Source organism: Episyrphus balteatus, chromosome 1 (genome assembly GCF_945859705.1).
Source record: "Episyrphus balteatus chromosome 1, idEpiBalt1.1, whole genome shotgun sequence".
NCBI lineage: Eukaryota > Metazoa > Arthropoda > Insecta > Diptera > Syrphidae > Episyrphus > Episyrphus balteatus.
In genome coordinates this window covers 176098236-176163460 of record NC_079134.1, presented here as the reverse complement: position 1 = coordinate 176163460, position 65225 = coordinate 176098236, and the positions used below count along the sequence as shown (strand labels likewise).

The window sequence follows — 65225 nt, the reverse complement described above, 5'->3', positions numbered from 1 at the left end:
TGGTAAAATTTGTCTTAAAAATAAATTCGAAAGTTATTTTTTTTTAGTTTGGTTACTGTGAATAGGTTTGTTATATTTTTTTTTTTGGTTTTTTTACAAGTATTTGACGTATTTTGTTTTTTTTTGCGCTACTAGTATTTTACCATAAATTTTACTTTTTGAAGTTTTTTTTAAATTTTGATAGAGTGGTCTAAATATAATGATATATTTTGTTTTGTTTTGCAAATTTATGTTACATGCATGCTTTTAAACTTAAGAAAGTGGAATGTTCATTTTTTGTTTATTAATTATAAAAATGTAATATTTTTTTTTTTTATGATATAAATACATAATAATTATAATACTCTATATTGTTTTTTTCTTTTTTTTCTTTTAAATATAAAATATACATTTGTAAAAAATAATTTCGTTGTTTATTTCTGGTTTACTAACTGCTTAAGTTGATTTAGTGTTTTTTGTTGATATGTATGTTTTTTTTTTTTTTAATTTAATGTATATATTTTAGAAATTTCTTTTTTTGTGTGGTGTTTTGGTATGAAAAATATGTTGGAATATATTTTTGGTATTGCTATAATTTATTTATTGGAACTACACATTTTTAGCTGTGGCAGAATTAAAAAAAAATGCTAATGGTGTTTTCATATTTTCCTTAAATTTATTTATTTATGAAATGTTGTAATGAATGAATTTGGAAAGGATATCGTTCAAATAAATTTGATTGTAGAAGGATTCAAAATATTAAAATAATACAACATTAAAATATTTGTTATTATTATTTTTTAATTTGATAAAAATATTTTGAAAATCATGTTTTTTTTTGTTATAAAATTAAAAATTTAAATATGATTTTTGAGATTAAATGCGTAGTTCAGCAATATTAAATAAAAGTACTTTCTATGATTTGAAATGTTTAATTTTATGTTCATACTTTTTTTTCTAACTAAAATTTGATTTAAGGTTTTACAACATTTAGCTATGATAATAAATAAAAAGGAATAAAATTGATTATAGTAACATTTGTTCTTTTTGTATAAGATTATTAAAGCGTTTAAGAAAAGTGAAGTATTTTTTAGGAAATAAAAACAATGTTTATTAAAAAAAAAAAAACAACAAATACGAATCAATTTTCTCATAGTTATTTTGGATTTAGATTGAATTTAATAAATTGTTTTCATTTAAACAAAAAAATGTTGTTTTTTTTAAACTGAAAAATTGTATAAGATAAATATTCAAATTATATTGTAATATTTTTGGATTGAAGAACCTGTCCAGTCCAGCTCCACATCTGAAGAGCAAGAACGTGAAGTTGGAAACGAAGATAAGAAGTTAAGGGTTGAGTGATCGGCAAAACAATGGGCACGTTCAAACACCTATCGGATAGGCTATCTGGGATACCCGTATCTGGAATATCTTTTTGAACGAAGAGCTATCCAGATAGCTTGCCCAAGCAGCTACCAAAAAATACTGAGAAGAGGAAACTGTTTATTTTGAGCAAATTACATTTTTTTTATTGTTGAATAGTACTTGCACAATCGATTTGACTTTATTTCTTGCAAATTTGTATTTATTTTTAAGCCCGAAAAGTAATCAAAATAAAAAAAAACTAAATGTTTATCAGCTGATCACTCGAATCCCTGAGGTATACCAGAAATTCTCGGATACCTTCAGATTATTTTTTGACAGAAAATGGTTCGTTTCCTTGCTAATTTTTAACATTGTTTACAACAACAAAAAGCTATCCGATAGCTTTATGTTAGCTCTTTGAACGTGCCCAATTTAGTGGATTAGTAGTCTTGAATAAGAGGTCATTTAGTAGTATAAGAAGTAGTGTAGGAGACAGAACGGAACCCTGAGGCACACCAGCATTTATGTAGTGAATTTCAGATTTAAAACCATCCAACATAACTTGAATTGAAAGATGGCAGAAATGTAATAAAATACTAATCCAATTAAAAAGGCCTTCACCGATACCGAAAGCATTCATTTAAAAAAAAAGAGCATGATGCGAAACTATATCAAATGCTTGAGAAAAAACAGCCGCAATAGTTTCACTTTTCCAAAGCAGTGTAAAAATTGGTTCCACTTTTTGGAGAGATACGGCCAAATCGGATCAATTCGCATGTGGGGGGAACTAAAAATTGGAATATCTTGGAAGACGATATTTTGCCAGTGTCAATTCAAAGCACAACAGTTTTGTAAAAGAAGTGAAATACTTCTTGATTGGCTGACCATAAAACCCGGCTCATACATACTACTCTCCGATTCACCCGTTTAAGCTCATTTTTGAAAAATAACATTTCGTTATTTGTTGTTTTAAAGGTAAAAAACGTTCATTTCCAGACTAAGGGCTTTGCAAGCTTATTAGCCCACCAAAAGAGTCATGTTTTGGAATGGTTTTGTCTAGAACTTTTTTAATATCAGGAGGTATTTTTCAAAATTTATGGTAGAAAAATTCTATTTATAAATAATAAATAATACATCTTCTAACAACCCAATAAATTAATTTGTGAATTTAGGATTATGATTTCATTTTCTTTTGTTTTAAATGACGATTGATATTTTTGTAAAGTTCAACAAAATAATAAATGTAATAAAATTTCGAAAATGTTATAAATGTTGTCAAAAATTATTACTTTGAAGATACATATATAATTTAAGAAAAAATTTTGATTTTCTTAAGTATAATAATATTTAAAAAAATACATTTATTATTTTTTTATTTACCAAAACAAAACAGAATAGTTCTTTTAAAAAAAGTACAAGTAATTTACAATTATTATTAAAAAAAAAATCCTCACATATATAAAGGGAAATATTCATTTAAAAGCTATATAACAATTGTTAAAAATATTTAATCTTGAATGAACTATAACAGAACATGAAATATTTTAAATAGTTAAACATTTTAATCACAAAAACAATTAAATATTTTAATAATAAATTCTCTTAATATCTTTTTAGTTTGGAGGTTTAAAAATTAAAAATTATGCAAAACATAAGCTTGTGCAATATGTAAAAGTTTTTTTTTTTTGTGCAACAACGATGAATTAATAAATATATATTATTAGAATTTTTAACTAAGATTTCACATTTTGTTGTTTTGTAAATATTAAAATTAGAACGTGAAATCAATTATTTTTTTAAAACATGTCTTTTTTTATTAACATCTAGTTACTAGATTTGTAAATAGTATGTTTTATTTTTTTTTTTAATTTTTTTTTTAATATTTTCTTCTTATTTAAATGTATATAATATTAGTCTAAAGTTTGATATGTTTTTGTTTACTCATGATATGTATCAATTACTTTTTTTTTTAATATTAAATTTTAAATGTATCGACAAAATGACTTGATATGTCACTGATTTTTTTGTTTTTGTGTACATTGATATGTAACGATATTTTTTTTTTGTTCATTATTCTAAGTCTTAGTTTATCAGCTGATATTTAATATTTATGTTTTGTTTCCTAAAATACTAAAAAAATCACATTTAGTTTTCTTACATACTTAATTAATTTATAATTTTGCTAATAACTAATAAAATGTTCATTCATTCTTTGCAAACAGTTCCAATTAATTTATGATTTTTTTTTTTGTATTTTTAAATTCTATGCGTAAACGTATTAAATTTATAAAATGGATAATAATTTTTTGTTGTTGTAAATATTGTATTGCTTTTCTTAAGGATTCGTTTTTGATTTTTTTAAATTTATCAAATTGGGGTTAAATGAAGACCATATCTTATCAGTGATTGTAAATTGTTTAGTTTTTAATTAAATTAGATAAAGCAATTGCAAATGCAGTGAATATAACTTAAAGTTTAGTTAAATACTTTAAAAAAAACTAAGAAGTATGGGAGAATAAGTGTGTTTTTTATTATAAATACATTAAATTAGAAACTAACTTTTCTTTCTCAATAGATTTCAAACTTAAATATAAAGAAATCTATCACATGAGAACTAAAGATATTCATGAAAAGAGACAGATTTGCTCCGATTCTTTTTTATATAAAAAAAACTCATATTAAATTCCTACTAATAATTGAAAATTAATTTTAATTCTTTGGTGTTTACCGACCTATAAAAACCTTATTTTTTTTTAAATATACAGAGCTTTATATCTTGAAGAATTTAAATAATGTTTGCAATATACGTACACAGTAATTTTATTATACTTTACCCATTTATTTGAATGCGCATTAATGTCATTTTTGTAAAGCTGTTAAAATACAGTCTTTTTTTATTGTGTTTAATAGGGCTACAAAAATGAATTAAACACTTCAAACTTATTGTCCGTATATATTTAATGATCGTTTGAACTCATTTTTTTCTTTTTGCAAAAAAAAAAAAATAAAAATAAAATATTTTAATGTTCTATGTAAATAATTTGAAATGCGGTTTTATTACACAATACACTTTACCGTGTTCATAAATATTTCTGATTCGTTTCCTTTGCCTAACCACACCACACCTGAGACTCGAGTATATAATAAACTTAATCATTGAGACGGAAGGTCTAATGGAAATAAGAAGTTAAGTTTGAGGTATTACTATATTTTGGTAAAAGGGTTTTATGTACTTTTACATTTAGGAAATTTGGTTTACCTCCTTTTTAAAGGGTTGTTTATGGTTTCTTTTGTGTGTTTTTTTTTTTCATTTAAGGCGAGAACTATTGAAAAATTATTTAAATGTAACTTTTGAAGGGCTTATAGCAGAGAAAATGCAAAAACAAAGAACACAAAAAACTTAAAATATTAGTTTTAAAAGAGAGCGTATGGTAAACATGCCACAAGGAATTTTACATATGAAAAAAAAAACAAAAGGGGCATCTGTTAAAAGCTAAAAAATGCTTAAAGTGATGAGGCTTCGGTAAATTTTTGTTCCCAAGAGACAAATTTTGTAGTTTTTTTTTTTTGTAAACGCAGTTTTGAAGCTTTGACAAGTCAGATTTAAAGAGCACAAGGAAGTTTAAATTCCATGTTTATGAATTTTAAAATTATGTAGGTACTAATTAGCTTACTCTTAAGGCGGGTGAATGTTTTCAAAGGTGTTACTATCACATATTTTTCATATGAGATGAGCAATTACGTGATTATAGAAGTAATTGAATCGCCCAAATGGTCAATTGGCCAACAAAATAACTATCGAAGTTTATTACTTTGTATAGCAAAAAAATGTTACGCATACGCCATAGTGACCCAATACGAAAATTTTTAGTTTGTATATTTGAATTACATATTTTTTTTTTTAATTTTTCATTTGAGCCTTTATATTTGAAAGTCAATTTCTTTTTTTTTTAACTAGGTAATCGACAAGTCACTTCGGGTTGTACCTACTTAAATAAATTTGAAGGCTAGTCAAAACTTTTCTATGTTGAATTATTTTAATGATTTTAGCTATAATATAATTTTCTATGTAATATTTTTCATTTTTCATATGTTCTTAAATGTGGTCAGTAAAATCGGTCGAATAAGAAGTATGAAGTCAGCAGATTATTTTATTCATACGGTTTTAAATTAAACAAAATTCTTGAGCTCGACACACTTTTTTGAAATTGTGTAAAAGACTAGGATAAACCAATTCTGGATCGAGAATCAAAGTGGTACCCCCTTTTTGAAAATTAAATCATAAAATTAAAGAACGAAACAGTTATGATCCACAAAACCAATGCATGGAATCAGGTAAAAAAAAACTATATTGATTTAAGGATCTTATAACAATTAAGTCGTGTCCATATTTATAGCGGGAATCATACATACTAAAACAAAAATTATAATTTTGTCAAATCCCGGAAATAAAATCTAAAATATTTTTTTTAATTCAACTTTTATCACTGCATTTGCATGGACGGATATCTACTGTAAAAATATCTTTAATAATTAAAATGTGTTTTAATATTTTTTTAACTTAAAACTTGTTTAAATGGATTCACAACTAAATTTTTTTTTGTATATAATTTGTTGAAAAAAAAATGCTCCTTACATAAATATTTTACCCTTTTAATGTACATTTACATGAAAGAATGATATTTTTATATACAAATGATAAAAATAACCACTGATAAGAATTATGTCTTTTCTTTCAAAAATGTATATAATATTCAATACAAAAATTGTTGGTACGAAATTTTATTAACCACAGTTCATCCAATTTTTTTTTTTACGTTGAGGAAACTTACTGTGTTTTCAACTTTGGAATTCGTGTTGGCCAAAAAAAAATGTTTGAAAGGATATTTTCGCGCATGTTGAATGATTTGATCATTCACTTTTAATTACCAAATTTAAAAAGTAAAATTTTACATACAATTTACTCATTCACCTTCAATCATACGCAACCCAATTGTCATTCACTTGTTTTTTTTTTATGTAACAAATTTCACTAATATTGTACATGTGTATATCCAATATACTATATACGAATATAAAAAAATATATTATGTAATTAATTATCATTTACGACCCACAAAGACGTTCATAAAAAAGTAACTGCGTTAAAAGTAAGAAATAATATACATACATATTCTTTTTTTTTAAGAAACAAAAATCAACATCCCCAGTTTACCATCAGTTCTTTTGTTCTATTTTTGTTTTTTTTTTGGTTTTTTGTAACGCTGTAATATTGTGCAACTTTTGTATGGTTTTTGTTGTTGTTTTACTCCTCTGGCCAACCCAAGTCCTCACCAACCAGTTCGTAAAATCTCTGATTGTGTTCAGCAAAAAATTTGCGCAATTTTGACACAACCAACGGGTCGACGTGTGGATGCTTTCGTCCTTTTGTCTCTCGTAAACATCGATCTCCGCTGTCATATCGCAGGCAGTAAAATCCTTTGGTTTCATTGAAATAAAAATGATTGCTCGTGACACGATGTTCGACACCTTTAAAATAGAGCACACATGGGAATGAAAATCGATTTTCTATATGCTTTTTATATGTTTTTAAGCAAAGACAAAGTTTTTGTAAAAATTCCTGGACATGACATATAGAGTGAATATATCTATTTAAGTTACCTATGTAAACATACTATATACCTAAAACTGTTTGCCTTTTATATACACTTTAAACTATTTTTAAAATCAGAGGTATTTCGTGATGGAAAAAGTTTCAATTTGACCAATATTAAAAAGCTATGTCAGTTAATTTGAAAGGTATTTTGAAAATAAGTTTGCCAGTTTTGTTTGAGTTCGAGTTGAGGAGAGAAGGTGCAATTTAATTTCCTATAAATTCTTCAAATGTCTCGATTGTACTTTTTAAACATTTTTATGTTTTTTTTTAAGGGACAAGGCAAAGTGAGTTGAGTTATTGAATTGGATATTTTTGATGAAAATGATATTACAACAAATTAAAAAAAAAAAAACTGAAGATGAAGAAATGAGACTCAAAAAATCAAGACCAAAAGTGAAATTTGGTCTCATATTGCTTTGGGAACTGAATTGTTACAATTAAATTTTATTTATTTCCATTTCCAAAGCGAAATAAGGCTAAATTTGTGTTAAAGTCAAGGTAAAACGTTTTTTCATTTAAAAAATTCAGATGTTTTCAATTCTTGTAAGTGCATATTTCAAGTTCAAAATTTAGGTTAAGGATTTCTAAAAACTTAAGTTTTTGTTAGATTTTGATTAAAAATACTTCAAATGCAAAAATTTTAAATGTCTCTCTAAGGTTCTTTAGTTTTATTTTGTTTTTGAAAATATTTGAGTCCAAAATCTTGATTTTGACCTGAGTTTCAAAATGACTTTGACTGTTGTTCCTCTTTTTAAACAAATCATATACTCAAACATTAGGTGCTAAAGTATATGCAGTACAAGTTTGGGGTGTTTTCGAAAAACTATACTAAGATATTTCAAAAGTTCTCACAAAATTCGTGTGAATGTTTGAAACATTTTTCAAAAAAATTAATACACGTCAATTTTCGAAGGTTTTGAAGAGTAATTTTCTTAAATTCGCAAAAAATAAAATAATTTTCAAAATTTGGCTCTAGGTTTCCGAAAATTTTTTTACAAAATTTTCAAAAAAATTAAATTATTAAATAATTCCAATATTGATAATATTTTTAAAAAAATTGCGCTTTTTCTCTTGAATATTACAAATGAATATTTTTTAAGAACGTTTAACTCACATCCTTTTTGAAATTAGGGATTTTTGGCTCACTTTTTTGTGGTGTTTTGACATAATTGATTTGTGGACTTATAACCCACCCAAGTGACTAAAAGTTTTTGTTTTAGCCTGTTTTCTGTTTAGAGCCCAAATGAGATAATTTCGCAAATTAGCCAGTTCAAATTGTGAAATTATCTCATTTGTGATCTAGTGAAAACAGACTAAAACTTGGTACAAAGCATTAAAAAAAAATATTTTGTTACTTTTTATGCTTACCTAGAAACGACTCAATTCGTTTGAGTTGTGAAACGGGATCTTCGATCAATTGATCACCATTAACAACAAGCAATTGTTCACGGGGGAAGACTTCAAGCCATCGATGCAAATGAAGATGATACATTGAAATGGTAAGTGGACGATAGGATTCGTTAACCGTGCCATTTGGAAATATAGCCAATTCTTCAAATGATCTGAGAGAAAAAGAAACAAAAAATATATTTAAATACAATCATCATATTTTATCATAAATTCCAATTAGTTTCAACGATGATCCAACTTAAATATTCAAATTTTAAAAAATGCATTATTTCGGTGAGAAAACAAAAGTTTACTTAATAAATTCCATTAAGTGAAATGTCCCAGAGTCGTAAAATATATGAATTTTATTTTTATTTTACATAAAGGTCGTGTGTCGTTTAAATTGCTACCAAGTAACAATAACCATTTATAAATATGCATTCTACACTCTCTACACAAAGACTAGAGTTGGATGATTAATATGAACATATGAATAATTGTTCACTTACTTTGGTATAAAGGAGGCTCCATTTCCTGTTGACGATGGCGTCGTCGTAGTTGTATCACTTCCTATAGCATTCGGTCGATTTGCAGTATAACTGTCATATAATTGCGATGAGGACGATGGTAATCTATTATTGTGCATCGAGGACGAATAGGAGGATGAAGAGGAAAAGTAGGATGACGAATGGAGCTTATCTGTTTGTGGTGGTGGCGGTGGTGGTTGTGGGGGGCCATCGGCCGCAAGTGGCAATGTAGCTGTTGCAGCATGACTTCGTAATTGTGTATAATCAGATATGGCCCGCGTTACCGGCTCACGAACGATCAGAAGAAGTTTTATGCTGGCGTTCATTGCTCTAACACGTTCTGGAACCTACAAAAAAGAAAAGAAATTTAAAAATTAAAATAAACATTAATAACAAAAGAGTTTTATTTTTGTTTTGATTAACCTACATATTTCAACTGATGTAGATAACACAAAAAGCTATGGTAATTTGTTTTAAAACAATGAATTTATATCAAGCATTTATAGTTCTTAATATTGCTGCTTCCAAATTGTATCTGGACAGAGAGGTCCTCATTAAAAATTCTATATACCTTCCAGTTTTCTAAAATAAAATTTTAAAAAATGTTGCAAATATACCAATTATTTAAAAATAAATTGGAAAAAAATTATAAGTTAACGAAATTAATTTCGGGTTAACCTTATTTTTCAAACCTGTATGAAAAACTATTTATTTGAGCTAACCTACATAGAACTTCTAAAAGGTGAACCATATGGGAAAAGTCACTGGGCACCCGATAAAAAAGACCAACTTTTTGCATATATGTATGTATAAATATGTATTAGTTATGAAATATATAACTCAAGAAAACTGGACTGATTTTGATGATCTTTATATTTGTTGGAAAAGTAAAGTTAAAACCCATTTACAACATCATTTTTTTAATATCACGAAATCAGAACAAGGAAGTATATGATGATTGATATGCATGTTGGTTAAGGTAATGCCAGTAGATGGCGTTTTAAATATAATCAATTTTTCGATAGAGATCACGTTGCCTTAAAAATATTAAGCATTCATAAAGCAAAAGGTTAGAATTCATTATCATTTGACCATCTACCGGAGGCAGGACAACCTCTTCTGGTCCACCTAGTTATCTATACCTAATTTAAGATTGATAAGAAAAAGTTTGGAACTTTGGTTTTAATTTTGTAATTTTGCTCCTTTTTGTAAAAAGAATGCTTATCTAGATTTTTTTTTCTAAAATTAGGTTAGTCAAAATAAAAAAAACAAAATTTTTAAGCTGCAACTTTGTGAAGTTTTACTTAAATTAAAAATAACTTAATTCTTAAGAGATGGCAACCCTGACTCATGCTGGGATATGAAGCGGCAAATTTAGAATGTTTTTATTAATTTCGAAACATTTTACAGTGGAATTCGATAAGGAAATGTGGACGTATAGGGTAATGATAATTACATGTTGCTATTCTTATTAAAATCAAGGAACATAAGTTTTCGAGATACATATAATTGAAATATTTTGAAATCCATAGCCAAGTTCATGTCTTTTGTACATATATAAATGTATTCACACTCAATTTCGAATTAACACTGTAAAAGCTTGTAAAAACTGAAAATTTTTACCCGCAAAAAGGACTTATTTGTTTGCTTATGAGTTGAATCTAATACTTATTGAAATCTTAATTCCGTACCGCAGGTACAATCCAAAATAAAAGTATCTTTATTTTAAAGAATAAATATTTAACAAGCTTTATTTAGAGAAAAATAATTTTAGAATGAAAATGATAACTAAACAAACTTGATTTATAAATCAATAAGTAAATTAATCTAAAGTATAATAACAAGTAAATAAGTGTAAAGTAGGGCTGTAAAAGTAACGACAAAATGAGTACCCGCATGTATACGTTACTTTTGGTTCTAGTACCCGCATCAACGATATCGTTACTCGTTACTTTCGTTACTTTAGGTATATTTCGTATGTTTCGCATGTTTCGCATGTTTCGTATGTTTCGTATGCTTCGTATGCTTCGTATATTTCGTATATTTCGTATGTTTCGTATATTTCGTATATTTCCTACATTTGGTATTTTTGTTATGTCTCACGATTTACGTTAAGAACTTATTATTTTGGTTTTTTTTTTTTTTAAATATATATTAAAAGTAAAAACGACATTAAAAATTTAATAATGCAAGATTTTGAATGACAAGAAATCTTTTTTAAAATGGTATACAAATATTCTCTAGCTCAACTAGCTTAGCAAAGAGTAAAGTTTTCAAGAATCTGCTTTCAATATCAGATTTTCGATGTACCTAAAAGTAATTTTTTTTTTTTAAGATATGAATGTGCCGGTGCTGAATAAAGTTTTTACCAGATATAGTTAAATAGAATCATAACTAACATAATTAAGAAACCAAACAATTCAAGATTCAAATAAGAATATACGAACACGCCCATGTTTCGTTTCCTCCCGGTCCAAACTTAAAAATTGTATTTGCAGCCAACCTAAAATAAAAAACCATTCAATCATTTCACTCAATCACATTCATTCCATATTCTCATTCAAAGTTGTCGTCACTCATGTCAGACACCACCTCACCACACACAAGCACGAAAGTAGTACCTTCTTGAAATCAAAAGAAAAAAAAAAAAACAAAAACTTTAAACCACGAATAAAACCAAAATTGTAATTATTTGTTTGAATCAAACTAAAGAATAAAATAAATTAAACAAATCAAACAAAGGAAAAGAAAAATTCTTTTTATTAATTACAAAAGGAAAAAAGGAGAAAACAGAATACAAGTACGGCTACGCCCCAACAGATGCAGTGTACCATTTTGTTTTTGTTTCACATTTCGTATACCTATTCAAATTGGTATTCTAATTGAAATGTATCTACACTACACTCAAACACACTTTCACATAATTCACTCCACACGCACATGTCCATAAAAAACAGGGACGAAAGAGAAAGAAACAGAATTCTTATTTACCCCTTTTGATAAACATACACAAAAACAGAACAACAAAATCATAAAATACATAAATGATGATACCGAACCGACACGAGATGCGAAATAATGCGCACACGACAAATGCAGTGTACCATTTTGTTTTCGTTTCGCATTTCCAAATTGGTATTGGAATTGGAGTATCGTCGTTACTCGTATGTTCCGTATTTTTCGTATGTTTCGCACGTTTCGCACGTTTCGTATGTTTCGCATGTTTCGTTACTTGTTCAGTACTAGTAACGAAACATACGAGTAACGAAATTATTTGGGCAGTAACGTTTCGTTACTCGTTACTGAAGTGAATACCCGCATTTAAGTAACGAATACATACGGTTTGCTACAGCTCTAGTGTAAAGTAATATGTATTGAACGTAACTATTAGTTTCCAACACTCCTCCTCGTTCAATTAATATTACATTTGTTTCTTAAATAATTGTGTTTAGTTACTGGCAACGGTTTTGTTAAAAGATCTGCTACCATGTCTTCTGTTGAACAATATTCACAAATAATAATTTTATTTCTAACTAAATCTCGAACTGTTTTGTATTTTGTGTCTATGTGTTTAGTTCTGTATGAAAATTTATGGTCTCGAACTAATTCTATACAACTTTGATTATCTTCGTAAATCAGTGTAGGTTCTTGAATTGGTTCATGCATTTCTTCTAATAGTTGTCTAATCCATTTCGCTTCTTTTGCAGCTTCTTTCAGTTTTGTCATCTGCCCAAGTCGCATCAGCATAACCATAAAACGATTGATTTTCTGCATCAAGTTTACTCACAAGTAATTTCATGTCACTTGTCGCTTTCAAGTATTTTACTACACGCTTGAGTTGATTCCAATCTTGAGTGGTTGGACTTGAAACTTTCTGTGCCAAAATACAAATACTTGCTGATATGTCCGGTCTGGTATTTATTGATAAGTATAGTAATCTTCCAATTAAACGTCTATATTGAGTATTATCTTCAAATGTATCATTAAATTCTGTTTTGAAATAGTTTGTATCCATTGGTGTTCTGGCCGGTTTTGCATCTTTCATTCCAAAGTCTGTAGCTATCTTCTTTATGTAATTAGACTGACATAATGAAAAATTTCCACTTGAGTGTTTTGAAATTTCGATTCCTAGGTAATGTTTAATAGGCCCCAAATTTTGAATTTTGAAATGTTTTTGCAAATTTTCTTCGATTTGTTTCATTTGTTCTATAGATTCACATGCTACAATTAGATCGTCAACATATACAATTAGATAACAAAATTGACCATCAATTTTCTTCATATATAAGCATGGATCATTATAGCTTTGTTGAAATTTGTCATATTCTAGTACTTTATGTAAGGTATGATTCCAAGATCTAGCTGCTTGTTTTAATCCATATATACTTCTTCTTAATAAACAAACCTTAGAACCGTCTTCAAATCCAGGAGGTGGTCTCATGTAGATTATTTCTTCTAACCTTCCATTGAGAAAGGCAGTTTTGGCATCTAGATGGTGAACAATCAATTTTCGTTTGGCTGCGACCGATAGTAAAATTCTAAATGTTGTATGCATTACGACAGGTGCAAAAACTTCATCGTAGTCTTCGCCATACTTTTGTGAAAACCCTTGTGCAACATACCTGGCTTTATATCTTTGAATTTTACCATCAAGTCCTGTCTTGAGCTTGAAAACCCATTTTCCATCAATTGCCTTTTTACCAGTTGGCAAATCAACTAAGTCCCAAGTGCCATTTTCTTCATGAGATTCTAATTCTTCTTGCATTGCAGCAAGCCATTGTTCTTTTTCTTCGGATTCTATTGCTTCTGTGTAAGTACTTGGTTCAATAATTTCTTTGGTTGTGTTGATTTCTTCGATTAAACGTTTTGGTTTCACCCCTTTGTTTGATCGACTTGAAATACGTCTTTGAATCTGATTGTCTTCTTCAGTGTTAGTTGTTGTTTCAATATTTTCATCTGGTTCGTCTTGTTCGATAGGATCTAACTCCTCCTGAATTGTAACTTCTTCTTGATTGATGGACTTGTCTGGATTTAATCTTGCAAGATCGATTAAAACTTCGTTGTTGTTAGGTTTAAATTTGGGTGAGCAGAATCTAAAATCTCGACTTATAACAACTTTTTGTGTTTCCTTATCATAACATCTATAAGCTTTCGTTCTATCATCATAGCCTAAAAATATCGCTTCGGTACTTTTACTGTCTAATTTTCGTCTTTTGACATCTGGTACATGAACATAGCATTTAGAACCAAAAATTTGAAAAGTATCAATACCTGGTTTAATTCCATTCCATATTTCAAACGGTGTCTTATCAGATGTTTTTGTTATGACTCTGTTTTGAATAAAATTTGCAGTTGATATCGCTTCTCCCCAAAAAATATTCGGTAAATCAGCATCAATCAACATACAACGTGCCATTTCCACCAGTGTCCTGTTCTTTCTCTCGGCTTTACCATTTTGTTCAGGACTGTAAGCTGCAGTGAACTGTTGTTGAATACCTTCTGACTTCAAATACTTGGATAGATTTGTTCCAGTGTATTCACCACCTCGATCAGATCTTATTACCTTTGGTTTCTGGGAAAACTTCGTTTTGCAAAATTCGATAAAATGTTTGATGGTTTCTTCAACCTCATCTTTATATTTAATCAAACAAACAATGGTGAAAGCTGAATAATCATCAATGAATGTGACCATGTATCGCTTTCCACCTTGAGTGGCCGTTTGCATTGGACCACAAACGTCTGTGTGAATTAAATCTAAACATCTTACCGACTTGGATTTAGATTCTTTCGGAAATGGAAGACGAGTCATTTTTCCCTTCAAACAAACTTCACATACTTCTTTTATATTGCAATCAACAATACTAAGTCCATTAATAGACCCATTATTAAACATTTTACGAATGGCGTCATGATTTCTGTGACCCATTCTTCTGTGCAACTGATGAATACAATTTTCATTGTGTTCAAGCACAGCACAAATTTTATTATGTTGTCTTAAAACATACAAAGAACCAGTTGCATCTGCAACCCCAATTAGTTTACCTGAATGCTTGATTTCACATATCTTGTCGTCAAATTCAACACGTAAGCCTTCTTTTGTCAACTGCTTAACAGACAACATGTTTCCGGTCAGAGTAGGTGCATATAAAACTTCTTTCGCTCTTACTTGACAAACTTTACCATCTTTGTTCAAAAATGTAAAGTATCCTGACCCAATGCCTTGAACTTCTGTAGAATCACCATTCGCAAGTTCCACTGAACTCTTGTAAGTCTTGTCTATTTCAGTGAAAAAAGTTTCGTGATTTGCAACATGTCGAGTTGCTCCTGAATCTATGACCCATCCAGATTTTTGACTTTGACCCAAACTGAATAAATAATCTTGACTTTTATCATCTTTATTGGTTTTTGTTTCGGTGAATTCTTCAACAGTGTTAACTTTATGTACAGTTCTTGAATTTTGCTTAGAAAGCCATTCCTTGTATTTAAGACAGGATTTCTTCAAATGGCCTTTCTTCCCACAGAAATAACATACGACGACATTAGATACAATTTTTAAAACTGCATCAGCTGAATTGTCATTTTTAGAAAAACGTCGTTCGTATTCAGCAATAACTCTTTGTTGTACTAAGGCAAAAGTTATATCTTCCTCTTTTCTTGATTCGAGTGATGTAATTAAAGTATCGTAACTTAAAGGTAAGCTACTTAGTAACATTGCAGCACTCCATTTGTCGGAAAGCCTTTCTTCCCCAATATCACTTAACTTTGTAAAATAGTCTTGCATTTTATTAATGTGAGCTCTAGCATCAGCACCTTCTTCTAGTTTGAGAGAGCAAATTGACCTCATTAGAAATACCTGATTTGTTAGAGTATTTCTTTCATGGTATGTTCTCAAAGCATTCCATGTTGATTTTGCAGTCGTCTCTGTTCTGATAAGAGCAAGTTGATCATCTTCAATGCTTAAACCAATAGTCCCTCTAGCTTCGTCATCAAGAGCTTCCCAAACAACAATTTGTTCTTGGTTGGTAACTACTTCATTTGCAACAATTGGACTTGGCTTCGATTCCAAAATTACTCTTTTCCATAAATTTTGTTTTCGTAAGAGTAATTCCATTTTAAACTTCCAGTTAGCATAGTTGGTATTATTTAGCTTCATAATGTTGCTTTTCATGACATCAGACATTTTAGGACTGGTAAAAATATTTTCTCAGTTTCAAAATTAAATATTATATTCTTTAAATTATTCCGGTTGCACAATTAAGTCTCATAATCTATTTAAATCTTAATTCCGTACCGCAGGTACAATCCAAAATAAAAGTATCTTTATTTTAAAGAATAAATATTTAACAAGCTTTATTTAGAGAAAAATAATTTTAGAATGAAAATGATAACTAAACAAACTTGATTTATAAATCAATAAGTAAATTAATCTAAAGTATAATAACAAGTAAATAAGTGTAAAGTAATATGTATTGAACGTAACTATTAGTTTCCAACAATACTATAGTTTTAACCCTCTTCAGGCACACCTCTTTTTTGCGAATTGGGTTTATACTTTTTCATGGCGCTAGAACTTTTTTCTGGAGAATCATGTATGAAATTGATGTAGAATTTTCCGAGGAATTCGAATACTGTATTCACAAATGTAATTTCACCCTTATAAAGACACTTTTCTGTGACCACTTTTCATTTTTGTCCTGCCAAATTCGCACCCGTGTGCCGACAGAGGGTTAATCATCATTTAAAGTTTTTACTTTAACCAATACTTAAGTAACTACTATAGTTTAATGCATTCCATCCGATATCTTGAACTTTTGTAGGACAAAGCCTTCAAATAGTATGAATTTATTGCATAGACCTATAACAGCTTGCACTTGAATTTGAAACGAAGAAGTATTACATTAACAGCAAATTAATCAAAATCCTTTCCTTGATTGACTTTAGTTGTTTTTGTTTCGGTCATTTGTGTTGCCGGGCAGACAAATAATCTTGTCTAAAAATAAAAACAAAAAAAAGGGTAGTTGTTATTAACAGCAAAACAAAAGAAAAACCTTTTCTTCCAACATAAAAATATTACTCATAGAGTATGTACGCGAATAACAGATTATGTATGTCAACTCATGTTAAAGCACTTGACTCTATATTGTACATACATGTGTGTACGTAACGTATGAAGCGCAATACAAAGTTTTCTGAACTCACTCGCATGCATTGTTAAAATGTCCCATATGCACAATATGACAAAGAATATCATTCATATGTGTTTTCTGAGCTCTGCGATGCGGTTTAATGTCTTGTATAAGATGAAATAATAAGGACGAATAAACCTGAATGCAATGAGAATAAGGACTTTTCTTTCTCATTATTTTTTCTTAATAAGAAAATAAAAAAAAAAAAAAAACAGAAATGAGGAAGAAGAAGAAAAGTGATGTGGAATATGCGATGTCGTAGAAACAAGAAATGAGGCGAAAATAAAAAGCTGGAACATGGGAGTAATAAAAGCAGACAGATTTACTCAACAGAGTGCAATGAATTTCCTTATAGCATTTCCTTGAACTTTTTTTTGTTTGCTACAAACATTTTTTATAGAATACGATTAAACGATAAAAAGACTCGTCTCCATGACAACGCTTTCAATATTTTCATTTTAAAGAAAATTAGAAAATTTTTCCAGAGAATTGGTGAGAATATGAAATTTTGTGTGTGTATTCAACATTTCGTCGGCGTAAAGCAAAATTGTTCTAAATCCACTTTTTACCGAAAATGAGTTAATGATGCAGTTTTACTAATTTGAGGGTGCTCTTTCTGAATTTGAAAACCGTTTTTGTAAAAAAAAACATTCATTCCGCAGATAATATAATTTAATGGGACATAGAACAATAAAAACAGGGAAGTAGCTTTTGAAAATGAGCCGGAGTATTCATGATTGTTCCAAGTCCCATCATATTTTGTTCTAAGTCCACTTTTTATTTAAGGAAAAAACGTACTTGTATAGGAATTGTTCTTTGTCCAATTTTGGGTTTTTAGTTTTGAAAAATATTTAAAAATAGTATGCACCTAGTAATGAGGTAAACTTGTATGGTTTTTTCAAGAGAAAAGAACAAACTTTATAAAAAACATAACTTGAATGGCAAACGAGCAGAAAATTGCCGCTTTAAACCAATTTGAAACTTAAAAATCGTGCCTTGTAAAATTTGCTAGTAGATTCTATCTACTTTTTTTTTCTTGAGCAGTTGTTTAAACACAGTTTTATAAACATTTAAAATAATAAGCTGAAGTGTTAATTTATTAATGTATGGCCATTAAAACTTTATAATACAAAAATTATGTTTTTGAAATTAAACAAAAAACTCAATCGACATAATTGCTTGGTGGATTTTGTTTATTATATCTGCCCCAATACACTTTAATTGAACCATTCATATGATTTTATAAAAAAAAAATCTTTGCCTGCTAACTCATCCGTGCAGATGATTGCATTCATATTTGCAGTGTTCCTGTATTTGAAGCTTCGTTGAGTTTATGTTTTAAGTAGTTAGAAATATTATGATTAGGTATATGCCTGTTATGATAAAGGGAAAGGGAACAAGTTGATTCGTTGAAGCTTTTAATGAAATAGAAACAACTTCAATATGCTTTCATCTAGTTTATAGACTCTGGAATTTTCGCTATAATATGGTTTATTAATAATAAATAATGATTTACGCAAATGCATTAACCTCACATATTTTAGTTTTAAATGTACTTATATCAAAGGGTGAGTTTAGCAAAAGGGTATATAATTAGGCATACACATATTCAACTCCACGACTATGCGTTTGTTTTAAAATTTTAAAACATTACCATTTTCTATATTCTATTCAGAGTTTGTATATTGATACAAGTATGTATTCAATAGAATACACCTATCATAAATTATGTCAACAGTAGTGCAAATATATTATCGAGGTAGAGTTGGTATACTGATTTTATAATAGAGACAAAGTTCCGGGTTCTGCACTCAACGATGAATTCTTTTTATAATTTAAGTTTTTAGAAACCACAAATTTCTGTTAGTTTAGTGCCATACAAAATCAAAGCCTTAAATAAAAGGATTGCAAACATAATCGCAAAACAATATGGAATTGTATACATTCTTAAATCTTTTTACGTAAATATGTATGTATATGGATTCCATTTTTCATTCAGGGGCGTAAATACAATTGGGGGGCACCCGAGGCAGTGGCCGGGGGCCTCTTACGGATGTCAGGTTCGCAGTCCCCACGAGAAATTTTGTAGTGCAGAAACCAATTTATATAAGCCCAGGAAAAATAGATTTTTTTCAAGGAAAATATTTGTAACAGGCTTATTTTTGGTATACAACTTGGTTTTAGGGTGGTTTTGTAAAATAGCCTCAGCTACAATTTTGTAGAACATATTTTTTGTCTAAAACCTACCGTTTTTAAAATAAAAAATGTTGCGATTTTTGACCCCTTACAATGAAACTAGCGGACAAAAGAAACTTCAGGACTTTTCACAGATTGTAAACTACCCCAGCCTGTTATAAATTTTTTTCTTTTCTTTGACACTTTTTCGTCTATTCTTACTGGGCCTTATAGATAAAATATAACAAACAAAAAACCTTTGGTTTTCAGTTGTTAAAAGAGCTTAAAGAGACTTTTCTTTTGGTGTATTTCTTTCTTTTAGTGTGCATTTTTTTCGGCAAGGGGTTAACCCTAATTTTTTCTCGAAAATCAAAAAGGAAAAAATATCTAAATTTCTTTGTTTATCTCGTAGTTAAATGTATGTAGTTTCCATAAGGCTCCAAACAATATAAACCCACCTCCCGAAATCAAGAGCCTTGTGCTTAGGCAAAGCTTCATCTTTTTGGTATTTTGATAAAATAGATAAGTGAATTAGGGGCAAGTAACCCTTGACGCAATGGTTTGTGTGTGTCACAGGTCTGATTTCGAATTCTAACAAAATCCAAAATTAAAAAAAAAAAAAAACATTCTTTTCAGTGGTACTGTTTTTTTGAGGAATTGATAAACCTCCAAAACTAACTTGTTTTTAACTTGTTTTTCTATGTAGGCTATAGGTCGTTTTTGATTATTAACTATTTTAATAATAATTTAAACCTACAAGACTATCATTACTATGCGTGGTGGTTTGGACCCGTAAATTAAAGGTCACACAAAAATGGTTGACAACTGTTGGTCGCTAGACCTTGGTTTTTCATGGGCTATCTTGCCACAACTTTATTTTTTAAGCAAATTACAGAAAAATCAAATTCCAAATAATTAAATCTCATTAAAATTTACCACAACAAATAATTTTTGTGTACCTAGGTATACAACATATTTTGTTCCTATAATGTGTAATGTTAATGTAGTTTCACTATAAAATATTTAAAAACTTCTTACCTCTGGTGAAACAAAATAACTCGGACTCTTCTCTATTGTGATTTGTCCACGAAACGAATGTGGCATCTTTTTTCGGTACCATTCCAATCCTCTCATATAGTTTTCGTCACGATCGAAAAAATGAACCTCTCCACCTGCTTTTTGTATCCTTGGATGTAAATACAACATTTCCAAAAGAGCACGTGTCCCACATTTTCGAATCCCAATAATAAGTGCCTGTTATATGGAAAGAAGAAGAAGTAGAAGTAATAGCTTAGCAACTCAATTTAATCGGATTACAAAAGGATATGTTAAGAGATTAGAAAAAAGGATTATTTAGAAGCAATAAATGAGGGACAATGTGTAGTATGTGCATGGAATGAAAAATCTCATCAAAATTTATAAATTATCAAAATTAAAATGTGTCTTTAAAAAAAATATATACCTGTGGTAACCGTCTGCTTGTTTTTGGAAAATGTACACGATTTGGAAAAACCATTGGATGATTAATTGGGCTCATTTCGCCAGGCTTAATAAATTCTGGCATTCTGTGTGCTAGTATCGTAAATCTGCGACGTTCGGAGACTGCTTGCGCTGCTTGAATGTTATAAACCGCACTGTCATAAAGAACATGAAATGTCAAAAATAAAGAAAGAAGCATGACTGTAAGAAAAACAGCAGCTAATTTAGGACGGGATACGCCAACCACGAGAATGCAGTCGGTGTGTGATGTTTCTGGCCCTACCGGCCTCATCGCCGATTTGGGTAACCATCTGAAATAAAAAAAAAAAAAAAAAACATTATCATAATTTATTTTAATTGCCACACAAATATTCTCAACTTGAGAATACGAAAAATTCTACACTTTATTTTTTTTTTTTTATTTTAAGTTGTTTTAAGAAATTTTCAGAATATTTCTCTATTTAAAATGAAAAACAAAAAAAAAATCAATAAAAAATACATTTTTGAAGTGCTCTGGCTGCACACCTTTAATGCTAGATAGAAGTTTAAGGTCAAGGATATTCTCAGTGCGCCCACTGCCGTTAAAGGGGAAAATATAAAGTGAAAAACACAGCTCACGGGAAAATCAACTTAATATTAAAAGCTAAACAGAAGATAAAATACACAAGAAAAGGGCACCTTTAAAATTTTTCCTATACAAACAATTTATGTCCTCAGGCTATGATGGTGTTGTGTAGTCAGGTGTTTAGTTTAATTATAAGGCAATGAGTTTTAATGAGCGTTTTGTCTTTAATTTGAAATTTAAAAGATAAAGCCGAGGAGCATTTAATGCGTTAAAAAAAAAAAAACAGGAGTGTGTGCATTTTCATACATGATGGTGGTGGATGAAAAACAATAATTAAAGTACCTACACACTGTACAGAGTTTAATGCAAACGTTATTACTTCGAGTTTAATATCCAAATTTTGAATGAAACATTAATTTTAAATTTTTTGCGTTCTTAAGAGTTTGCAATTACATAATTGTGCCCATGATTATGAAAGTGGACTAAGTCACTTTTTGCATTGTTTGAAGAAAAACTTACATAATAATTTTGTTATAACGATTTAATTGTATTTCTTTTATAAAATCACTAGAGGAGCAATAAAGAAGTTTATTTACTGCAATTTCGCTTTCAAATAAACTTTACCTTTTAAATAAAAATTATTTTTAGGCTAGATTTGATGCCTTTTTTAGGAGTGACTTAGTCCACTTTCATAATTAAGGGCACAATTATGTTGACATTAATGCAACAATAATTGCTATATAATAGTAGTGGATTATTTTTTATATTTACTTTGCTCAAAGGGCAAGTATGGTTTCGTGTCGAAAAAAAAATTTGAGGTTTTAATCAAATCCAACAGTACGATGATGGAGAACTCCGAAAAAGTTGGTCTCGCAATTCCTTCCGTGCGTCCATCTGTACACATTTCTACAGCCTAAACGGGTGGACGGATTTTCTACAAATTTGGTAAAGATGATTTTTATGGATTTCTGAAAGTTGTTTTTTTTTTTTTGTTTTTTTAAAGTGTACCTCCCATACAAACTTTTCAAGTTTTAACAAATATCTCGAAAACGGCTCTAACGATTTTGATTAAACAGACGTAATACTCAAAGCGATTGCAATAAAACTGCAGTTTTATTTTTTCCAAACAAATCAAATAAAATGTTTTTTTTTTCATTTAACAAAATTTTGCCCTAAATGTCGGCTTTTCCCCAATACCAAATTTTTTCAAAAATGTATATAGAGTCAGCTCTTAAAATCTACAAGTAAGCTAACATAAAAGTTTTTTGAACTGCAAGAGAAAGTACGTGTGACCCAGTAGTGCATTTTATTTTTTTTTTTATAGTACGAGAAAAAATTTTGTTTTCTTTTTGTTATAATATTTCATCAAAAAGTTGAAGTACAGACAAAAAATTTATTGAAATTTTAATCAGACTGTCCAGTAGTTTTTTTCTTCATAGAATTGTAGAGGGGATCACTGGGAGATTAAAATGAGTTTTTTGAGAAAATCGAGCTTAAGACATAAGCGCTATCGTGAATTTAACGAAAAACAAGTTTTAAGGAATAATTTGGGCATTTTTGATTTACTCCCATTTCAAAATTTGGTTGGAAATGCCCAAAAAAAAATTCCCTAAGCCCTTAAAATTACCCATTTCTGAAATAAGACCGACAAAAAGAAAATCATGAAAAATTGGCTTTGATGGCCTGTCGTGTCTCACTGGTGGAAGTTACAGTAAAGTCACCTATGACACTTTTGTAGAACGTTCAATTTTGAGTAAAAATGCTTTTTGATTCATTGAGATAAAATTCAGCTGAGCTGTATAAATTTAAAAAAAAAAATCACTAAAACTTACGTGTATTTTGTATGGGAAATTTTCAAACTCAAATGGCGAGTGCTAAATCTTAATTATAAGGGCTCAAATTTTTAGGGAATTGGTTTTTGGACATTTCTAACCGAATTTTGAAATGGGAGTGACAAAAATCGATGTTCGCTTGAAAATAAAAGCATCCTAATGGGGTTTTTGGGGGTTGAAAAATGTATAGTTAAAAAATTAGTTGTTGGAAACTGTTGACATTTTATAAAGAAAAGTACCTTTAATTAGGTTTCTGTAAAAAAACACCTTGTTGACCAGTGTTACCAGAATTATTGTGATATGAGTTTTTTGTCCATTGAACACCATAATAGTCTGAAAAGTTATTATCTGCGAATTACCTTTGAAACAAAAAAACTTCCTGTAAATCCTCTTCATCATTTTAAGCTATTATTTTGGAATTAAAAATGTTTTTCCAGTTCATCTACTACTTTTTTAATTTTTGTTATTAAAATAAACTTTAATTCAATTTAGATATCTTATTTTATAAAAATAAGAGACATAAGAACATTAAAACTTTTTGGTTTTAACAAAGGTATTCAAAAAAGACTATAAAAACATCGATACGATTAAAACGGAACAAAAGGAAATACCCATTTTAGCATTTAAATACATATAAATTTAACCCAAAATTGTGTGTCAAGATTCTAATTCTCTAAAGTATACCCTGCTGCGTATAAAATCTCTATAAATATTAGCTATTTTTTTTTGTTTTGTTCTTTGTTCTTGTTTAGTTTTGCTATTGTTTTGAAACCAAAACCATAAAGTATTGTTACCAACCTATGCTATATTGCTATAAAGCTTTGCAAACTATGTGCAAAAACAAAAAAAAAGGAAGAAAAACTGGGTGAAAAATATAATGACACCCATTAAGCTTAGAAAGGAACACACTTTTATGCCTTAACTTAATTGCTTTGGGGAGAGTAACCATAAAAACGATGTCAGTTTGGTGAGGAGTTTTTAGGGCATTTATGCATGAACAACATTTATATGTTATATACGAAAATAAAACTAATTCACTGCCAGAACAAGAGTTCTAAGTTTATTATATACTTAAACTAAAATTTTCTGGGGATAAAGCGATATTTATGTCTTAACATGCTAAAATAAACAAATAAACTACTAAAGTGTACATGTATGTTCTGGAATATTATAAAAAAGTTTTGTTATATTTCCGCTTGGAGAGAACATTTTATGAGATATTTAATTTTTGTTTGAATTCGAAAGGAAAGTAGAGATAAAGATGAAAATCATCCTCAAAAAAAAGTATTTGCTTTATTCAACTTAAATAAATTACGCTAAGTAAAACTCTTTCAAAGGTTTTTGTTACTTTATCATAAAATTAAATTAAAAAAATGAGCACAGAGATGGGTCAAAGTGATAACAAAAAAAGATATCAATTCTAATGTCAAAGTCTTCTTAAATGCAAAAGAGTTTCAAATATACAATGACAAACGTTTTTTTTTTTTTACTTTTTTTATATACTTATATGAATACATAATCTAAATCTCATAAATGTACCTTTGTATAGAAGGTTAAAATTAAAAGTAAGCCATCATTTGACTCAAGCAACCCTCGTGATTTTAAATTCATTTCCCCCTTTAATTACAAGAAGGTAGTTGAAATTATTCAAGATTTTCCTACTTTAAGGACATTCCTTTTAAGTCCTTATTTCAATATCAAAACACAACCTACCTGGGTTGTAGACGTTTATGACATATAGCCTATATGAGCATAAACATCACCCTATGCCTCCCACTCATTGAGCGTTAACCACATGCAAGCAACAACGTCCCGGCGGGAGGTCTCTTTTCTCCTGTGTCCTGTCTACCCACTTCTTTTAAGTGCGAAAATTTAAAAATGAAAAAATAAAAAAAAACAAAAACTACTAACGTCAGTCAGGTCTTTAAGGATAATTATTTTAATAACACGTGATACATGTTTCGTTCGTTCGTTTTTTTTTTTGAAGCGCCTTCTGAACGACATGTTTCCATCAAGTCATAGGTAGGTAGTATAGGTACCATGGGAACATGTTATACCTTCTCACCATACTGGACTGGTTCTAGACACATATGAGAGTATTTTCTCATAGGACTTTTAATGAGGTCGGCTATGGAGCTAAAGCTTTTGAAAACTCTTAGGAAGTGAATTTGTTGAAAGCCGAGACTCTGTCTGCTAGCTTTTTATAAAGGTTCATTATATTGGGATTTTGTGAAAGCAATATAGAGAAAAATTGTATTCTTCTATTTTCACACTTTTGTGTATATCATTCAAGCACACACGAGCTTTTGAATTAGTGGCACACTTTCTTTTGACAGTTTAAGATTCACACGCACTCATATATACTTTGTGTCTTTCATATTTGTTATAGTCATATGCAAATTTGCAGTCAAACTTTTGATAAACGAAGGAAGGTCAATGACCTTGAAATAATAATTATTTTGAAATCTAAGCAAACTTTTAAATTTGTGGATCCATTGTCGATTTTTTAATATATGATGTGATAAATTTTATTGCACTTTTACGTTTTTGAAAACTGTAGGAAAGAGAAGTCAAGTATTTGATTGTAGTTTAACACATTTCAGCATTTAGATGAAAAGTGAAAAGGCAATGAAGTTTATCAATTCGACGCTTCACAGATCGAGAAGATCTTGTAGTTTTTTAAACTTTTTCAATCACATCTTTGCTATAGTACCTAGCAGGATTTAATCAATCTGAGTTAAGAGCAAAAATAATAATTAATAAAATGTAAATTTACTTCTTTTTTGTAGGAAATGTATAAAAATAAACAATGTTTTCATGCAATTTGCAAAACTTAAAATTTTTAAATTATACTTTTGCGCCATTCTCTTCATGCTATCCTTGAACACATAAATTAGTTTAACACAAAAATAGAATTCATAAAAAAGGTATCATTGTGAAGAGTCATTTTAGAGAATCAAGACAACATATCACAGCACATTTATTAGCATATGACAACTCATCACAAGTTTCAATTCAAACAAATTTGTTTTAAGTTCAATTTTTTGAGTGTTCTTCTTTTAGGAAGAGATAATCTCTGACGGTTTTGTTTTTATTTGTCTTAAAAATTGTTTCTTTTGATTAAATATTCGATATGATGAGCTGTCCTTTGATGGGCTGTCCTATGATTAGATGATGTGGCATTATTAGTTGAGTACAAACATATTTTTCATAAATATTTAAATTCCCAAAATGTTTTATTATTTGCATAAATATTTAAATAGCCAAATAGAAATTGCTTTTTAAAAAATAAGCGAAATGAAAAAGCGCAAAACAAGTTGCGAAATTTGATTAAGTCGTTATTGATGACAATTTGAGAAATTAAAACTGCTAGATAAATGAATGCTTTTGTGATGATTTCACCCTTTTATGCCAATATACCACCCATAAGTGATAACTTTTTCGAGAAAGCCATAATACATTTCATGCGTACGTACATTTTACAACATTTACATCAAAAAATTGAAAGATTTACAAAAATAAAAGAAAAGACAATGACATTGGTACCTTATGAGTTTTGACCTTTTTTAACTTCCAACTTCTATAAAGTTTCTTGCCCTTTTAAAGTACCTACATTTCTGATCTCTTTAAATTTATTTCGATTCCAAAAGTTCACGAAAATAGCTAAATTTAGTAAATGTCATTGCGTAGGGGTAACCATTTTGTTATGAAATGTGTCCCACATTTCGCTAACAGCCCCAAGGACACAATACACAATAGAAAAACAAACATTGACAGTACCGTGTCGATTCTCATTTACATATATAGCACTCATGCATAACATAGGTTAGGTTTCCCAATTCCAGTTAAATATATATATCATAAAATTGTTACCATTCCACCACCATCGCATCTCTGCGAAACGTTATGGATTCCATTACACAACAATTTAGATTATTCTCCATCTCGCATATCGAGCTGGCTTCGTTTGTGATACATTACCAAGTGCTTAATTTAATTCCAATGTATCAACACCTTTCGGCGAAAAACATTCTACCCACCACCAATTTCATCTGGAAAAGAGCCCCCGAGATACGCGTTCTTATTATCGTATTTTGCCAAAAAACAAATTGGAAGAATGAAACTTTGCGAAATGGAAGATTTGAAGTGCGCAGCGCAAATTCAACAAATCTTAGAGTTTTTTTGTTTTTTTTTTTTTTTTTTGTGGCCAAGATAGAATCTCATTGAAAATTTAAATATAAACAAGAAGAAAGAGAAAAAAAGAAGAGTATATTGCTACTTACAGAATGTCCAGAGGTATCTTCACCGAACAATCCCTCAGCGAAGTCGGCTCGTCGCTGCGTCGTTTTGCGATCATCAGTTATAAGCAATTTTTTATCTGCTGAAGTGGATTTTGAGTTGCTCTAGTTTGCGATGCATCCATTAGCTTGAAGGCGGTTTAGATGATAAGTTCCGAGCGAGACGAATAATCTCGAGTGTAGTTCGGTTTTTTTTTCGTTTGATATGTAGTCTGTTCCTGAATCTCAAGTAAGTGGCAATATTTCGCCACTTGACACTTGTGTGGTGGGTATCGTTTTTATTGATTGTGGTCAATGGTATTCTCACGGAAATGATTTATCAAAATATAAAACTACCATATCCTTGAATCACGTCAAGAAGACGACCGACGACGACGATAACGATGACGATGACGAAAAACGAAGACAACGACGACGACCGACTGAAGCGAAGCGACGTTTCAAATATATTAAACCTTCCTTTTAGCTTTTTCGTGTGTACGGATATCCTTTAATCTTTTCTTAATCGAAATTCGCTTCGAACGCTCTTCATGTTCAAGGACCCGAATGATGGTCTGTGCTTTGTGTATACATGTAGAATGAAGGAGTGAAATCTCACTGGCATGGCGTCAACATGAGCCCTTCTTTGCTAGCAGTTATTGACAGAATCAAATTTCCGCCCTCAAGCAACCGACATTGACGATGACAACGAAGAAAGGAGGAACGCTGTAGTAGTTGTAGATAGGACGACAACGTCGTCGACGAAGACCGTGGCTGATGTTGATTCGTTTTTGGCGTCCATTCAACAGCTCAAAGGATGTCATTACTTGAAGGACAATTCATTCAATTAAATTTTGGTTAGAGTTTCGGAAACTGTTCGCTTTTGGTTGAATGTTTAATTTGTTATTATTCTTGGCTTGTTGAGAATTTCCTGTTCGATGTTCGTTTAAATATGGATAATATTCCATCCTGATGGTGATATTATATATGTTGACTTTCGTTTAAGTTGGTTTTTTTTTTTGCTTCTTGTTTCTGGAAAGAGATAATATTGCGCATATTAAAAAACACAATTTGTGAATTTCAATTAAATTGTATTCAAGTTTTATAAGTGGTAAAATTATAAAAGTTAATAAATGTCATAAATTTTTCTTGACAATAAATCTTGCAATCAATGAATGAGTTATAAGCGGAGACTATAAGGCTTGTCCCACTGAGTACGAAATAGTATGTATAAATTTCACTGTAGCGGCAAAAATATTATTTGTCCGTATTTCAGCCATTGTAAAAATTCTGTAGTCGTCAATTTTCAAAACGATTTTATTGGTTTTGCATGTTTTTTCTTAATTTGCATGACAAATATAACCATAGTGACAAATTGAAGTTAAACTATGTACCATAATTTTTAACAATTTTTTGCTGATAATAGTATTAGTAGTAGTTTAAATTTGTTACAACCTACCCTGGAAAAATGTTTCAATTTACCCCGACATAAGTAAAATTTTACACAGTGAAATTATTTCTGAAAAACCAAAATTTAATAAATTTAGAAAAAAGCACGTATACGCCACAGTGAATGTGGACAAGGTCCAAATAATGTGAATATGTATTACATTCAACTTTAGCCAACATACCTACCCAAATTTACATGAACTTTATATTTTCTGTGTCGTCAGTGTTAATAAATAAACAAAAAAAAACAAATTCCTTTCAAATAAGAACTAAACATTAAAAAAAAATCTTAAATTATGTTTATTTTTAAATTATTGAAAAACAAAAAAAAAAATACAAGTTTAAAACAAAATAAATAATTAATAAATAAAATAGAATTTTGTATTATAGTTTTGGTTACTTAGTAACCGAAAAGTCCTTTTCAGTTTTTTGGCTATCGAATACACAAAGCTGATTGTGGCGCCGATTCTCTTTCATCGCGGTTTTTTTTTCCGGTGTCACTTCTCTATATAATTATTCAATGATTTTACTGAGTTTTGACATCACAGAAACTACACAACAGGTCAATTAAAAAAAAAAAATTGAGAAAAATAAAAAAAAAAATGGAATAATATTTTTTTTTTTAATTTGATTGATTAATTTCCTTTTTTTTAAATATTATTACATTTGCTAATTTTTGTAATAAAACCCAAAATGGTTTCAGTTTCAGACTCCTTTCAATTTCAGTTTGTTAACATTTGCAAAAACCTAGTTTTATTTAGATTAGTTTATTGTTGTTTAAGGGTTTTAATTCGTTCATTCATCAATCAATTCGCTAGATATGATCAATTCCACCCTCTTCAGTTGTCTATTTTCAAAGCGTTTATTAAAATTATTAAAATTTTAATATCCAACGTCCTTAATAACAAATATTTAAAAAAAATGTATCGTGATTTGTGCGTAGATTATAATTACCTTAAATGTTAATTTAATTAAACAACATCTTTTGAAAATTCTTTCTGTCAATTTGTTTAATTTCATTTTTTAGTTTTTTTTTACTCTATGTATTCAGAGATACATACATATATACACGTAAAATAACGTAACAGACGTACACAGCACACATTGAAAGTCAAACTGAAAATCGATCCAATCCCTTGAATTATGAATCAAGGACATGCAATTTTTTTTTCCTTCCGTTTACTTTACTCATGACGACGACACCGACGTTCAGATATAAGTTATAGGTACGACAGCAATTTTACTTCCATTCCATTAATACCATCTACAGTACCAATATCCATAAAGCATGGTTCAGTTATGTACATAACTGAGGAAAACGTGTATAACAGAGTTTCAAAAATAATATTAAAATCACAACGCACTTGATAGTTTTATGTGCCTTCGTTAGGTACAAAGTTGCAATTTATCCAAAGTCGAGAGACATACCTTCACAAGGTCAAAATTGTATGAAGGGTGAAAAAAATCCGTTCAATATCAAACTTTTCACACTTGGCTCTTTGCAGCCAAAATGGGGGTGTGTCGTGTTTCTGAGTCATTTAAGGCTATTTAACAGAGTACCGGAAGAGGAAGGAATAAGAATAACTATTTCGACGACATAAAAGCCTCAACATTTTTCTTAGAGACACATGCTTTTCCATACCTATAGAAGACTGTGGAAGACGCAAAAATGAGGTACTCATTATTTCAAATGTCCTTTGAAGTAAGTAGGTATATCGCTCGCTCTTGAATGTTATGTAGGCATGCAACAAATCAATTTCATGCTAATATATGCGTGTATTATATGGAGATACATAAATACATACATATGTATAAATACATATTATATTTTTGATTGTATGCTTTCTTTTCTGAAGAAAACCATGAAAATACATTTTTATTTGTAACGCATGATGGAAAGGCTAATTGATTCTATATTTTTTTTTTACGATTGAAGAAAAAAAAACTCAAAAAACCTTCTGTGCCATTCAGAGAAATGAAAGGAAGGTTTTTTTTATAATGTTGATTTTGAAGTACCTTCATCCAATCCATATGTACGTAACTAACTGCGAATACACAAAGTCAATAAACTCGTTTACAGATGAATTTTTTATGATATTCCTTGAATCAGGAAAACAGAAAAATAAAAAAAATAACATTAACGAGAAAATTATCGATTTATTTTCCTTTACAAGTTTGTCTTTTCAAAAAAAAGAAAAAAAACCAAAACACGTACCTTGTCATAATATCAGTTAAACAAAGCTAAAGTCGTTAAAATACTGCGTCATAACTTGAAATTGTTTTTTAGTCTTCAAAATGGAAGATTCATTCTAATAAATTATTTGTTATTTGGTATCAAACATTAAACGACATTTCAGCCCATTGATGTTTGAGAATAACTTATTGGTTCGTTTGTCTATGGTTCGCCTAGAATAAACCCCTCATATGGAATTTTATTGGTTTTCAAGACTTATGATTTGATATTAGAAATAATAATATCTACTTTTCTTTGTTTTAGGGCCAATTTTTCAATATTCAGATAAGCCTCAGTTAGAGCTTATTCCTAGGAATAAAATTTTTTTGTTTATACCAACATTTATTTTTCTGATGGTCTAACTGACGATTAAAAATCAGGACTTAGTTTTATAAAAATCAGATAAACCTTCTTTTAAAAATTCCCTTTTCAATTATTTTGAATTTCAAAATTTAGCTTTTCAACATTCTATTAATTTATATTAAGAACCTGGATCCAGCCAAGGTTTTTAACTGAACGAGGAATTCGTGACATAATTTTTTCTCGCTAATTTATTAGACTTACAGATTACAGCAAAAATTATGATAAATAGCTCTTTAATTCAATAACAGCGTTTTGAGGTTATATCCTTCAAAATCTATGGATAAATAAAATAAGTCCCAAATGAACTAACTCACAAATAAATGAACTAATTCTTACTAACAAATGCCATGGGGATAGTTTTCACAATTCTTTGTGTTGATTTGGTTTCAATTTAAAACGCGTAACGAAATAAATGATGACGCACAAACTGAAGCATTTATGCACACTGGTACTATAACTGTCAGCTTTGAAAAAAAAAGAAAAGTAAAATAATAATATGTAAAAAGTTTGATACTACATACATATTAGGGTGGGTCAAAAAAATCGAAATTCGTTTTTTTGATTTGGTACCTCGAAAACTCGATTGCTAGACACCTCTAGAATATACTCACCAAATATGAGCTCTTTATCTTAATGGGAAGGTCCTCCGCTTTTCAATTTTCCATTTTTACATCAAGCTTCAAGCTTGGTAGAAGCTTGATGTAAAAATGGAAAATTGAAAATTGATTGCTAGACTCCTCTAGAATATACTCACCAAATATGAGCTCTTTATCTTAATGGGAAGGTCCTCCGCTTTTCAATTTTCCATTTTTACATCAAGCTTCTACCAAGCTTGAAGCTTGATGTAAAAATGGAAAATTGAAAAGCGGAGGACCATCCCATTAAGATAAAGAGCTCATATTTGGTGAGTATATTTTAGAGGTGTCTAGCAATCGAGTTTTCAAAGTACCAAATCAAAAAAAACGAATTTCCATTTTTTTGACCCAAAAATTTTTGATCTAAAAAATTCGAAGGAATTAGTGATATGTTTTTGAAAATTTAAGTCTTTAAGACAAATTCCTTAAATCTGATAAACAAACCTATTTATTATGCATGTTTATAAACTAAATCATAAAACTCAAATATGACTATTTTTCTTTAAAGATTGATTTAAGGATAGAAGGAAAATTCATATATGTATAATATAAAATGAAAATTCAAAAACAATTTTATTATAAAAGACCAAACAAAAGCTGAGAATATTGTTCAAAAATAATTCCTGGTGGGTGGGTTGTTTTCTTTGAAAATCGATTCCTTTCAAGTTTTCAAAAACCCTTGTTGAGACCTTTTGATAAAATATTTCCTATTTACTCCTTCTCAATTCTATTTTAAGGCAGTAATGTTGAAAAATCAACACACTCCAACTATCACCCTATCACCAATAACAAAAGGATTTTCATATAGGCTGGGTTCGTTTGGGTTGGGTTGGGTTTGGTTAGGTTCACAAAGCTTATATAAATATATATGAAAAAAATGATTTTTTTATTTGAAGCGATATATAAATACATATGGGTACGGTACGCATATATAAACCTTTTGTATATAAATCCAAGTTGAATAGAAAAGATACAAATGAAAATCTATAGACGACACAACGAAGACGACGACGACGTCGCCATCATAGACAGAGTCTTGAGACAACGAAAAAAGAAGTTTGTCTGTTGGGAATGGGATATGATCCTGTTATATCAATGCGTGTGGGTGATTGTTTCCATTCCATTGTCATTGTGTCTGCGAGTCCTTAACAACTCACAATATGTATGTGATGTGTATATACATATTTTATATATATTTTGATGGTTCTTACTGTTTCGATGACAGCAATCCCAAGCTTTTGTTTATTATTTGATAGAAAATTATCCTTTTGTGAGTGAGTTCATCTCTTGTGTTGTTCATCAAGAGACAAGAAGAGGGTTGTGTTGTTTTTTTTTATTGTGTTGACTCTATTTTTTTGTGATCAAAATACATGAAAAAAACTTAAATTTATTTGATTTTTATGATTAGCTGTTTCCTGCCATGATAACGTCTCGTTTAAAAAAAAATCCAGAAATATAGTCAAGTAAGTATTGATTTCAACAGGAAAGTACTTACAAAATGAATAAAAAACCCTCTCTTTTGTAAGAATATCATTCACTTTTTGATAACAATTCAACTATAAATGACTATGATTGGTTGACTGTTTAACTACAAGCCAAGATTGTATTTTATTATGGTCACACTTTAAGCGTTATAAAGCACTTTTTTTAAGTTAACAATTTAAAAAAAAATTCTTTTTTTTTAAAGAAAGAACATGCCGAGATTATAACTGGATTTGATAGCTTTGAAATTAGCTTAAGAAATATTATTAGAATCGATAATTTTAAATAGAAATGTTTTTTTTTACATATTTTACAAATTGTAGCTACCGAAAAAAAAAACATTAATTATTGCATAAAAAGCTTAATAACTTTTTTTAGAGTAATTATATCAGAATATAGAATGTCCAATGGCCATATTGCATCAACATACATTTTTGAACTTGATAACATTTAAAAACATGTAGGTAAATGGACTTCTTCTTTGATGTTTTTTTTATCAGAAAATTGAAAGCAAACCATTCTAAACAAGCGTAAATTAAAATAAATAAAAAAAACAATTTTGGAACATGGGGCGTATGAGTAATTATTTTTTCATCTTTTTTTACTGCTTAAATATAATAAAATTAATATGATAAAACCTTGCTATCAATAATAAAATTATTCATTTAAGGTCAAAAACCTTTGGCCCAAAGCTTAAATTAGTTTCTGAAAAAAATTTTGTATTGTTGTGCGTAACCTTCACAAAATTAACCATTGTTCTTTTTTAGGGAAATCAATCATTGTTATTGCTGTAGGCAAAAGAAAAAAGAAATCCTTCGTAAAATGTCACGCAAAATAAAAATTAATTAATTCTATCATAATTTCCTATGTGTTCGTGTTGCCTAAAAAAAGACATCATGCATTCACGAATGATTCACAACTTGGTCCAAAACTTGTGTTAAGTTCTTTACATGATTCTATTAATTGTTTTTAGTTAAACTGCTGATTCTTAACTAACTTCAAAGATCACCATTGTTCTTATGACCCAGTAAAATGTCCTTTCAAAATAACAAACAAAAATCGATTCAATAGATGTTACTGTGAACTTGCTATATATCGTTATAAGATTCCTCCCAATAACCTTGAAGAAGAAAACAAAGACTCGATTATTTGTTCAACTTTTTCAAATGAAAAAGAGAAAAGTTCAGCAAAAATTACGAGTATTTATTGTTGCATGTTAGAAATTGCAAGTGCAAGTAATACTTTTCATCATCCACCCCAAAGCCAATTTCGAAATACTACCCTATAGTTGGTTGAAAACAAATTAACTGCTACCAAATGCTACAAAACTCGTACAATTATACGAAAAACCAGAAACAAAGAAATTGAAGAAATCATGATTTGAAGGTTTTTTTTTTTTTAGTAATTCTGATGTTTATCCTTCAACAAAATCGACAGGATAAAATATTTTCTCTTGTGTATTTGGAATAGCAACATGCTATTATACTCGAACTCACTGATCCAATCTAAAACTGTGGATACAACTTTTCAGGGTTCAATTTTTAACACATGCAATCCTTTTGTGTATTGTTATTCGATCATGAAATGGCAAAGTAATTTAAGTGAAGGATACAATTTGAAGGACTCGAAGTATAGTGGATAGAAATATAAATGTGTATTGTTTTTTCAGTTTAATTTGTTATTAAAAAAATTAAAATAATTGTAGTTACTCCTAATTAAATTTGAATTTCTAAAAATTTTATTTTTATTTTTAGCAAACTTTATATTTAAGTATTTAGTTATAATTAAAAGAAGCAAAGAAAAGAAAAAAATGAAAAATATGATGATGTAAAGAAAAATATATCATTTACTGCAGGATAACGTTGTTGGATGCTGGGTTCGTATAATTGCATTTTATATGAACTGTAGGTACATTTGATTGCAAGAAAAATCCTCCTTATTATCTTTGATGCGGAAATTAAAAATCATTGATTAAACGAAATGAAAGGATTATTTACTTAATGATACTAAGGATGAAAATGTTGTGAATTAAAAATGAAAACTTGCTTCAAAAATTTATAGAAATTTAAGTAAAATAATACGATGATGTTTGAAATTTTGCTAAGCCATTCAAAATCAGCTAACTCCCATGAAAAAAATACATCTAAACGTTTTCGGAATCCATAAATGTCCCTTAAAATTTCATAAAATTATATTTAAGATTAAAAATAAGAATAATTCTAACTTAATTAAATCTTTTATTTTTTTAATTAATTCGTGACACATTTTCCAATTTTTAACTTGAACTTCTACAATTTGCATTTCCGTCTGGGGTGCTTTTGCATCTTTTAAGTTTTGCGATTTTGTGAATTCCGCACATCATTTTAGATTTCCACAGAGAATAGACACAAAATCAGAACTTAATAAAATGAGATAGTCTCCTTCTATCTGTTGGTTTGTAGATATTTAGATATAGCAGGTACTATAATGAAACTCAAAAATTCATGCACAGCTGCGTCCTTTATTTCTAAGACAAAACTTTTTGGCCAAAGTAACCACGCTAATCCGAGAACAATGTCATCATGTGCTGAGGCCTCAGAGAGGTTAGGTATACGTATATACTCATAGCTATGTGATCCCCAAATGGGAAAACGAATATCGGATTCGGATTCATCCATTATTTTACTGCACGAACAAGGAAGACAGGACGACGAACAGAACACACCAAAAAAGATGAGAAGGAGGAGAGAGAGAGAGAGTGAATGTGTTTTGTAACTTTAAGTAAAGTCGTGACTTTTATAACGATGAAGCTTTTGGTGTTCTTTGCTTTGTTTCTAGTAGCACAAGGACTATCCATGTAGGTACCCTTCAATTATCGTGTTAGAATATTAAGTTATTTACTTTAGTTTCCTTTTAAATCTAATAAAATATTCAAGGACATTATATTTTTTTTTGTAACGAATTTTGTTGTTTTTTTAACACAAGATAATACACTTTGTGAGCTTGAAACGTGCACGAGTCTGATTTCAAAAGATTAAAATTAAGATACTTTTTACAGGGTGATTCGATATTTATTAAAAATAAATTGAGTAAATTATATAAAAATATAATGAGAAAAAGGAATGTTAAAGAAAGGTTGTGGTATACAAATATTATGAATATGTAACTTTTTATTTCTAAAAAAACAATGTCAATATTTACTAATCAAATTTCTTAAAAGTTTTGAGGTTCGAATAAAGTGTGCCATTTTAGTTTTTGTTTAATTAAAATATAATACCTTAAATTACGATTAACAAATCTTTAAGGAGTTTTGTAGTCACTAAAATGTGAAAATATCTTTAACAATTTTAAAATTTTGAGATAAAGAAAAATTTAAAAACTTTAAGAACCACATTTTTTAGTTGAGTTTGTGCCTACCAAAAATCGATTGTAATCGCTTCCATTGTTCAATTTGAATAAAACTATAAATTTCACTCGCTTTATTCACATAAAAGCTGTATATGAAACTCAAAACGTTCATGTGAGTAAAAATTCCTGCTACCTAAACCACTGCTTTATTCTCCTACACATATTCAAGTTAAAAGAATTTATTTTCAGTTGAATCATGAATTCTAAAAGAAATATTGAACATATCGTTTTTTCTTTTCTCTCCGATACAATATAAATAGGTTTTGGTATTTTTCCCAAAAAAATTAGAAGCCAAATTCTGTTTCCCCTGGGTTGCATTTTTCTTTATCCTGGAATCTCTGCATTTACTTACTGCATAGGAGCCATAAATCATTGGGATAAAGTGAGCAATGTACGTGGAGCACAAAAACCATTATATGCTTTTTTGCATGATCTTTATTCTAAGTTCAATTATTCCCCGAATAGCATATTTTTCATCCTTTTTTTTTTGCATGCACCACATTGATTCATAATTTGAAATGATTGCCATAACAAAGGATTGCAGCAGCTTTTGATCCTTTCTCGACAACATGACCTACCAACCTTGTTATTTTGTTTTTGTTTTTTATTATTTATTTTTTTATAACTTTATGCTTTGCTTTGACTTTGAATGTAGGTCCTCGTTTCGTTTTTTTTTTTTTTCAGCATCAGATTGTGACTTTATTATGAAGTCATATGCAGAAAAGCGGGTGAATAGAATTTGCTTATGTGTGTGTGTGATTTTTATTTTATATGCCAAGAGGATGCGAAAATACGAAAATACTCGTAAATGGAACTCGTGAATTTTTTTTTTTTTCATTTTCTTAATGGTGTACTCAGAATCAGGCGCGTGCTTTTTTGTACTTTGTATGGAATGCCACTTACAACATCTTTTATATATTTGTTCAAATTTGAAATAAAGGTCATTAGGTTATATAATTTTGTATATAAATATACTTAAGATAGCTTCAGCATTGAGCATTATAATGGAATAGACAGAGAGATATGTATGACGCATGTTTAACAGCTACTTAACATTGTTTTTAAAGAATTTGAAAATAATTTGTTTTTTTTTGGTTTTAATGAAAAAAAGTCCAAGGCAAAGTTGGAGTGAAATAAAATACATATTTCAAGGACTGTGAGTCAATGTAGTCAATCTCTTTTTATAAGTGTATAAAGAGCTAAATATCCACGATTAATTTTAAGTAATATTTTTTGTTATTAGTTTTTGTACATATTACAAAATCAATTCAACTAATGTCAAAAAATAAAATGAACGAATTGAAATTGTTAAAATTTTTAAATTTTACCAAATTTGGTAAATGTATATAAAAAAATAAAATTCCTTATTCAATGGAAGAAAACAACTCTTTAAATTAATTTGAGCTCCAAAACAAGACGCACTTAAAAAAAATTCAAAATCGTTAGAGCCGTTTTTTTGAAAATTATTTTTTATAGGTAAGTAAATAATTAAAAAAAAAAGTTTTAAAATAATATGGCTCTATACCATTTTATAGCAATTATTATTCAGCACCGAAAACCAAAATTTCAAATATATCTTCAATATCTATAGAGTAAAAAGATGAAAAAGGTTACTCATACGCCCCATAGCCCAATACACATAATTGTTTTAATTTATTTTTATCAACGATTGTTTGACATTTTTTCGCTTAACCTTTGAAAATGTCATTACACTTCGATGAAACCTAGACAGTTAAATCATTTTTTGGTTGAAAGGAAAATGTTTGCAACAAACTAAAATTAATAAAATATTTCTAATCATTTCAACTAACGATAAAGATTAACAAAAAAATGCTTTGAAAACTGTCTATAATAGGTAACCAATTAATATAAAGATCAAATTTCTACCAATATTTCCAATGATCACCATGAACCAATTGACTTTAAAATCTATAGTTTCAAATTGTATCTTTTATTATATATAGCTATATATGTCCACGACCACCACCCACCATTAAATGCATGAACAATAGCAAAAAAGGGATGATATTAATTTAAATTAATATATCGTATCATCGTATTTAATTTATATCTTCTTTATTTCTCTTATCAATAAACTGTAAATGTTCACCTCTTTGATTTTAACCTATTAGCATTTAAAAAGCATTTCTAACAAATAAATTAATTAGTAAGGCTCGTAAGCTGCTCTATAAATACAAAAAATAATAATAGACTTTACAAGAACAAAGACTTCTTTACTGTTATTGTTTGCCATGGCTTTAGAAATCCAATTAATCAATAACTCAGAAGTGTTGGGAAGGGCAAAATAATTAGAAATGCTCGAAAGCCACCCTCTTGGCACGTTCATCATATCTGCCAAGTTTGTCAATTAGTAAGTAGCTATATGGTTCTATTTTTGGCTATAAGCCAGGTTTTCATAAAGTAAAGAGAAACAAAAAAAATTATTTTATATTTTTTCATTGATTTATATAAAATGTGGGCTTTTTTAAGATTAAGATTAAATCAACAGTTTCCTTTGTTCTAGATTTACATTGTCATCAAATTACTTTTGAAACTTTTTCAATGTAGGATTTTTTTATTTCTCAAAGTATTCATGTAGAGTAGATCTATCTTACAACCGTTAACTTTAAAGTTCAAGGTTAGAGGATAAATCCAATTATGTACCCCGCTTTGAAATGGAAGTCGTCTTTTGGAGATTTTCTTTCCAGATGATTTATATTATTGAATCAGAAACCTCTTTCCGTTTGCGAACTTTTGTAAAACTGAATTTTGTCTACATGAACTTTATACATGTTCAAATCAAACCTATATAAACTGAATTTAAACAAGAAACAAAACTACATAAAGACACAAGAACTAAGGAAATAATAAATTAAAATAACAGCGAAGATAGTTAGAGCAGGAAAAGTCGTTAATTATGTACAAATCAAATTAATGAAATGAACTAAAGGTTCATATCTAATGATGTATATTCACTTTAAATAAATTATATTTATTTAATCAATACTGAGCAACCCTATAATGTAGTACACGAACTTGAACTTTATTTTATTTTATTTTATTCTGTTTTTCTTTCAAGGATCTTATAATTGAATCAAATGACCCTGAAATGATGGGCTGAAGTGAAAATCTGATTTTCTATATAAAACATCTTCTGTTGCTTTGTGTAATGATGGAAAAATCAATAGAGTTTCTACTTTTATACATAAAATAATTATAAGCTTGTAGATAAGAATACAAATTAAAATGGTGTTTGAATTTATCTGAGTAATTATTTTGAATTACAATTTTGTTTCTGTGTTTAAATATATTTTTAACATTTTACTGTCATTTTGATTTTTTACTTGCTCTATAGGGCAAGTATTGGTTTCGTATAGAAAATAAAATGCACGACTGGGGCCGCACGTACTTGCTCTTATGATAAAAGTCTCTTTTATGTCAAAGATTTAAAAAAAAAATATTTTGAATTAGTTAAAAATTGATTTTTTTAAGGAATTTCATAAGAAATGCAAAAATACGAAATTATTTTTTTTTTTTAGTTTTTCTTACGCCATATTTTTGTTACTCCATTATCCGTATTTTTTGAGAAAAACTAAAAATGCAGTTACGTTAGATTTACGTATAACATTACTTGTGTAAAATTTAATCGAAATCGTTAGAGTCATTTACGAGAAAATTGCAATAACTCCATTAAGATGTACGGGAAGAGCCGACATCCGCGATTTAAAAAAGAGTTAATGTCATATTTTCACTATCCGCATTTTTTGAGAAAAACTAAAAACGCAGTTATGTTAGAACTGCAAACAGCAATACGTATGTTAAATTTAATCAAAATCGTTAGAGCCGTTTTCGAGAAAGTTGCAATAACTCCAAAACTTTGTATGGGAGGTATACGTTTAAAGCGAGATATTAAAAAACAAAAAAAAACCAACCTTGGAAATTACAAAAAAATCATCTGTACCAAATTTCAAGAAAATCCCTCAACCCGTTTAGGCTGCAGCTTCATGTACAGCTTTTTGTGACGACGCACCGACGCACCGACGCACCGACGCACCGACGCACAGACCGACGGACGTCATGACGAAAACCACTTTTTCGGACTTCTCCATCATCGTAATGTTAGTTTTGATTAAAACCTCGAATTTTTTTTTTTACACGAAACCAATACTTGCCCTATTGAGCAAGTAAAAATGCGAGGTTTTAATCATAACCAACATTACGATGATGGAGAAGATCAAAAAAGTGGTTTTCGTCATGGATGGATTTGCTTGAAACTTGGTACAGATGATTTTTACGTAATTCCGTAGACTTTTTTTTTTATTTTTTTAATATCTCTTTTTTAACGCATATCTCCCATATAACGTTTTCGAGGTATTGCAATTTTCTCGAAAACGGCTGTAACAATTTCGATTAAATACTCTTATTGATTCTAACAAAACTGCGTTTTTAGTTTTTCTCAAAAAATTCGGAGAACTAAAATATGGCGTTGCCAAAAAAAGGATATATTTTTTAAGTTCATATATTTCATCAAAGCATAAGTCAATTTTATTAAAAATGTACAGACAGCATTTTGAAATTTCAAATGTAAAAAAAATTTTTTTAATTAAAAAAAAAATAATTTAATTTTTTTAACATTCAATTTTTTTTTCTCGACACTAAACAAAGTCTTTAATTTCCAATAGATATTTAAGATAACGATACTTTGGAGTACAAGAGCTAATAAAAATGGTGACTAATTACTTGACTGTTGCAAAAGGATTTCCAGCAGTCATGTAAAAAAAGTTAAAACAAGTTGACAAAAGAGAAGCGTGGAATTTGGTACAACAATTTACATATTAGTGGCCACAAATTTCATGAAGTTTTGGTACTTCCGTGCAAGAGTATCATTTTCATGATTAAAAAATGCATCTCGATTCTCGACTAAACCGTTAAAGCTCCTCAGAAAATTGTAGGTCCTCTACATTTTTTCATTCTTCTGGGTTAATAGTTGTATGTAACTAGTTCTCGTATTTATTTAATGATATTCAAAATATACAACATTATTTCTATGGTTTTGGACTTATTTCATATATCAATTAAAAACGACAACCTAGATACATTTTATTGGTTAGTCAAACGTTTATGCTAAGTTTCATTTGGGTAACAATTTTTTTATTTACATTTTATACCCCCATGAAATTTACTTCTAGATTTTGTTTCTCTTAACATAAACCTATTGTAAATAAAAAATTATTTTATTTCTCATAACCTCATACCTTTACAATTCTTGGTATAAGAACTCCAAGACATTAAAATTCTAAACTAGAAAATAAAAACACATATTTATTCAAAAATTTTGCCTATAGCTGTTGTGTTTATAGACTTCCATTTTATATATACCTAGTCTCATAAATAAGAGATATGTATTAACAAATAAAGTAAACAAATTCAAAACTAAAACCCTTAACTTTTTTATTGACCTTGACAGACAGTTAACTGCTATATAAAAAAAATATACTTCTATATTATATTTCCATCTTAAAAAGCCTATCCCCGTTTTATATATGCGGACATTAAAATGTGCCTTCCTGTTCAGTGGTGTTGTTGACTTTTTAGACAGGTATACATTTCTCCTGGCTATAGTAATTTCACATGAAAGTATATATTTTGCAATTCACTCGAGGCTGTTTTTGTGAATACCTATAGAAATCGATCCAACTTTATATTTCAAATTCAAAACCATAAAAGAAAATAACTACAACCTGTTATCGCATAGTAAATAAGTTTGGGTTCTATGCATATGAATATTAAGGAATAAAATATTTTGCTTGTATTTGCATATAGAAAATAATACATTTTCTTCAAATGTTTAATTTATTTCAATTTTATTTATTCTTTGAAAGCAAATACATTACAAATCTTATAATAATTAAGTGTACTGCTCGTTGATGCACATAATGTATAGGAAATAACAAATTTAGCCTCTATAAAGCTCTACAAAATGAACAGAATCATCTTTAAAGCTTTGCAGAAGCAATATTGTTGGTCCGGTTGGAGAAAAATCTATATCATAAATGTATAACAATTCCCTTAAATTATGAACAAATTTGTAGATATACGTGATCTTTCATTAAAACAAGCAAGCACGAAGAAGAAATCAAAAAGAAATTAATTTGTGGGTCAACATTTTGCGGGGGTCAAAGTTCTTCTGTCAAAATTCTGCTATCCAAATTCTGCTCTACAAAATTTTGCTTCCAAAATTCTGCAAAATATTAAAAAAAAAGGTTTGGAAAATGTTTAAAATAATTAATTAACTAATTAATTAGTTAAAAATTAAATCAATATTTTCAAAAAATTATTAAAAAATTATTAATTTATCAAATAATGTATATTTTTTCTCAGCAAGTGCATAATGTTATAAGAAAAAACAGAAATGGCAGAATTTTAAACAGCAGAGTTTCGAAAGACAGAATTTTGAAAAACAGAATTTTATTTAAAAAAGCAGAATTTTGAAAACCAGAATTTTGAAGTCAGAATTTTGACCCGCTCCCAAAACTATTTATTAAATATATCAAAACTTGTTGATTTTGAACTGCCCTACTAACAATTTTGCTTCTATAATGCTTTACAGAAGCAACAATTGCATCTGTAAAGCTTTATAGAACCAAAATTGTTTGTCGGGTGAGCTTATACATATTTTTAAGATATGTTTTTTTTTAATCTTCAAAGACATGTATTAAAGAAATTTTTTTTTGGGACAAGGTTGACTTATAAGTGACAGATAACAGTGAAATTCGATAAAAATGTTACGTGCCAAACAAAAACATATTTTTTTTTAGCAAAGTACCTACCTACCTCCTTCACATGTAACAACTTCACGCATGATCTTAATGTCATGTCATTTATCAACCATTTATAGTAAACCAAAATTCTATCTTTTTATTACGAAGCAAATAAAAATCACATAGAGAATAAATAAAGTAATAAACTTCTATGTCAAGTTATCTATTTACTTATTAATAAACTTGTCCATCTGCTTAAGAATCCTGCGAAACAAAACTTTATGAGACAAGCACTTGCTTTCGAACAGAAAGTGTCAAGTGTATAAGTTTTATTGATTAAGCTTCAGGCTCCCTCAAAAAACAAAGAAGTTGTTATTTTATAAACTTGTAGTATATACGAAAACACACACATATAATATACAAATCTGTGTTTATGATAGGTTTTCAATTCCAAAAAGTTTTGTTGGAAAGTACCTATTAGAAACATAAGTAAAAAATTTTATTTTCACTATCAGATGTAGCTTTTTCTAATTAAACTTGACAAAATGATACTGACATGTAGAAATGTTAAGAAGTTTCTCGTTTTAATAGTTTTATTTATATAATAATTATTAATTATTATAATTATAATTACTATTCTCCAAATTTGCGTTATTTTCAATTAACATTTTAGTAATTTTAAAAAAATCAATTTTCCACTAATTTCATTAAAGCATTTTAGTTTAAAATGTGTACAGCTAACTAAATTAAATCCCTTTTAATATAAAGAAAATAATTTCACTGCAATTCCACAGTAAAATTACTTAAGGCCAGATAAACATACAAAAAAGTTTTATAAAAAAATCAGATTACAATAAATGTGTTACATACGAGTAAATAAATGCATTATAAATGACCTTTTCTTCCTTTTTGATAATGTCAATATCGAAACAATTTAATGTAAATATGTATTGTGTTCATTGACAAATAATGATTTTTTTATTTTGAAGGAATACATCATTTAATAGGACACATTTACTTAGTCAAATGTGAAATGTTTGTTGTTAAAATCAAAGAAAATAAAAATATGTATAGTTGTTAATTTATTTATATGCTTACCAATATAACTGCTTTATTTTTTTATTGAACGGCTCTTGTGACTGCAAATGTGGGAAAGTTTTACATTGTCAATCAATGTTAGTCGATATAAGAATTATCAAACTAAATGAATCTGTGAAGGAAGAGAAATACAAAATAAATTAAGTGAATTATTTAAATTTGATGAAATAAAAGTATTCATACAGAATTATTTACTTTTCAAGGATATGCATACTATCAAAGATTTTTATACTTATACTTTGAAGGTTAAAATAAATTTAGTTCAAATAGTACACAAACTCTAGGTATAATTTTTTTTTTTAGTTACCTAGTACAGTAAAAAGAGTACATAAAATCAACAAATAAAATAAAAATTGTTACACTCATGAAAATTGGCAAAAAGTTTGCTTTTGGGATAAAAACCAAAGATAAAAAAAAGCTTATAAAAAAGTTATGTGGAAGGGTGTTTTTTCGCGGAAAAGAGGGAGAAGGTGAAGGTCAATAGTGAAAAAAATTGTTTGTCGAATATTATAATATGACACATGTTTCTAAGGTATTTTTTGATGCTGAGTCTAATGACATAAACAGTCAATACGATTGCTCTAAGAAAAGTTATTGCCGATTAAAAACAAGGATGCTTGTTTTTTGACTTCAACAAGTAAAATATAATCAAAACCCATGTGAAAAACATGATACAAGTAAAATATAATCAAAACCCATGTGAAAAACATGATACACTGATGAAATTTGGGATAAAGGAGTTATGTATAACAGCTGACATAAATTTTGTTCATTTCTTAAACTTCGTGAAAAAAATTTGTTTGTTACAAGATATAAGAAACAAAAGAGTCTACAAAAATTATCTTAAGTGAAAGTGTGTTTTTTTTTTAACTGATGAGATTTGGAATTAGTACCACAAAAAACTGGAAAAAAATGTTACAGCAATTAAAATTGGTAAAAATGTTTCATTTATAGCAGAAACCAAAAATCTAAGCAGTCTATAAAATATTTTAAGTGAAAGGGTGTTTTTTTTTTTTGGGAGGTAAGGAAAATCCGTGATAAGTCCGATATAATCAACGGTATAAAAGGTACCCTTACGCAATTTATTAAAAATATTATCTTTCTCATGGGTGTAGAGAAAATTTGTTATTGAAAAAAGTAAGTAATAATAGTGGTACCCTATTGAAATTCAGTAATTATGTTAATTTTGAGATTTGAAACAAGAATCTAAAGTGTCTCCAAGAATATAATGGTTGAGAGGGTGTTTTTTGCGTGAAAACGAAAATGATCGGCCAAAGTTGTATTTGGGATAGAAAGCAAAAATAAATAGTTTTCATAAAAAAACATTATGTGAAGGGGTGTTTTTTTTCGAAGAGACAGTAAAATTTGAAATTGGTCCCAAAAAGCTAATGATTCATTACCGACTTCCAAAAAGGAGGAGGTATTCAATTCGACTGTATTTTTTTTATTTTTTAGTTTAAATGACAAATTGAACGTTTATACTTAAGTTCTTGGACGTTTTACACGAATTATTGGCTTTTTGTGACCAATTACAGATTTACCCATGCGTATATGCTTTCAACAATCTATACACTCAAATTATGAGTTTTACAGCTGCGTATACTGAAAAACGAAAAGTATAACGAAACTTTTCGTTCGTTGTGCTATTTTTTATGGAAAATTTCGTTTCGCATCAGCTGCGTATTATGTAGGCTTTAAAATCAATTTTTTTTTTTCTAGTTATGTATTTTATGTAGGTAGATATCATTGATAAAATTGACAATGCTGAAACGATTTTTAGGTTTAATTTGCGATCAATTTATTTTTTACAAAATTTTGGCATGAAATTTAGTTTGAAATTGTGTGAATGTTTTTTTGGTAAACTGTGTTTCATAATTATATTGTGAAAGCTAGAAGCTTAGATATCCTTTTAACTTTTATATTTATTGTTATTTTTTTTTTATTTTTGTATATTTTTGTTGAATATTTTTTTTAACGTGAATAATTTTTGTTTGTAGGTATATGTTTGTTTATAAATGAACTAAAAAACATTGTATACTGTTTTGTTTTTGTAACGAAAATGTAACTAAAAGAAAAGTGTCATAATCATTAGTTCATAAAAAAGTAACTTTAAAATGAATCTGACACAATCATATTAATTTATAAGCGTATGCTTTGTGTTCCATTAAATAAAGTCAAAAAAAAAAAAAAATATTTTCCCATAGATACATGTCATTACACGTATTGTTTGTATTATTATTTAATAATTATCATATTGATCATGGTCTAGAAAAAATAATAATTACATGATAATTATATTGAATTTAATTACGACCCATACAAAATTGTTGCTTTTGAAAACACCGATAATCCACAAAAAAAAAATCGTCCTTTTTTAATTCAACAGACCGATAATATTGTGAACCTCTTCTGATCAAAATGAAACACACAGACACACAAAAAAAATCTCATTTGTAGCATTTTGTTTATTCCTTTGTGACCGAAAAATCCAATTACATTTTTTAATTTATACACCATCTCTAGGATGCGTCATAAAAAATAAATGAGCTAAAATTAAATCAAAAAGCAAAGCACTTCCTCCTGCACTCTCCACATCCCTTGCTAGTATGAATAATCAAATTTTAATTATTTTGTGTGTGACAACAAATATTTTGCGTGCGACAACAAATGTTTTGTATAAACATTATACTGTATACACAAACAAATCAACAATAACAACAATAACTATGAAAAAAAGGACATAAAGTTATTTACAGGACAACCGACTGACCAACCGACACAGACAAATAGGACGAAAAGTACAAAACCTTGACAGCCTGACACACAGGGAAAAGTGAATGTGCCACATAATCTTAAAACCAAATATCCTAGAGGGACATTTAAACATTTCCATTCTCCATTCCAACTGGTATAAAGTAGTGTTGTTCCTTTAAATTTTCTCCTAGTCGTTATTAAGTTTTATATACAACTTTTTACCTACCTACTCTGTATGCGAACCTTTTATGTGTGATTGTGAAAGATTTTGTTTTAGGCCACGGACATGTAAAAACTCCTAAGCTAATTAAGAAAAATTGCGGGGGATATGAAGGATATAACCTTGCAATTTCGTATACAACACACGTTTTTTTATGAAAAGCAATGACCAATGAGATAAATGAAGAGTGTCATAGAGATTTTCTTTGTATTTTGTCATTTTGTCTATTGACGAGTTTAATACACATACAAACAATTTGATGAACCTTCTTTAAAAGAATAAAATAATGGCAAGTTGGATATGGTCTAAGGTCAAAACTTTGACTGAAGTTGAATAATTTGTATTGATTAATTAGGGCACTAATTACAGTCCGTATTTAACTTCATATTATAACAAATATCTTATTAATATAATTATGGAACAGTATAATTGAATGGAAATTAATTTCATATATTTAGTTAGAAGGTTAGATTTTATCAGCAAGTTGTCAAGACCAAAGTTGTATCGGACGAAATTACATTTTTTGTTTTTATGTGTACTTTCTATAATTTCTTCTGCACGTTTGTGTAAGTTATTTTTTTTTTTTTTTTTTTTTTATGGAATATGTATAATAATATTTGTAGAAGTATGATTAGTTCATAAACCAAATGAGTTTTGTTTTTGGTATGCATGTTTTTATTAACTAATGTCTTTTAAATATGGCGTAGATAAATTAGCTCAAATCGACCAAAACATTTTTTTTTTAGAAATAAGCATATTTTTAAAAACTAACTGCAGTCAATTCCTAAATCCGCTGAAAGGAAATGGACATTAGATTATGCACCAAAACGAATGTTTGCGTATGTTTTTTTTTTTTGAGGTGCGATTTGAAGGTAGTTTATTCAAAAAGTCTTGTAAATTCCCCTCAATCAACATGTTTTTTTTCCAAAATATTGCATTTTTATAAATTTGGCTATATCTAGGAATGTAATTGTTTTGAGTTCTAAATTTCATAACAGGGCTCTATGCCGTCAACCATCATTAAAATGGTATTTCGATTGTTAACTATCAACTTATAGTTGATAAATACTGAAATTTGGTGTTTTAAAACTTAATCTATGAGAACATTGGATTTTTCCTATTACATTTCAAATAATAACGGAAAGCATAATTTTCTGTTTTCAAAACTTTTGTAAATTAAGTAATAATACCTATATCGAAATTTAATTTTTATCAACTATCAATAAATTGATAGTCGCAAATCGCAATAAGGGTGATAGTAAATTCGTTCAGCTATTGTCTTTCGGAAACATTAACGGAAAACTTATGACACAAATCGAACAAAGCAACTCATCGGACTTAAAAATAGAAAATTATTAAAAAACGTTTTCTATTCTTTAAATATTTCGAACTAGCTTTTCATGTAAATTGAATTGTTTTGACTTCATTGGACCAATTTGATTCACTTATAGACCCATCTGAATATGCTACCGTTTCGTATGTTGGTAGTGTCTTATCTAAAACATTCCTTCATTGCGATATATTTCCTATTTACAATATTGAAATTCCATTGTAATGGGTGTGACATAGTTACTTCATTTTTTGTTCCTGCCTTGTGTGTATACTATTCATTAAATAAAATTTTTAGTAGCTTGAACACCTAATATATTTAGTTGTTAAAAGTAATTTATATGAAAGGTGATTTAATGACGTTGCCAGTAAGCACACATTTCAAGAGAATTAATAAAAACAATGTGGTTTTATAACAATTCAAAAATCTAACGGGTGTGACATATTTTTGACTGTAAGAAAAATTGTATTTTTAAAACATATGTATAAACACTAAAGAAAAAATCAATAAATTCAAGTTTCAAATATTTAAGCACTATTTGCACAATAAATATTTGTTTAGGGTCAAAATCTCAGTATTTATCAGAATAATTGACTTGAGATTTTTTGAGCAAATTAATTCAATTTTGGATAATAATGTCAGTCAACCATCTATTCAGTTTATTTTAGACTTTTTAAAATAATGCCGGCCTTGGAAACTTTTAGAATGTAAATTTTCCCCATCTTTTACTAAAAAATTTCTCGTTTTTTTTTTTAATTTTTAGATTGAGGAACATATAAAGAATTAAACTAATAGTCCAGTAATTTTAGGTTCTATCTGCGGAAAAATTCCTACTGGGCTCGATTTTGGTATAGATCTTTGTTACGGCGTTTTTATGAAGATGTGAAAAATCGACATTGATATCGCGTCCGCGTTAGAAGTTATAGAGGTCAAAAGGTCACGAAAATGAGTTTTTCACATATATCTCGTGACCTGTTGCTCGGAGGTCAATAGGGGTCTAAAGAAAATCTCTTCTTCATAATATTATCTACAAATATTGCCTTATGCATTTTTCTGTAAATTCAACCGTTTTCGGAATAGAGCTGTATCAAGCGTAGGCATAATACGTAATAATAGGTTTGTTTTATTTAAGAGTGAATAATTCAGTATTTGAATACTGAAAAATACATGTGTAATCTCTTTTGCTTTTTATTAATACGTTTTTATAAGTTACACTTGTAATCGATATTCAAACTAACTTACTAACCAACTTACTAACAAACTTACTAACTAACTAACTAACTAAGTTACTTAGCTACTCACTAACTATTTAATAAAATCTTTGCAATTAATTTTGACCCTCAGGGCAAAATTACCTACCCTGAGACGTTTTGGTCTCAGGGTAAAAACATTTGAGGGTCAAAACACCCCAAATCAATCTTAGACTACTTCTAAGAGTCATATCGAAACTTTGACCAAATTTATGTAGTTTGAATGACTACGTTATAATATAGTCCGAAGTCGGTTGGATTTACAGAAAAATGCATAAGGCAATATTTTTAGATAATTTTATGACGAACAGATTTTCCATAGACCCCTATTGACCTCAGAGCAACAGGTCACGAGATATATGCGAAAAACTCATTTTCGTTACCTTTTGACCTCTATAACTTCTAACGCGGACGCGATATCAATGTCGATTTTTCACATCTTCATAACAACGCCGTAACGAGGGTCTATACCAAAATCGAGCCGAGTAGGATTTTTTCCGCAGATTGGGGTAAAAAATGCCTAAAATTACTGGGCTATAATATGAAATTATTTAAATAAAATGCAAAAGTATTAAAATCACATCATTAAATTTCTTATATTTTCAATTTCATTTTTTGCCTATTGATGATCAACTTGCGTGGAAAACTACCCCATACGATTTAGCCAAAAATTAAGTTCGGTAAAACCGATTTTATTTTAGGCTTTTTCACTCGAGTTCAGTTCTTATCAAGCTGGATTTTTTAAACCTTCAAACCATCCTTTTTTTAATTTTTTTTTAAAATATCGTTATTAAAACGTATCTACTATACGAAATTAGCACAGTCAGCTTTTGACAACTGACATGGCATTAGTCTAAAAACTTTAGAAACACCCTTTATCAAAGTTCTTACAGTATCTTAATGAATAAGTAATTTTTAACACAGTGTCTAATACAATATTTTATACACTTGTGATGTGTTTTTTCTCTCCTTCAAAATTTGTTAGCTGATTTACACATTTAGCCCACGTTTTTTTCTATCTGCTAACGACCTTGTGCCTTTTATCTCAGAGTTCATATTATAATGAAGAACAAAATAAACAAGAACCTTTCTCATTAGTAAACTTACACAAACAGAATGTTTAAGGCTTTAAGATAAAATATGAATGTTCTCAGGTATTCCATGTTGAATTTTTTAAAATGTACCAACATTATTATTATTTACGAAAAGAAAGAGAGAATATCATAATGAATTCTCATAACATTAAGTAATTTTGTTAAACTACTCAAAATGCAATAAGAGTTAAGGATAATTATAATTGTGCTTACTTTTTCATATTTCACCGACTACCACTTAATCACGCATCTCTTTAAGACCGAGGAAATGTTTATCCTTCTTTCAGGTGGCAAAAGGCTTTTCGCTACACACATACATATATCATCCGATTGAAGTAAATTTCTATAGGTAGCCATTGAAAGAGATGTTAATTACAATTTTCCCATAAGGATCTAGCTCTTTTGTATACCAAATTTCTCGAATAAAAACAAGACTGGCCAAATTCTTACTCATAGCTCTCTAGAGACGAATTAATTAAGAATTTCATGGCGTCTCGTATTATGAGTAAAATCAATAATAACACGAAGTGTTAGTGCGACGCCGACCGACACGGTCAAAGGAATAGTTTACTGCTCTATACTAAAACGTCCTTTTCATGAATCCTTTGGTTTGTTTGTATTAGACACACACCATCAAAAACAAAACAAAAAAAAAATAATAGCAAGGTATAGTAAAAAATTTGTTGTGGGAAGCTGAACAAATGACGGGCTAAGAAAAAGTCCTGCAAATGACTTCTTTCCTTTGTGATGTTTCGATAAAGCAGCAAACATGGGCTGAATTTACTGCCTTTGCTATTTTTTTTTTCTTACTTTTTTTTTTGCTATAGAAAATAATAAACACTTAAGATGAAGATATCGACATTATGGACACGAATGTACAACGTTTGTTTTCTTAATACACTGAGTGACTTGCAAAAAGCAAAAAAAAAAAATTAGAGATGTGAAATGAACTAAATTGTGTTGCCAATAAATGTGGGTAACTACTTGAGTTGTGGAACATAGGCCGTCACCGACTATAGCCCATTCCATTTTGGTAGCGAAAAAGCGGGCGTCAATGTTTTTAGGAAATCTAATCAAGAGTTTGAATTTTTTTTTATGAATGGGGATTAAACAAAGTAGGGGAGGATTGAAAAGATGAAAGAATTGTTTAAGTTGTTAGGTAGAGAGAAAATGGTGGAAATTAATGTTATATTTTTTTGCTTTCCCCTAAAATTAGCTTAATACTAATCTTTTTATTTGGACACATAAGAAAAGTCATTAAGGTCACTAAGGTTTATTTTCCGTGAAATATTTATTTCGAATTTATGTAGTATCCTTAACCTAGCAATTACGAATAGAGAAAAATAGAAATGATTGAAGCAAACATTAATGATGAAAAGGCGGTTCACAATATTGAATTCAGGCGAATCATCATAAGTAGGTTTAAGTTCTTTTTATACATTCTTTTCTTCCTACTAAGAATCTTACTTTGAGTCATAGTGAAATGGAGTACAAAGAGACTTGTTTAGAGCTGAGGCTGCTATTGCAATAGCTGCTATCAATCACTCTGCTCTTCCACTGAGCAGAGAACAGTTGCGATTGCTCTTCAATATCGCTGCTCACTGCTCAGTCCCCAACATTACAAAATTCCACCCAATTGAATTTGCTGCTGCCTTTTTTTATATAATGATAAACATGGCACGCTTAAATCAACAAGAAGAAGATTAAAAATGTTCAACTTGCTCTTTAAATTTCACTGCTTTTATAAGTACAACTGCCCTTTGTTCTTTCTACTTTTTCCCTGCTCTTTTTCAGAAAAATGTTCTTGGCTCTTTACTATTTCACTGCTTTTGTGTGAGCATTCTGTTCTTCATATTTAATAGTTCGATGAAAATAGCAAAGACGTAGAGGAGAGTTGACTATGATGATTACAAAGCAGAGCAGACCAATTTGAAGTACCATTGTTTCAGTGCAGGCATTCAAGGTATTATTTCTTATTTCAAATTTCGAAAATGGTCGATTTCATTTAATTTATTTTGTTTTCCATATTTTCAATCATATTTCAAATAAGAATGGAATTTAAAGAGTAACTTGCGGCATGCTGCTCATGCTCACTGCTATAACTGCCCTTTAAAAATAGCTCTTTAGCGCACCCCTAGACTTGTTACAAATATTTATTTTGAACTTAAAACGGTGACTTATACCAGTAACAAACTTGCTTTTTATACAAATCTAAATCACAAAATAGAAAACATATTTTATTTTTTTTGCTTTTTGTGTTTTTTTTTATCATTTTTGGAAAAATTCTCAATGTTTTTAGATTCTGTCAGTTAGTAAGTCGGTTACAATTTTTAAGATTTCGGTCATAGAAATTTCTGAAACCTCTATTTAGTATTTTAGTTTCTAAAAGTCACCTGACACGTAAGATCTAATTAATAAAAATCTGAAAATAATCGGCCAAATTCTTGTTTTCAAACAACGAGCCAAAAATTTAAATTTGATTTCTGTTAGACAGAGTTGCATATTTTAACAAGTGGCATTGAATGCGCTGGCCACATAGCATAATATCGATCTTTCTTCTTTTTGCTTTAGACCAAATTCATAAACAAATTGTTATAGGGTTATTTAATCAAACGCTCTGTTTAACTTAAAATGGCGGATCGAGAAACGAACTCTCAAAGTTGAAAAAAAAGCAGTTTGCTTAGTAGTAAGCAAATATTATATTTGTATAACTTTCCCTTTTTTAGGAAAAGATTCGATTTCATCCCGAATTGACTAGACCAAAATAGATTTGAAAAAAAAAGAAACATTCTGAATTCCGCCTTCCACTAAAAATATCACATAAAATATCTAAGAGTATGTTATCGATTTGTTATTATACATCCATACGTAAAAGAATCACTTGGAATTTTCTTAACCGCATTGCAATATATATTGCTCTAAATGATAAATGTACAAATCAATTTTAAAAAGATGAACACTCATTAATAAGAAGAAAGTTCATAAACAACACAGAGGTTTATGTCGGTCGATATGAGCCATGACCTTGTTTTCCCAAGTTTCATATGTGTAAGGACTTATGGATGGATACTTTCCTGCCATGTAGAGGTATTTTATGTATGATTATCCGGCCGACACTGAAAATGGAAGTTTACATATTATTTTACACACCGTTATTCATATAACTTGTATCCTTTTTTTTTTTTTGTTTAAAGAAAAATGAAAAAAGGATGTAATAAAGTGGTTTACAAAAAGATAAGAAATTTACATAATTTAAGTTAAGCACAGAGTCGTTATTTTAAATAATTTATATCTTTTGGCCTGCATGGATTCAATTCAATTAATCTTTGAATACCCGAGTCTGGAAAACTTAAGCAAATATTCGTACCTAAATTGGAAATAATATATTAAAAAAAAAACAAAAACCTGAAATCCTTATACTCATCTTCTATACATCTTTACCATAAAGATCATAAAACAAACATTTTTCTGCACACATACGCAAATATTTCTGCATAAATATATTTATTTTTTGTTTTTACTTGAACTTAAAAATTCGTGAAGCGTAAAAAACCATAAAAAAGGATGAATGAATTAAACTTTGTTGTGTCTTCTTCGATAAAAGATATTGCTATAAAAAATTCAACCCTTAATTTGCATTTAGACTTTGGGTTTAAGTAAATATATATATGTGTGTGTATTGGGATTGGGAGGAGGTGGTGTTTGGGTAAGAAATCCTCTTGGGAATCCTTAATGAAATCGATTCTTCGTTTTATGTTCTCCAACAATTGTTTTGCTTATCTCGTTTTCGTTCTCGTTCTGGGTCAAAGATAACTGATGTCTTATACTGGGGCTGAGAAGAAAAGAAGTTCTAAGCTTAACTAAGGTCTTTTTACCTTTTCTTTGTCTGTGCTGAAAACTGTTGAGTACCAAGAAATGTGTTTGTTCTTCTTATATTCGTATCTTTGAATGTATAAATACATTAAGGGTTTATGGGAAAAGTGTACCCTAAGGGTTTTTTTTTATCTTATAATTTATTTCGGTACTGAAATGAAATATGATGAAACTTCATTATAAGAAACTTATCAGAATGCAATCATTGGTTTTTCTATGATGAAGTGTTTACAATTTTATAACTTTAATATCCGCAAAAATAACCCCGGGAGGTAAAATAAATACAATGGGTTTGAAAAAAAAAATGTGAATGTGACCTTTTTCAATGGTTTATCAAAATTTAATCAATTCTTGATTGAAAGTGCATAGTATTAATTTTTTTTAACTTTAAAAACGTTAAAAATGTATCATTAAACAAAAAGCATTTTATTAGTTTCTATTCAAAGAAAAATGTTGCAATACCTATCTTATTTAGTATTAAGATGGACTTACATATTTGTGAAGAAATGGTATTTTTTGGACATACATATGATTAAAACTTGCTAATTTTGGTATTATCAACGAAAATTCAGTGACGTGAAGTAATACCAAACTAATGAATGTAGGAAAAGCTTTTTAAAATCTGAAGAAAAATTGAAAAAAGTGGTTGTGGTATCAATTTATCAATATGAAATTAATTCCTAAGAAAGTTGTAAAGTCCTACATTCTACATCGATCCTGATTTAAGATTCCATTATGTTAATGTTTTTTTCAACATATTGAGACTTCATTTAAATTTTCAAATCCTTAGTTCTCACAATGTCTCAATGTCTCAATGTTTTCCTTTTTTTTATTCAAACTGAATGTTCATATACCTCAGCAATAATTACAAATGTGGAAGATTTGTACTTTAGAAAACTTAAAAGCAATTTAACAGAGAAGATACTTCTTTGTATGAGAGAAATCCTTTAAACTAAAAACTTTTCTCTTTTAATTTAACCGTATGTGACAAAGAAAGACATTTGAATGACAAACCGTGAGCTCTAATTGCTTCCCTTAGACACCTTAAGTAGACATTTATATTTTTTGTTTGCTTTAAAAAAAAGTTTCGATCAAAAACGTTCAGCAACTTAGCTGTTTTCATTTCCATTTCCTGCTGTTGATGTTAAATACTACATCTATTTGTTTAACTCACAATTGTAACTCCACACCTATGTCAATAAAGCACGAAGCAATTTCAACTTCTTCAACCTGAAGGAATTGTTTTTCTTTCCTTTTTTTTTGTTCATTTTTCAAAAATAATATATAAAGTAAACTAGGTACTCTCCCAACACCCGCCTATGTAGAAAAGTATACACAAGAAGCATATAATGGCAACTGTTGAGTTTAAGAATGAGTTCATGCAATTCATGAACTTTCACAAACAACAAGAAAAAAAAATAATATTTTACAATACGGAAGTTGTTACAGTTGCACAACGGTTATTTAAAATTTTAACTCCCTGTAGAACTTGCAATTGGTTTTGTTAAAGGAAAAAAAATCATTTTTGTTGCCTGATATAAATTATTTGTTACTTTTTAGGTTAGAAAAATATTAAGACATTAAATTTACTTGAAACATCTTTTTATGAACGGCTTACTTACTTAAGATATATTTATGAATAATAAAGACAGCAAAGAGTCACAATACCTCTAAACAATAAAATGGTTTTTTAATAAAAGTAAAGTAGGCAACTTTTTTGGTTATTTTTTAAGTTCGTTTTATTTGTAAACTTTTCAGAAAATCAAAGTTGATTTGAAGCGGTTAAGTGCCTTTGCTTTTCATTACAGCCCTTTGGATTTCAGGTGAACTTTTTTGTATAAGGGACTTTTTTTTAAACAAATCATTGAATATTAATTTTTTACACAGCAGCCTTTTACAAAAATTTCAACAAATTCAAATTCGAGGTTCATAAAATCCCATATTTTTAGCCGAATTAATTTATCAAAAGCTTCTTTTTTTTTTGTTAGTTAAAAAATGATTATGAATTTTTCATGAATTATTATAACACCCCTTTGTTGTATATGATATATAATTAAACTTCATAGATTTTGCATACAAGTTTTTAAAAAAACTATCCTCCAAGAAATCCAATTCGAGTGAAACTAAGTCTAAAATCATTCATACAACTTAATTATGAATCCACCAACGTCAAAGTGAAAAAAAAAAACAAAAACTATAGCTGAATCATTCTGATGCAGTCAACTTATTTATTATTTAATAATAAAAAAAAATAAACTCCGGATATAACACTCTCAATAAAAATAAACGCCTTCCCCTCACCCGTCATTCACCATGTTATTCATATATATGAAACTTATTAAGACTCCTGGTGCACAAAATATTTGTGCACTTGTTTTTGGCATTTGACCAAATTAAATCACTTAAACATTTTACCATGTTCGTTCTTTAATGTCACACGGATGGATAGGGTTAGTCAAAGCTTTGCAACATTTTCTGCAAAAAAAAAAAAAACACTTTACCCAACTCAGTCAGTTCTTAATTAATATTTTTTGTTGTTGAAAACTTGGCATTCGTTTTTGTTAATGTTTTGAAGTGCACTGAAAAATATATCCTTGGGGCAAAGCTATATTGCAGCCAACATTAGTTAAGAGGAAGAGGAGTTTAATGGAAATACCAAAGTTAGTGTTTTGGCAGAGATGTTCAAATTTAAATTAACATAAAATCAACTGTCTCAAAATTTCAATTGAGACTTGAGTTTATCCTTTAGACTATCTCATAAAATCAGATTTTTTGTATTCCTTGTTTGAAACATTTATTATGAGATATCTGAATTTTCCTAGTTCACGTTCGTATCGGAACCTTGTATGATATTTTCTTTTAAGCTGAGAATGCTATTGCGATGTCTGCTTTCCTATTCCGATTTTCTGTTTTTTTTTTTTTCAATGACAAACATGAAGCGATCAAGTGAACAGGGAGCAGTACAAATATTCTATACTCTTAAAGATTTTATTGCTTTTACACAGAGAAAAATATGACCCGCTAAAAACTAACAGATTGCCATATTGTTTTACCGTCCATACATTTCATAAGGAAATCTTATTAAAATCAACGATTAATAAGGTTTTTTTAAGGAGATTTCTTATTGTTTTTATAGAGAAAATCTTATTAAAATTTTACTGAAAAGTTGATTTTTTTTGCAACTTAGCACTAGAACAAAAATCGTGATCAATATTTTCATGGCAGGTTGGTTCAGGTGGTAAGGTGGGCGGCTAATGATTTGAAGTCTCCAGTTCGATTCCCAGCCTGGTCATCGTTTTTTTTATTTTTTTGCAGATTTTAAAACAATAAGGAAAACCCGATTGTTTTAATAAGGTTTCCTTCTTGGATGAAAACCATAGAGAAATCTTATTGTTTTTGTTCTATTTTATGTGGTCTATTTTTCTCTGTGTATAATTAAAACTGCAGTTATTTCTTCTTAACTTCACTGATTTTTTCAGAAAGACCACTGATTGACTGATCTGATCAGGATGAAATTTAAAGATTAATTTGCGGCGCTATCTGTTATTTAAAGAGTTATTAAAGAGCAGCTATCAATAGCTGCTCTTTTTATATGCTGATCACTGCTATCAATACTTTTAAAAAATCGCTCTTTTGCACAACCCTATTCTCTTTATGATAGAGCTATCCAGGGTATCTCTTTTTAACATGGCTATCTATATTTTCAATAGACTTCCCTTGCTCATCCTTGATTGTATATGAATTAACTTTTTTAGTATCTTTAAGAGGCAAAAGTTAATGTATTAAATTATTTCTGAATTAGTTAATCCTCTCCTTTAATATTAAAAATGTAAAATTTCCTCATTCCAATTGTTTTTTTCCGAATTGAAGCACTTTTCAGTTTCTATTGCAGAGTTGGCTATTTTGCATAGTTGTTTCGGAAAATAACACATTTAATGTTTCTATCCCATACCTCATTCGTATAATTTGCTTTCTTAAAAAACAATTCAAATGGTATACAAACAGTTGCACATATATTCGTACATACCCTATTTCTTTTATAAAAAAAGTATTCTTTCAATTTAAGCCAATACAAAAGACTTCATCAAATATTTAACCAGCAAAGTAGAACATAAAAGTTTTTTTTTTATTTTTTCCTTTTGACTACTTCAAAATTAACCCCGATAAACTTTTATACTTTGTTTTTTTTTTTTTTTTTCTTAGCTTTTGAGAGTTGAAATTTCCTGCAAAGTGCTTGGTGAAAGTTTTTTTTTTTTTTATTTCGATATATCTCTACAGAATCCTAGATCTCCAGAACCACGAATACAAAAACAACCGCCGGAAGCGAATTCCCGTGTTATCGAAATGCAAATGGGTCAGAGCTACCACTATTTATGCTGAAAATTTGTTGCACCAAAAACAAATGCTTGTTAAACGGGAACAAGCCGGAGGGTTGAAAACGCTTCCTCATTTAGAATGTATATGATTTTACCCCATCGCACACATTCACAACACACGCAACACAACAAATGGTGCATACGTATATGATATTGCATGGTACTGGGTTATAACCATATTGCACTCTATCTGGCATATGCATTTAGGAGATATAGTCCTGGTTAAGGGGTTCTTCTGTGCTGCCGCTGCTACTCCTCCTGGAGATACTCGAAATTTTAATGCTTCGTAAATAGACTCCATAAATATAAAATGTGGGACCTAAAGTAAGTAAGCTTTTTGTATCCACAGCAGATTGATCTGAGTATGTTAGAGATCCTTCTTGATGTTAATTATAAATAATGGAAGTCAGACGATTTAAATATAGGTAAAATTATATGCTGAGTGCATTTTGAAATGGAGATAAATTAATTTATAGTCACGGATAGGATGGCGCAGTAAATTGTATTTAAAGTAACGAGTCATTTAGGTAGAGCATTAGCTGCATTGGCATATTTATAAATAAATAAACTAAACAGCTTAACCCATGACTATTATGTATCGTATTTTGTATTTGGTAATTTTTGATTAGATATTATAAAGTCCTCTAGCTATTCCATATTCTTATTTATACTCTTCCGATTTGTCTAAACAAACAAACTACGTCGGTATTTTTGGAAATTTGTAAGAACTGTTGGTCTAGGTATCAATGGAATCAAGAATTTAAAATGCACGACTCTTACAGATCAAATCGCATAATTTCTTAAAACTTTTTCTATACATTCTATAAAAAAAACATTTAAAAAAGTCATAAAAAAGGCTCCCGGAAATTACGCAAATTTTTTTTTTTTTGTAAAAAAAAACCAGACTTTTTTTTATCTTAAAATTGAAAAAAAAAACACCTCCGGAAAATAATGTATGCAAAATAAAGCGGAAACTTTGGCATTGTGCCAGATAGCTAAGGAAAGAAAGTCGGAAAATAAAATGGAAATAAAGTCACAAAAATGATATAATTCTGACTTAATTTCCAAACTTCATTTTGGAAAAAGAGCCAGAAAACTGTTTTTAGATTTTAGTAACATAATTTAATGTAACATTTTTTTAATTTTTATATATTTTAATAATTTTATAATTTTAAATTTGAAAATATCGAATCAACGCGAGGGAGGAGGCGAAGCAATTCATGGCATCGGCCCGCGTTAAAGCATCCGGAACATGCGCGCCGCCTTCGGCCTTTGCCTACAGGACTACTCCACTAGAAATAATTAAGTTGGCATATTTTTCTTTGCACAGTGTTTTTAGTGTTAGTCTAGGTGCTGGAATGGTTGATAGTGTAAGTTGTAAGTAACTGGGATTGGATTTTTCAGGGGCACATAGTGTCTTTATTATACATTATGGGACATTTCATCGTCACGGTTAAAGCACTTGTAACATGAATTTATTCTTTCGCTTTCAAATTTAAATAAACAGTAGGTACCAAAAATAAAATATGTTGATAAATAAAATTGTCGCAAAATCGAGTAGGATTTTTCTATGAGAATTGTCACTTTAGTCACCTGCGGCTAACTGGCTTACGCCGAAAAGCTTCGACGAACGACTAGTGAAAAGTCGACATTATTGTTAAATACAGTTAGTATGTTAGTATGTATGTATGTAAGTTATAAGATTTTGTTTAAATAGGTTGAGATTTGTATGAGATTTGAATTCGGAAAAAACGGCAACACTATTTTGAGAAAACCAATAGTTACAATCACCTTAAGAGTTAAATTCATAAATTTGAATAAATCAAAATCGTTATGTGGGAAAATCTAAAAATTGCAATCCATTTATATTTTTGGACTTTATTTTTGTTAAGAATGATACATACACAAATGCATATGCGCAGTCTTAAAGACCAGATTTAATTTGCATTTTTGAAGTTATACAGTTACAACCTACATTTGAGTGGCCATATAGAAACCTTAATGCGTTTTTTTCGTATGTCAGTTTCTCATTTGACACATAGACATTAGGCCTGTTTGATATTTGTGTTTCCAAGCATTAAAATAAATTCTGATTGTTTGAATGTTCGGTTCTATTTGTCAGTTGCGTCTTTTTTTCACTCAGAGTTTTTAGACTTTGAGTATTGTGTTTAACTGAAAGTTAATAATTATTAATTAATTAATTAATTAATTAATATGCATTCACATAAGAAAATGATAAAGAATTATAACTTCTAAAGCTTGTATATGAGTACACAAAACTTGTTTTGTGTTTTTCTTACAAAAAAGTTAAAAACAAGTCTCTCATATAAAAGTAATTAAAATCTTTCAAAAATGGCTTTCAAGATTTACATTAAACATTGTGAACATAATGGTCAAAATAATCTAAATCAAACAAAATGTATTGTATTTTTTAATATTTTTTTTTTTTTTTGTAAAATAATTTAGTGAACTAAAATCATGATCGCTTTTTTGAAAAATTAACAAATATTTAAGTTATTTTCATTCATCTACTTTAATTTTTGAACCAAATACAATAAAAACATTTATGAGACATTATAAAAATGCAAATCTCTGTCGCACCCAAAATAATGCAAAAACATTTTCCTATATATCCTTTGCATAAATAGACTTATATGATTCGTGGAAGCAATAATTTATGCATCTTATTAACGTTTTTCGTCCTTGATCTTTACCAAAATCAAATATGTACCTACTTTTACAACATACTAGTATGTTTATAGATGTATTGATCAAACAAAGTATATCTACTTATGAATTTTAATAAAATTTGATTATTTTACTTGTTTCTTCGAAATAGATATTAAATTAACATATCTTATTAATGCTAAAATAACTAAGAATATAATATATTCATTGAAATTGCTAATACAATAAAGAAAGAGAACCTTCCTAAGTTTTGCTTGATTTATTAAAAAACTAATAACTTTGTGGAAAGTTTCCAAAATATTAGGATTCAGTGAAGGTATATTTTGTTTCTTTTTGCGCTTTTTGCGTAGACGTTTGTCATTTTAAATGTTAAATGCAGCTGATTTTGCAACTCAAATTTGGAATAATGTTGATCTTTAGAGTATTTTCAAAGCAGTAACTGGTGTAGGACTGTGCACTTAACTAATCTAAATAAAAATGGTTTTTCTGGAAAACAAAAATCCTTTGCATTGAACGGCAGTTTTAAAACTAAAATTACTATTTTAATAATTATCAAACTTTTTTAATGTTTTTCACAATTTATTAAAGGTCAAGCTTTTCTAAAAATTGTATACTGAAAAAAATTAAATGTTAATTTTTGAAGAAGTAATTAACTATTGTAAACTATTCTTGTATATCCTCACTTTATTAAAAAAAATAAACACTTACCATTTAATTAAATTATATGCTTTCCGCATGAATGCCAGTGATGAGTCTTCTTTCATATTGGTCCGCAAAAATAAACAAACGAATTATATCCTACGAGCACGCATGCATATAGTAGGTTTATGTATATTTGGAAGTTAAACTTTTTTTAATTAAATATCAAAGATTTTTCGCATTATTTCTCCAGACAATGAACAATAAAACAAAGAAATTTAAATATTCCAAAACGAATATAATGTAGGTACACACAAATAGCCTTGACTATATTTTATATAATTAATTTTTTTCTTTCTTCCTTTCGAATTAGGAAACAACTCAAGGATTTTCTTAGAAGTTTAAAGATAAATTAAAACACAGTTCTCTCTTTCTCTATTTTAGTTGCATTTTATATATCTATCAAAAAATCTTACAGCAAAAACGCGATTGCATCACATAACACAATTCAATTGAAATTCACTTATATACACACACAAAAAAAAGAATCATTTTCGTTTCAAGGGTAACAAGTGGAAAATGTCTAACACACGGGGGTATCTCGGTTAAAAGTCAAAGCTATAGGCTGCCTTCGCCATGACTCTCGATTCCTAGGAAATCTTCAATAATCAAATTTGTTTTTAAATGGTCGGAGGAGTAATAAAAAAAAGGAAGGAAACTTGAAAAATTCGATGCAATTAATTTTGCAAAATAGGAACACGCTAAAGGAGTTTTTTTTTGTGTTTCAAATTTTCACACACACACACAGCCAGACATACACAAACAAACACAATCGCAAACAAACTCAGCACTGTCGGTTGTCGGATAAGAATTAACTCAACTCACACGCAATAGCAAAAGTTGTATTTTTCTCCGTAAAAAGGATTCGGTCAAAATCCTAGACCCAACGCACGCAGAAGGAAAATCAATTCGATATGACAAAATACAAACAAAACTAGTATTTTCTTTTGCTAAAGTAGGTATTGTTTAAAAAACAATTGCGCGCCTTTTTTTTGTTATTTTATTTCTTAGTATTTTAGTGATTCATATTAAACTAATTCCGATAAAAAAAAACACTTTTTATTGTTTGATAAAATATTTACTATTTATGGATGGTGGGGCGTATACGTAACTTTTTTTTAAGTTTTTTTTTTTTTGTTTATATGAAATAATTTTGGTAATTCAACACGGGAATTCTAATATTATTAAACTTTGTTTGCTCAATTTTATAATTTTTTTAAATTATAATATCTTTAATGAATTTTTATTGGCATAATTTGTGTAGGTAGTGTTTGTGATTAAAACACAACCAACATCCTTAAAATGACCCAGTTTAATTGCTCCATTTGCTTTTGTATGTTTTTTTGCTGCTTTAATTCCAAGAAAATTTATATTTTCAATTCTTTTTCATGAAACAATGATTTTTAGTGTGTGAATTTTATTTGTGTTCATTCGAAATAAACCTAAAATGGCACAGAATTAAATATTTTTCCTTTCATTTTAAAGAAAAATCCAATTTGTGTGTCCTGTTTTTTTTTTTTTTTTTTGACCGTACGAAAAAGTCCGAAACAAGCTTAACATCCGTTCACGATACAACTTTACATGTTTCTGATGCGAAAGAATTTTCCTTGGGGAGTAAAAAGCACTTTCTCTCACAAGTAGCCTCTGGAAAATGCGGTGTATCTAAATGTATCTCTATCATTCAAATCGAATACATTGAAAAGGGACAGAAATATCTGAAAATTGCTTTGTAAGAGATAAAGTTGTCTTTTTTTGTTGAGAGAGAATCATTGTAGAGCTTAATATGTATTAAAATGACATGCGTTAGTTTTTGTAGTAGTAAAAGTTCCCGGTGGTATTTGTAAATCTATAACAGATTTATTATGGTTCAACGAATGGAAAAATGTTACCTCGTCTGTTAAACTATCGTCTATGATTCAAAAATATATCTACCGGGTTTTTCTATCTGAATTTGAAAATTTATTTGTGTTTAGAATCGCAAAAATACTTTTTCGTCATATCCAATTGGTTGCTAAAAATTTGACATGTTTTTTTTTCTGGATTCATCTTTAAACTCAAATATAGATTCTTTCAGACCTTATATTAACATCCTCTTATCAAAAT

At 28.9% G+C, this 65225-nt stretch overlaps 1 protein-coding gene across 1 annotated transcript; it reads right to left on the bottom strand.

Annotated features, from left to right (window-relative positions):
* Positions 1-6062: 6062 nt before the first annotated feature.
* Positions 6063-64705, bottom strand: LOC129906360 (heparan sulfate glucosamine 3-O-sulfotransferase 5). Its single transcript, XM_055982101.1, has 8 exons — positions 63132-64705; positions 44839-44950; positions 27437-28462; positions 20740-21067; positions 20316-20531; positions 8899-9263; positions 8369-8562; positions 6063-6873 (listed from the first exon to the last, which is right to left on the bottom strand). Exons 3-8 carry the CDS (start codon positions 27508-27510, stop codon positions 6650-6652), a joined length of 1401 nt encoding a protein of 466 aa, XP_055838076.1. The 5' UTR covers positions 27511-28462; positions 44839-44950; positions 63132-64705; the 3' UTR covers positions 6063-6649.
* Between the last annotated feature and the right edge of the window lie 520 nt (positions 64706-65225).

Bases quoted from the DNA above. Each gene is read 5' to 3' on its own strand.
- LOC129906360 (XM_055982101.1), bottom strand. From the start codon at position 27,510: ATGATCGCAAAACGACGCAGCGACGAGCCGACTTCGCTGAGGGATTGT. The intron at 9,264-20,315 runs GTAAGAAGTTTT...TCTTTTTTGTAG, and splicing joins GTTATTTTGTTTCACCAGAG to GTTCCAGAACGTGTTAGAGC. The intron at 6,874-8,368 runs GTAAGCATAAAA...TCTATTTTAAAG, and splicing joins ACGAATTGAGTCGTTTCTAG to GTGTCGAACATCGTGTCACG.